The sequence below is a fragment of the Manis pentadactyla genome, chromosome X, assembly GCF_030020395.1.
Source record: "Manis pentadactyla isolate mManPen7 chromosome X, mManPen7.hap1, whole genome shotgun sequence".
Taxonomy (NCBI): domain Eukaryota; kingdom Metazoa; phylum Chordata; class Mammalia; order Pholidota; family Manidae; genus Manis; species Manis pentadactyla.
In genome coordinates, this window is record NC_080038.1 from 39,582,468 (window position 1) to 39,654,556 (window position 72,089).

Below are 72,089 nucleotides of genomic sequence, written 5' to 3' on the forward strand. Positions count from 1 at the left end.
ACCAGAAATACATTTGGAATTGGCTGTGGAGCATATGTAATTTATAATTCATCATTGCATCTACACTGTGATACTTCATGAATTGAAAGTTGTCAACATTTACAAATATATTTACATATACATATACACATTTAGAATAATTGAATTCCAAACCTTTGTGATAAATCTGAAGTGGAACATAGAAAAGAAAATTTTAGCATGACAGTATATGATCTTCTTTTTGTTTCTAGTCATAACTCAGATTTTGAAAATGTTTGAGTCTTCATAGAATTATGTTGTTAATAACTCGAGTGTCCTACAGAGCATTGAATATTATTGTAAACAAGTCGTTTAAATTTAGATTGCATGTTTTCAAAATCATTTGGAAAACTTCAATCAAAGTACTCAAGGAATGGAGTACCAAAAAAAATTCAGCTTTTGAAGCTCTTAACAAATTGCAGTTATGAAAACGAAGCTTATATATAGGAAGACATTGAAATTTATCATTTATCATTTCAGAGATTATATGATGAGAGGCCAAACAGTGTACAAGGTTTAATTTTGACATTCTACAACTGCACTTTGTAATATCTTGACTTGATGCATCTCTTATTTTTAACTAGAGAAGTTTATAATCTGTACTGGAATATAAACTTGAGAAAGCCTTGATTTTATGTTTAAATTTGGTGAACCTTTCAAAATCATCCTAAATACAGAGAACTTATTTAATTAGTTTTGTCTTGTAAGAGTATTTGTTGAAGGACCCTAAATGGAATAAAAAAGACAGTACCCTTCAACATATTTATACATTTTTCAATAAAAGAATTAGAATTGAGAATTCTCTTTAATTAGCAGAATTTGCTCCAGATTTACCAGATACCTTAAATCTGTAGCGAGAATATTTTCTCAGTTAAAAATACTATAGTCTTGGGGGTGGACTCGATAATAAGGGTGAATGTAATAACCACATTGTTTTTCTTGTGAAGGCTACATAAGAGTGTGTATCAATGATACATTAATAAGAAAAATACTATAGTCTTCAGAAAAGAATGAGTTGAAGTTATCAAAAATTTCAAACTTACTGGTCATAAACTACAACTTTGAAGAATATTGCAGGAAATTTTATTAAGCTCAATTTTAAAACATACATTTTCAGAAAAAAATGTCAGTATAACAGTATTGAAATAGAGATCACTAGTAAGCTGATTAAAGTACATGTATTAGTACCAAGAATAATTATTCTACTTACGTATTTTTTAATTTTGGAAAATCTTTTTGTAAAGTCTTTTATATAGAAATAATGTTACTTATATATAAAATTTCATATTTGAAAATATTTTAAATGCAAATTTTTTTAGTTTTATCAGTATAATTAGTCCAATTTGTTGGTCAATAAATAAATATCTTAAAAAAGCATGCAATTCTAATTCTTCAAATGTTTAATTCTTCAAAATGTTTTAATTTAGGAATTACATGGTGATCCTACCTAACCAGGCAACACAAACCACATAAAAAAATATGTGTGGCCTCAGAGACACTATGACAGCTCCTGATCAGCTTTCCTTCTATGCATACTTTACTGTAAGTGATACCAGTTATTCATGTGAGGGGCTTTCCAGACTCCCTGATGACCCAGAGCTCTGCTGACGAAGGAATCTCCTTGCCAGTGTATACTGTTTGACCTTGTTTCTGTCCTTCTCACATACTTGCTTTCTATTTTCCTGTGACTATGACATTCTACCTGTTTTCTTCCCTTGCTTGTTGTAGTTTGTCAGGAGAATAATTTGCACTCGTTGGTGATTCGAGCATCATGCAGAAAAGTTAGATCCAGTCCTGGAACACCATTCATTAACTGGGTAAAGTTTGATAACTCACCTAGTGTCTCCAATCCTCAATGTTCTTGTGAAATGTGGATAATAATACCTACCTTGTGGGATCATTGTATTTATTTATTTAAATATAGTTGACATGGTATTATATTAGTTTCAGGTGTACAACATAGTGATTCAAAATTTTTAAGCATTATAAAATGGTCACCATGATAAATGTAGTTACCATGTGTCACCATACAAAGTTATTAGAATATTATTGACTATGTTTCCTATGCTGTACCTTTCATCCCTGTGACTTATTTATTTTGTGATTGGAAGTTAGTGCTTATTTATCATCTTTACTTATTTCTCCTATTCCTCCCACCCTCCCTTCTCGCAACCACCAGTTTGCTCTCTGTATTTATGAGTCTGCTTCTGGGTTTTTGTTTGTCTATTATGAGTATTTAACAACTAATACTTGTAAGTATTTTTAAAAGACTGTACTTGAGGAACAACTGGAGAAAATCATACAACTAATCAGATGTGTATCCATTTTAGATTCAAGGTGACTAAGGTTAAAAAGAAAACCACAGGCCCAAAATGAAGTCACTTAATGTTAAGGCCCCATGTCAGCAAACCAAGATGTAATACTTAACCTAACTCAGTTTTAACCCTCTGCAAGAATGTAACCTTTAATGGGTCTACATGTAATTTCCTGATTGGCATGAGGAAATTTACTGATAGACCCATTCTGTTCCCCTTTGGAAGGCAACACTGCTTAAAACAATGCATTGTTTGCTAATAGTTTCTTTTTCTCTACTTTCTCTCTGCCTTTAAAAGCTTTTCCTTTTCTACAGCTTGATGGAGCTCCATTGTACTTGCTAGACAGGATGCTGGTGGTTCATGAATTGTTTAATGAAGCCAATTAGATCTTCAAATTTACTCAGTTGAAGTTTTATTATTTAACACTAACCTCATTCAGGCTTCGGTTATGCCTGGCCAATTGACTTCATCTTTCTGGACAGTTTGTTCTCCAACCCTTTTCATTACTTTTCACACATTCTCAATTCTCTTCTCAAATCTCTGACATTCTCCTTCACCTTTGCTAATCTTAAGAGATGATATAGTCTGTATGATGCACAGAAAATAGAAGCCATCTTATCAGGATTCCATCAGCTTCCTACCATCATTATTATAAACTCACTGACAATGAGGAAATTGAGCCTTCCCTCTTTCCTTTTTTTTACCAGGGAGGGGGGGTTTCTTTGCCAATGAAAAGATAATCCTTCTTCTTTTCTCTGCATCTCCCCCTTTCTCACTTTCTCAGAAATGTTTGTTCATGCAACACCTCTCTCCATGCTGGATATCTTTTGTTTGCTTCAGATCCTTCTATCCTTTTCCACTCTGCTCCAGGCTCAAGGAAGCTGATCTTAATAGGTGATGTCAGTGGCCTTCCTGGTCCTTGGCCTTTGCGTTGGGTTTAGCCAGTAGGAGGCCTTAACAGAAGAATAGATGGAGAAAACAGAAAGAGGTCAAGATATTTATTCCTCCAGCTCCTCCCTAATGATCCTCAGTGAGCTGGTTCCTTTCTCAACTGAAAATGACACCTATTACTCATCCCTTTCCTGTAGCTCCTCTCTCTAGATAATGATAACTACTCCCCTTGCTCTCTCAGGCATAAGGGTAGTAGTGGTGGCCCTGCTATTGCCAGTCCTGGGATGCATCAATATCCTTTGTTAGCTTCCCTACACTGCCAACAATTTCACAAACATTCCTTTTATTAAACTCTTCTCATTTACCTAATTTGAATGTGCCATATATTTCATGACAGTATCTTGAATGATATATACTGCTTTATGTTCAACTACATTGCTGAAGCTTTCCTATCCACATTTAAAAACCACACCACTGAAGCGACTCTTGTTATGATTACCAGTACCCATCATGTTATTAAAAGCAATGAACATTTTAAAGTCCTCATCTTATTTGACTTCTTTTGGCCAGCTTTTCACATTGTTTATGATTTCCCTATTCTTGAAACACTTTTTCCTTGGTTTCTCTGAGATATGCATATTCCCCAGTCTTTTGTGAAGGGCTCTTTCCATCCTTCTCATCATTAGATGTTGAAATTCATCATCTTGATCCTTGGTCCATAACTTTCATTCCAGGTGGTTCTTGAACTACCATAGCTTCAAGTGAGATAAAAATCTTCCAGTTCTGAAATACGTATTTCTCAACTCAAGACCACTCTTTTGAGCTTCAGACTTGATTAAATAGCTTCCTAGAGCAAAGGTTGTCAAACTATTTCTGTAAAGGGCTAGATAGTAAATATTTTTAAATTTGTGAGCCAGTCAAACTATTGAACTATGCCATTGTAGGGCAAAAGCAGTCACAGACAATATGTAAACAAATGAGCATGGTTGTGCTCCCATAAAACTTTACATATAAAAACAGGCAGTGAGCTATTTTACATTGTGTTGGAAGTCCTAGCCAGAGCTAGTAGAAGAGAAAAAGAAATAAAAGGCATTTAAATGGTAAGGAAGAAGTTTAACTGTCTGCAGATGACATGATCCTACATGTAGAAAATCCCAAAGAGTCCCTATGAAAGCTACCAGAGCTAATAAATAAAACCAGCAAAGTTGTAGCTTACAAAATCAACACAAAAAAGCAAGTTGCATTTCTAAACATCAGCAATGAACAATCTGAAATGAAAATTAAGAAAACAATTCTCTTTATGATAGCATCTAAAAGTACAAATACCCAGAAATAAATTTAACCAAGGAAGTGAAAGACTTGTACACTGAAAATCACAAAACATTGCTGAAAGAAATTAAGAAAGACCTAAATAAATGGAAAGACATCCTTTGTTCAGAGTTTGGAAGACTTAATATTGTTAAGGTGTCAATACTACCCAAAGTGATCTACAGATTCAACACAATTCCTATCAAAATTCCAAATAGCCTTTTTTGTTGTTGTTGCAGAAAGGGAAAAGCTGATTTTTAAATTCATATGGAATTTCAAGGGCCCCAGAATAACCAAAACAGACTCGAAAAAGAAGAATCAAATTGGAAGACTCACACTTCCCAACTTCCCAACTTACTTCAAAGGTATAGTAATAAAAGAAGTGTGGTACTAGCGTATGGGTAGACATGTAGACCAATGGAATAAAACTGAGACTCAGAAATAAATTCATACATCTACAGCGAATTGATTTTTGACAAGGATGCCAAGACTATTGAATGGGAAAAGAATTGTCTCTTCAATAAAGGTTGCTAGGAAAATTGGATTTCCACATAAAAAATTAATGAAATTGGACTCCTGCCCCACACCATATACAAAAATTAACTCAAAATGGATCAATGACCTAAGTATAAGAGCTAAAACGCTTAAACTCTAAAAAATATGCATAAGGGAAAATGTTCATGACCTTGGATTATTTGGCAGTGGATTCTTAGCTGTGACACCAAAAGCACAAGCAACAAAAGAAAAGAGATCAACCTGCCCTCATGAAAATTAGAAACTTTTGCTCATTAAAGGTTACTGTTAAGAGAGTGTGAAGACAATCCACAGAATGGGGATAATATTTGCAAAACATATCTAATAGGAGGTTAATATCCTGAATATGTAAGTAACTCCTACAACTCAGCAACAAAAAGACAAAAACCCAATTAAAATGCATAAAGGACTTGAATAAAACATTTTCCAAGAAGATATACAGATTGTCAATAAATACATGAATGATGCTCAACATCATTACCCGTTAAGAAAATGGAAATCAAAACTGCAAAGAGATACCATTGCACACCTACTAGAATGGATACAACAACAACAATAATAAAACAATGGAAAAAACACATGTTAGTAAGGATGTGGAGAAACTGAAGGTCTCATACTTTCTTGATGGAAATACAAAATGGTGCAACCACTGTGAAAGCAGTTTGGTGGTTTCTCAGAAAGTTAAATATATAATTACTATTTGACCTAGCAATTCCACTCAGGTATATACCCAAAGGAATTAGTAATGGGGACTCAAATAGATACTTGTATGCCAAAATTAGTGCAGCACTATTCACAAGAACCAGAAGATGGAAACAACTTAGGTGTCTATCAACAGATGGATGGAGAAACAAAGATACAGGCATATAATGGAAAATTAATCAGCCTTAAAAAGAAATAAAGTTTTTTTCAATTTTAAAGTAAAATCATTTATTGGTTGTGTTAAGTAATATAATTCTCAAATATTTTATCCAGAAAACTCAAAGCACTTGACAACTGGTGCCTATAACATCTATGCAATTGGCATTATTACCATGTTTAAATAGTTGTTAAAAATGAGTAAGAAAAACCTATTCTGGTTTTCAGCAGTAAAAACTAAAAATAATCTAGAATTACTGGGACAAGATTTGCTGGTTAAGTTAACCCTAAAAACTGAAACAGAATCATTCCCAGGTATCTCATCTTTCATAATCTGCTACTGATGAGATTTCTAAAGAGATTCAGAATCCGTTTCTAGTATAGAAATAGGGCCAAAGGCTTCTATAAAACAATTATTAAAAGTATAGAGAAGAGATCTATTACTGATGCTATGAAAGGAAACCCCACTCAGTTTTAATTCAGTCCAGAAAAATGCCAATCTTACTGCACCTTACTACTGGCAGAAGCAGGCTCTTTAAGAATCCAGTGCAACATAATGGCTCTCAACATATCATCTAGCTACCCAGAATCCATTGGTTGATTCCACCAGTTCCTGGCAAGACTATCCTGACACATTTCCAATGTCCATTTAAGGTTTATTTTCCACTTTCAGCTCCCAGCAATCCCTGCCAAAATTAAATCTCTTAGAACCCAGGACATCCGGGCAGAAATAAAGTCTCCTTGGGTTATCACAAAAGTTTTGTTTTTTCCTTCTATATCACACAAGTTTTCCATCTTCAGAGACTATAAACTGAGAATGTGCTGTTTTAAGATCTAGAATCACATCTATTTGCAATGGCTAGATAATTTTGCCCAAGCCGGAATACTGGAGAGGAATACTGAGTCTGTATTTCTTTAAATGGAATGAAGAGAGTTCAACCCATTTTAGGTCTTGATACCTGCTGTGGGTATTTTTAACATGCATCAGTAATTCCAGTTCTGACTGTACACATGTGCCCTCTGCTTCCCTCCGATGTTTTAATGTGGAAACATGATCTGAAAATGTGATAAGGTTTTCATTTCATTTTAAAATGTTCTTCTTTCCATTTTGTATCTGCTTAATAGCCTCTTGCTCATTCTGCAAAATAGTTTAAATTGCTCAAATTTAGAATTCATTTCTTTTCTCCTATACTGTATATTCTTTTTCAACTCCTTGAAGAACTTCTGTTGGCTTGAAGAGTTATCACTCTTTTAACTAATGCTATGTTTTTCTTCAAGGACTCAGTGCTGTAAGGGGATGAAGTTCTGACACATGCTTCAACATGGGTGAACCTTGAAAACTTATGCTAAGTGAGATAAGCCAGACACAAAAGGACAAATATTGCATGGTTCCACTTATATAAAATATCTAGAATAGGCAAATTCATTGAGGCAGAAAGTAGATTAGAAATTGCTAGGGACTGAGGAGGAGAGGGAATGGGGAACTATTGCTTAATGCTTACAGAGTTTGTATTTGGGATAATGCAAAAGCTTTGGAAATAATGGTGATGGTGCATGACATTGTGAATGTAATCAATGCTACTGTAATGCTGTATACTTGAACATGGTTAGAATGGTAAATTTTATGTTATCTATATTTTACCATAATAAAATAATAGTAGTTTTCAAAAAACACAGTGAGCCAAATTTGTCTTGTAGGCCATAGTTTGCCAATGCCTGGCCTTGTTAACATTTCTACTTGAATATCTGACAAGAAACTCAAAACTGAATTTATGATTGGCCTACATAAATCTGTTGATTTCCAGTCTTTCCCACTTCAGTTAATGATGCCACCATTTTCCTGGTTTTTCATTTAAAAATCTTGGACATTATCCTCTATACTTTTTCTCCTTTAATTCTTATATGTAAGTCTTATTGATTCTATGTGCCTATACATTTCCTAAATTCCTTCATTTCTCTCCATCTCTACTTCACCATGCTAGACCAACTCACCATCATATCCTGCTTGTACTTCTGTAATTGCCCCTAAACTAGTCATCCTGCTTCCTCTCTTGACTAACTCTAATCCACCTTTGGCAGAAACTGCCACTTGTCCTGCAATATCCCCTTCTTTTCTTTCAAAGTAATAGACTTCTTAGTTGAGCACACAGCTACCTAGAAAAAAGACTCATGTTCCCAAACTCCCTTGTAACTAGATGTGGCCACTGGGCTAAGTTCTTGTTAATGGAATAAGGATGCAAGTGCTATACAAATTTTCCAGGTTGTGCCTTTCATGCTGGTTGAGTTGTGGTTTTGGTGTTTCACAATCTTGGACAATGCTGGCAAGGGCAACAATCTAGGGATGGTAGGTTAAGAAGATAGAGGGAGCCTGAGTTCCTAATGACTTTTCAGCACTGGAATGTCCAATTCCAGCTCAGACTTTCACATGGGAGAGAAACAGGCTCTTATCTTAAGCCATTGTTATTTTGAGCCTGAGTTACACTTAGTCAAAACTATAACCTAAGTAAAACACCATCTTCCACATAGCAGTGATTGTCTAAAAACACAATTTTGGTCAAATCTATTCCTAATTTCACTTAAAACTCTTCAATGGCTGCTGATCAATGAATAGGTGAATACCAAAACCCTTAACAATGCCCACAAGACTCTGTGACCTAGCCCCTGCTAGTTTCTCTGGCTTCCTTTTGTACCCTAATGCTCCAAGTCTCCCTACATGTTGGCTGGATTTTAGTTAGGTCTTTCCTAATCAAGGGTTTTTGAATATCCTGTTTCCTTTACCTAGAAAGCTCTTCCCCTCTTTTCCTACCTGACCCACTCCTACTCAGCTATCAAGTCTCAGATAAAATGTCACTTCCTTAGGAAAGCCTTCCTTGAGCACTCCCAACCCTGCCCCACTCTCCCAGACTAGGTAAGGGCTTTCTCTGTTTTATCTACTTCAAATACCACTTTTTTTGAGTCCCAATTGCAATTTTAATTGTTACTAAATAATTAATAGGAATTCAAATAATCCCACACTAGATTTTCACCTTCGTGAGTCCATGTTATTCACTGCAGTGTCTTTAGCACCTGGCACAGTGCCTTGCACATAGTAAGAGGGTCACCAATAGCTGTTGCATGGATGACACCACTGACGTGTCCAGTGTATATACCTGCTATTTGGTAGACACAAAGTAGATGGTATACTAATTACTATTACTGAAGTATGAGGAATATTTGTACCTTAATTAAGGCTACCTCCTGAGACAAACAGCTTAGCGACAGCTTTTAAAATAATCTGAATCCACGGCTTCTGAAAACAAAAAAGGCATATTAATTGCCTTAGGTCATCAAGTTAAATTGGGTTGGTTTTGCCATGTGTCAAAGTCATGAGGTATTTTAGCTCAAAGCAAATTTTAGAGTCAAAAGGAGTAATGAATATCTTCATAAACTATTTAACATAGAATGAACAGCAGGAGGAAGGGAGATCGGTTTGAAAATAAAAGAATGCAAAGGATAGAAGAAATAGACTATTAGGAGTCAGAGGGAGGAAATTGCTGTAAGCCAAGATATGTAGTGCCTCTCAATTATGGTTGGCAGTAGATTAACTACTACATTCTTCTCTTAAATTAATGTCTCAGTATACACAAACACACACACACACGTATTACACAAATGCTTGCCTGGAAAATGTGTGTACATATGTTGCTAGTGAGTAAATAATCATGATAGAAATAAGCTCATTAATAATGAAAACTTCATGTATGAACAAATAATTTAAAATTTTAACGAATATCCACATCATAGCAGTGGAGCACCAGTGCAGTGCTAATTGAGATATATGCATGTAATGACTGAAGATAAATATTAAAGGAATGTCCTTCAAAGCAAGAGACAAGTAGCATCATGAACTATGCATATATTTAAGTTTTTCCTCCAGAGGACTTTATGTTTGTACAATCATTGCCTTCAACCATGCTGTGCTGAATATCTTTGCATCCCTTAATCACACTTTGGGTAGATTCCAAAGCTTTCTTGTTATTTCTGCTTACTAAAACCCAGTTCAATCTAGTTAATGCTATATATGCTGCAGTGTTCAGGAGTGAAGTATACTGATGTCTGCAACTTACTTTGATATGCATCCAACAAATAAGATGAACTGATAAATGATAGAGGGAGGCATAGAAGTAAAGATTTGAGATAAAGAAAACACAGCAACATGATATATGTAGAATCAAGGTGGTGAGTATATGGGTGTTGCATAATTCCTTCAACTTTCCTGTTTGTTTAGAAATACTCATAATAAAAAGTTAGAAAAAATAAAAGGCCCCTTTCCTCCAACCCCCACAAGAAAACATTCATTCTCAATTTAAAGCATCAACTTCAAGCTCAATTTAAGTCCCATCTCTTTCTTCTCAGGGGTACCTGAGCCAGGGAACTGTGGCTGCACAAACTGTTGAGATATGGGGAGCAAGATAGTCCCAAATTTTCTGCCTGGCAGTTTTCAAAATAGACCCAGTGAGCTCCCTTACTCTTGCAGTCAAGTTGTGATTAGGTATCCAAATATGGAATTCAAAGTGAACAGGGACAGGCCCTACAGTCCTGATTTGCTTCAAAGTGAAATGGAGAAGCAAGTGGACCTGTAAACCTGACCGTACTGAGCCTTCTGGAAGGCTGGGCTCTTTCTTTTAAATGGGGACTTAGTCCTGAAGGAATTAAATCCATCTACACCCATACCATTACAAGAAACACTCCACCAAAAAACTCAACCTCTGATAAAAATATAATCCAGTCAAAAAATAACATCCAACTTCCAGGGACATAATCCTTTGGCTAGTTGCTCTTTTGAAGAACATGATTTTCCCTTTTCTATTACCATATGAAAAACAAAGTTCTGGATTTTGAAATGTGGACTGATTGACTAACATTTTGGGGGATATTTTCCAAGGCTGGCTCCTTCAGTGTGATGAAGTAGGAAAGCGTCCTGGAGGGGCAAGCCTTCTCCCAACCCCCAGCTTCTTTCCTTTTGTCTAGAGTAGGTGTGCCCCTCTGCCCCTTTCAACATACCTACCTCACAGCCCCTTGCCTATAAGCTGGAGTCTACACTGCTCTCTCTCCTCAGGTCTGCCTTCCCCAAATCCTGACCCTCTGTTGCCCCTCCACCTTGCATGCCCATTTTCCTCATCCTTGCATTTCCTGTCTGAGATTTAACAGGGGTCTTCTGTGCAAGGTGGTACTGAGACTGATTGTCACACCTCTCCACCACAATCTCTAACAATCTGTAAATCAGTCAATAAAATTTAGTGGATATGTCACTGTGATGGCTAACTTTAGGCGTCAACTTGGCTAGGCTATGGTGCCCAGTTGTTTAGTCACACTTGTGTAGATGTTGGGGTGAAGGTGCTTTGTAGCCGTGATTAACATTTCCAATCACCTGACCTTAAGTAAAGAGAATTACCCTTGTTATGTGGCTGGGCTTCATCCAATCAGTTGAAGGTCTTAAGAGCGAAGCTAAGGTTTCCCAGAGGAAGAAGGAATTCTGCTTCAAGCCTGTAACATAACCATCCTGGCAGAGTTTCCAGACGGCTGGTCTGCCCTATAGATTTCAGACACTAACGCCCACAATTGTGCGAGCCAGTTCCTTAAAATAAATATTTCTCTCTCCCTTTCCCTTCCCCTCTGCCACCTCACGTTTTTAACTAGTTGGTATCTATACTACTTTCTACATCTGGGAAGCCCACCTTTGAGGGGCTCCTGAGAGAGGCAGATATCTGCTCCAGCACAGACACACAGACATAGGAAACGACAGGTTCTTGAACTCCACAGTGGCAGTGACCATGCAGCCCCAAGACACAGATACCCGCACTTGGGATTTTACCTCCAAAGTCGGTAGCTAATGCCAGCCAGGGCAGTTTAGACCAGAGCATTACAAACTATCTGTGCTGAAGGGCCAGGTTTTAAAAATTTCCAGTTTGCTGGGGACTGATATTTTGTTAAAAAACCATAAAAATGAGTCATTAGGAAAGCAAATAATAAATGAAAAAGTCATGAAAACCAAACCCCTCAATGATATATATGTTATTAGGTTCTCAAGAGAGAAAATTACTCCATCAAAGTAATATAAAATTTCTAAATGATTTTTTTCAATTTCTGCACTTGGTGTAGACTGGTAACAAATATTTGGGGGACCCCTGTGAGTGGAGGGAGGCAGGGGCCAGGAGCATGACATCTTAAACCAGATCCTTCCTATGGTATGACTTGGCTAGTTCCTGGCTGCTGGTCTGCTCTCCTGCCCCCCACCCCCCATTTAATTTTGTCCATTCTCCAAGTTTGGTTTATCCTTTTTTTGTAGATTCTGCAAACTAATATCCTGCCAATAAAATATATCTGAACTAAAACTACCCATGACTGTTGTTGGTAGTCTGCAGCCAAGAATCCTGACAAGTGCAAATATTTACCTGTGAGATTTTTTTGAAAGGATTATATGAGCTAATGGGAATAAAATGCTTATATGTGGCTGAGAACCCAACAGGGGCTCCATAAGCAATGGGGTAGATAAACCTCATAGTGACCCCCTAATGATTTCCTGCTTCCTGGTGTCCACACCTTTCTGTAGTACCTCCCCCTTGAGAGTGGACAGGAACCTGTGACTTACTTCTAATCGATTGAATACGATAAAGGTGATGGGATGTCACTCCTGTGATTACATTATATTATGTAAGACTCTGCAGAAGCAGATTGGAGCAAAATTCTCCTTGCTGGTTTGATAAAGTAAGTGGTCATGTGACAAGTCCACATGGGAATTGGCAGAGAGGTGTGCGCCTACAATCTGAGGGCAGTTTCCAGCCAATAGTCAGCAAAAAGCTGAGGCCCTCAGTGCTATAGCTAAAAGGAAATGCATTCTGCCAACAATCTGAGGGAACTTGGAAACAAGTATTTCCCCAGTGGAGCCTCTGATGAGAAATGAGCTTTGACCAGGACCTTGAATGCAGCCAGAGAGACACCTGAAGCAGTGCATCCAGCTAAGCTGTGGTTGGAATCCTGACCTATGAAAATTGTCAAAAAGTGTGCTGTTTTTGTTGCTAAGTTTGCAGTAATTTGTTAAGCAGTGATAGGTAACTAATACAAGCAGCAATGATTTTTATTATTTCTTAAAGAAATACTTGTAAAAATTAGCCCCAGCAACTATGGTATGCTTGACTCAAAATGGGTGCCACCTTCCCAGGCACCCAGCACAAAATCTTGAAATATGTCAAAGAGTATGAACTGGTACCTTCCAAGGGGACAGTCAAGACATCAACCCAAGGATGAAGCTCCTTTAGAGTCTCATTTTTTAAAAAATTTAGAAATAAATGGGATTTGGTGCAATTACTTTGGGAAACTCTTTCAGAGTGTCTACTGAAGTTGAAAATATGCCCACATATAATCTTACAATTCTACTCTTGGTTATACACATAGCTCAAATGAGTGCTTATTTCCACCAAAAAACATGTACAAGAATATTCATAGCAGTATTATTCATAACTTCAAACTAGAAATTCCTTAAACAACCATCAACAGCAGAATAGATAAATTACGGTATATTCACAAAACAGAATACCATACAGCAGCAAGAATGACCTTCAACTACATACAACATATGGATGGACCTTACAAACATAACGCTGAGTAAAAGAAGCCAGACACTAAACACAGAGTATGATTCCATTTATATAAAGTTAAAATGTAGGGATAGTGGTTACCCTTGGGAGGTAGCTTCTGGAAGAGGCACAAGAGTGGCTTCTGGAATGCTGGTAATGCTCTGTTTCTTGATCTAGGTGCTGGTTCCATGGACATACTCAGTTTTGAAAAGTCATTGATCTGTACCGTTATGATATATATTTTTATCTGTGTGCATGTTATATATACCTCAATAGAGATTTAAAAATGAATTTGAAGCTAGAATTCCACTCTGAAATATGTGCATATCTGTTTAAATGTACAGAGGATGTGTTTCTCCCCAAATCTTCAAGAAAACAGATTCTCAAGGAAGATGTACCACTTTCAAAGAAGCCAAAATACTTCCAGGCCAGAAGTAAAGTTGTTGAATTAAGGACAGCCTCAAAGTTTGGTGATGGCAATTTAAGTCATTTCTTCATGATCTGACCTAGATGCAGTGGAATATTTAGTGGGAATTTGCTTGTACTTCTGTAAATACAAGCATCCTCAAGGCGTCTTTCCATTCATTCACTGGTCTGCAAGATGATTGAGGGTAAGGTTCACTTTATTCATGCTTGAATTTTAAGAGTTTAGTAAGAATAGGGTACATAGTTGGTGTGGGTAAAATTGTAACATTTCCAGATTATCTCGCCTGGCTTTAGTGCATTTACATATTATCCTCAGGGGTGCAGAGAAGTTCATTTCCATGTCAATGGGTAATTACCTGTGCAACTGAGGCCGTGTCTGAACCTGAGAGTTTAAGGGGAGGGGCTGGCTTTGCTTGCTGGCTTTCTTCCTTCCAGAGCAGGGTAGAGAGATGGCACTGGACTGCAGTTTGCAAGCAATAAGTGGGTTTTAAACTTTATTTCTCCCTTTGACTGATTTCAGTTTTTAGAGGTATTTTGTCCCAGGATTTCCTTTTCCCGGATTTACAGTTGGTCAAAGGCAATCCCAGAATTTCCTTATAGAAGGGAGGTTTAATTGCATTTGAAGGGGTTGAGAAGAGGTTAGGGAACCTGGCTCTGATCCATGTTTGCTTAGTAGTAGGTTTTAGTGAACTAATGTTAATTTGTGCTGACTTTGGCAGGTTCTGATGGGAATGATGGAGCAGACTGGGCTCCTGGCCAAAACACCCTTTGTTGGAGTCAGTATAAGCAAATAATTGAGATAGACCGTCTTATCAATAGTACTTTGGGACTCTTCTACACACATGCCTTCTTGGGTCTTGCTGTCTCCTGGGAAAGATACTGGCATCCACAGCTGCAGTATCAGACCTCTAACACAAGTGTTGCATTGGACTGGGTCCAGATGCAGGGTATTAAATGTATCCTAGCTAGTTTAAGCATGAAAGGAAATAAGAAATTTATGAAATACTTAGGAGGTTTGGAGGAGCAGGCTCTAGGCTGAACTTCCAGAAGTGATACCCAAAACACCAAAGAACTGGCCCACCAAGGGAGCTGCTACATTTACCAGAGAATAATCAGGAGCTGGGGCATCAGGATGCTGCTGCCCTCTCTTGACTCTAAGACCACACCACCTCAGCTGCCTCCTGAGGGGGAGGAAACCATGGCCACCACTCTTTGCTCATGGACACACTTCCTCAGTTGTGATTCATGCCAACAAAAAGGTGGCTCTGTATCCTGCTTCTAAGTCCCCACTAGAGGTGGGGCTGGGCACTGGGACCCCTACTACCACTATCACAGAAAAAACAACTGCCTCTACTACTTCCTTGCCAAGAGGAGATTGGTCTCCCTCTTATTTCTACTTTCCACTCCTTACTGAGGTGCATCTAGTTGGCAGATTCCAGGTCACAAGAACAGCCTGAGCTACAGGACAGTTTGGGAAAGGGAATCTTTAGCTTTCTAATCTCTAGTCCTCAGTAAGTCATGTTATGAGGCATTGGTTTTCAAACTTGAACATGCAGTAGAATCACTTGGGGGTATATTAAAACAGAAATTGTTGGGGCCCACCTTTAGAGTTTCTGATTCAGTAGGTCTGGGGTGGGGTCCCCAGAGAATTTGCATTTCTAACAAGTTCCCTGGTGGCAATGATGGTGTTAGTTGGAGACCACACTTTGATGACCACTGCTCTGAGGGAATTGGAATGGATTTGAGAAAGCTCATCTACAATATATGTTGCAATGTGTATAAGAATCACCTGTGTAGGTTTGTTACGTTAGCAGGTTTTCCAAAATACCCACCCATTAGTTCTGTAGTAGAGGTCAGAGACAGGCACTTTTAACTGGTACTCCAGTGTATTTTTCTATCAGTGGTCCATGGAGAGCAATTTGAGAAACATTGGCTTGGAGCAGTAGTCTTTGCCCTTGGCTGCACATTACTGTGTCCCAAAGAACATTAAAAAGTACTGATGTTCTGGTTCCATTGTCTGAGTTTCTGATTTGTTGGGGGTGTAGGTGGTAAACCCACCAAAACTCTGAGTGATTCTAATGTGCAGCCAAGATTGAAAGCTACTGGCCTAGAAGAATCTGTTGATTGAAAGTATTAAGATGGATTACCTGAAGCTGGCAGGTTAGACTTGCTTTTTTTTAAATTCATCTTGTTATCATTAATCTATAATTACATGAAGAACATTATGTTTACTAGACTCCCCCTTCACCAAGTCACCCCCACAAACCCCAATACAGTCACTGTCCATCAGTGTAGTAAGATGATGTAGAATCACTACTTGTCTTCTCTGTGTTGCACAGCCCTCCCCATTCCCTCCTCACATTACATGCTAATCGTAAGGCCCCCCTTTCTTTTTCCCTGCCCTTATCCCTCCCTTCCCACCCATCCTCCCCAGTACCTTTCCCTTTGGTAACTGTTAGTCCATTATTGGGTTCTGGGATACTGCTGCTGTTTTTTACTTTCAGTTTTTCTTTCTTCTTATATTCCACATATGAGTGAAATCATTTGGTACTTGTCTTTCTCCGCCTGGCTTATTTCACTGAGCATAATACCCTCTAGCTCCATCCATGTTGTTGCAAATGGTAGGATTTGTTTCCTTCTTATGGCTGAATAATATTCCATTGTGTATATGTACCACCTCTTCTTTATCCATTCATCTACCGATGGAAACTTAGGTTGCTTCCATTTCTTGGCTATTGTAAATAGTGCTATGATAAACATAGGGGTGCATCTGTCTTTTTCAAACTGGAGTGCTGCATTCTTAGAGTAAATTCCTAGAAGTGGAATTTCTGGGTCAAATGGTATTTCTATTTTGAGCTTTTTGAGGAACCTCCATACTGCTTTCCACAATGGTTGAACTAGTTTACATTCCCACCAGCAGTGTAGGAGGGTTCCCCTTTCTCCACATCCTTGCCAGCATTTGTTGTTGTTTGTCTTTTGGATGGTGGCAATCCTTACTGGTGTGAGGTGATATCTCATTGTGGTTTTAATTTGCATTTCTCTGATGACTAGTGATGTGGAGCATCTATTCATGTGTCTGTTGGGCATCTGAATTTCTTCTTTGGAGAACTGTCTGTTCAGATCCTCTGCCCATTTTTTAATTGGATTTTTGCTTTTTGTTTGTTGAGGTGTGTGAGCTCTTTATATATTTTGGATGTCAACCCTTTATCGGATCTGTCATTTATGAATATATTCTCCCATAATGTAGGGTACCTGTTTGTTCTATTGATGGTGTCCTTTGCTGTACAGAAGCTTTTCAGCTTGATATAGTCCCACTTGTTCATTTTTGCTTTTGTTTCCCTTGCCCGGGGCAATATGTTCATGAAGAAGTCACTCATGTTTATGTCCATGAGATTTTTGCTGATGTTTTTTTCTAAGAGTTTTATGGTTTCATGACTTAGATTCATGTCTTTGATCCATTTCGAATTTACTTTTGTGTATGGGGTTAGACAGTGATCCAGTTTCATTCTCTTACATGTAGCTGTCCAGTTTTGCCAGCACTATCTGTTGAAGAGACTGTCATTTCCCCATTGTATGTCCATGGCTCCTTTATCATATATTAATTGACCATATACGTTTGGGTTAATGTGTGGAGTCTCTATTCTGTTCCACTGGATGGTGGCTCTGTTCTTGTGCCAGTACCAAACTGTCTTGATTACTGTGGCTTTGTAGTAGAGCTTGAAGTTGGGGAGCGAGATGGCCCCCACTTTATTCTTCCTTCTCAGGATTGCTTTGGCTATTCAGGGTCTTTGGTGGTTCCATATGAATTTTTGAACTATTTGTTCCAGTTCATTGAAGAATGCTGTTGGTAATTTGATAGGGATTGCATCAAATCTGTATATTGCTTTGGGCAGGATGGCCATTTTGACGATATTAATTCTTCCTAGCCAGGAGCATGGGATGAGTTTCCATTTGTTAGTGTCCTCTTTAATTTCTCTTAAGAGTGTCTTATAGTTTTCAGGGTATAGGTCTTTCACTTCTTTGGTTAGGTTTATTCCTAGGTATTTTATTCTTTTTGATGCAATTGTGAATGGAATTGTTTTCCTGATTTCTCTTTCTATTAGTTCATTGTTAGTGTATAGGAAAGCCACAGATTTCTGTGTGTTAATTTTGTATCCTGCAACTTTGCTGTATTCCGATATCAGTTCTAGTAGCTTTGGAGTGGAGTCTTTAGGGTTTTTTATGTACAATATCATGTCATCTGCAAATAGTGACAGTTTAACTTCTTCTTTACCAATCTGGATTCCTTGTATTTCTTTGTTTTGTCTGATTTCCATGGCTAGGACCTCCAGTACTATGTTGAATAACAGTAGGGAGAGTGGGCATCCCTGTCTTGTTCCCTATCTCAGAGGAAAAGCTTTCAGCATCTCACTGTTCAGTATGTTGTTGGCTGTGGGTTTATCATATATGGCCTTTATTATGTTGAGGTACTTGCCCTCTATACCCATTTTGTTGAGAGTTTTTATCATGAATGGATGTTGAATTTTGTCAAATGCTTTTTCAGCATCTATGGAGATAATCATGTGGTTTTTGCCCTTCTTTTTGTTGATGTAGTGGGTGATGTTGATGGATTCTTGAATGTTGTAGCGTCCTTGCATCCCTGGGATGAATCCCACTTGGTCATAGTGTATGATCCTTTTGGTGAATTTTTGAATTTGGTTTGCTAATATTTTGTTGAGTATTTTTGCTTCGACATTCATCAGGGATATTGGTCTGTACTTTTCTTTTTGGTGGGGTCTTTGCCTGGTTTTGGTATTAGGGTGATGTTAGCTTCATAGAATGAGTTTGGGAGTACTCCCTCCTCTTCTATTTTTTGGAAAACTTTAAGGAGAATGGGTATTATGTCTTCTCTATATGTCTGATAAAATTCTGAGGTAAATCCATCTGACCCAGGAGTTTTGTTCTTGGGTAGTGTTTTGATTACCGCTTCAATTTCTTTGCTGGTAATTGGTTTGTTAAGATTTTGTGTTTCTTCCTTGGTCATTCTTGGAAGGAAGTTGTCCATTTCTTCTAGGTTTTCCAGCTTCTTAGCATATAGGTTTTCATAGTATTCTCTAATAATTCTTTGTATTTCTGTGGGGTCCATCGTGATGTTTCCTTTCTCATTTCTGATTGTGTTGATGTGTGTTGATTCTCTTTTTCTCTTAATAAGTCTGGCTAGAGGCTTATCTATTTTATTTATTTTCTCAAAGAACCAGCTCTTGGTTTCATTGATTTTTTCTATTGGTTTATTCTTCTCAATTTTATTTATTTCTTCACTGATCTTTATTATATCCCTCCTTCTGCTGACTTTAGGCCTCATTTGTTCTTCTTTATCCAATTTCAATAATTGTGACATTAGACTATTCATTTGGGTTTGTTCTTCCCTCTTTAAATATGCCTGGATTGCTATATACTTTTGTCTTAAGACTGCTTTTGCTGTGTCCCACAGAAGTTGGGGCTTTGTGTTGTTGTTGTCATTTGCTTCCATATATTGCTTGATGTCTATTTTAATTTGGTCATTGATCCATTGATTATTTAGGAGCATGTTGTTAAGCCTCCATGTGTTTCTGGGCCTTTTTGTTTTCTTTGTACAATTTATTTCTGGTTTTATGCCTTTGTGGTTTGAGAAGTTGGTTGGTAGAATTTCCATCCTTTTTAATTTACTGAGGCTATTTTTGTGGACTAGTATGTTGTCTATTCTGGAAAATGTTCCATGTGCACTTGAGAAGAATGTGTATCCTGTTACTTTTGGGTGTAGATTTCTGTAGGTGTCTGTTAAGTCCATCTGTTCTAGTGTGTTGTTGAGTGCCTCTGTATCCTTACTTATTTTCTGTCTGGTGGATCTGTCCTTTGGAGTGAATGGTGTGTTGACGTCTCCTAAAATGAATACATTGCATTCTATTTCCTCCTTTAGTTCTGTTAGTATTTATTTCACATATGCTGATGCTACTGTGTTGGTTGCATATATATTTCTAATGGTTATACCCTCTTGTTGGACTGACCCCTTTATCATTATGTAATGTCCTTCTTTATCTCTTGTTACTTTCTTTGTTTTGAAGCCTATTTTGTCTGATACTAGTACTGCAACACCTGCTGTTTTCTCCCTGTTGTTTGCATGAAATATCTTTTTCCATCCCTTGACTTTTAGTCTGTGCATGTCTTCGGGTTTGAGGTGAGTCTTGTGTAAGCAGCATATAGATGGGTCTTGTTTTTTTATCCATTCAGTAGCTCTATGTCTTTTGATTGGTGCATTCAGTCCATTTACATTTAGGGTGATTATTGATAGGTATGTACTTATTGCCATTGCAGGCTTTAGATTTGTGGTTACCAAATGTTCAAGGTTAATTTCCTTACTATCTAAGAGTCTAACTTAAGTCACTTAGTATGCTGTTACAAATACAATCAAATTGTTCTTTTCTGTTTCTCCTCCTTTTTCTTCCTCCTACATTCTTTATATATTAGGTATCATATTCTGTGCTTTTTGTCTATCCCTTGATTGACTTTGGGGATAGTTAATTTAGTTTTGCATTTTCTTAGTAATTATCTGTTCTACTTTCTTTACTGTCGTTTTATTACCTCTGGTGACAGCTATCCAACCCTAGGAACACTTCCATCTATAGCAGTCCCTCCAAAATAGACTGTAGAGATGGTTTGTGAGAGGTAAAGTCTCTCAGCTTTTGTTTATCTGCAAATTGTTTAATCCCTCCTTCAAATTTAAATGATAATCTTGCCAGATAAAGTAATCTTGGTTCCCAGCCCTTCTGTTTCATGGCATTAAGTACATCATGCCACTCCCTTCTGGCCTGTAAGGTTTCTGCTGAGAAGTCTGATGTTAGCCTGATGGGCTTTCCTTTGTATGTGATCTTATTTCTCTCTCTGGCTGTTTTTAACAGTCTCTTCTTTTCCTTGATCTTTTCCATTTTAATTACTATGTGTCTTGGTGTTGTCTTCCTTGGGTCCCTTGTGTTGAGAGTTCTGCAGATCTCCATGGCCTGAGAGACTATCTCCTTCCCCAGATTAGGGAAGTTTTCAGCAACTACCTCCTCAAAGACACTTTCTATCCCTTTCTCTCTCTCTCTCTCTTGTTGTTCTGGTATCGCTATAATGCGAATATTGTTCCATTTGGATCGGTCACACTGTTCTCTCAATATTCTTTCATTCCTAGAGAACTTTTTTTCTCTCTGTGTCTCAGTTTCTTTGTATTTCACTTCTCCAGTTTCTATTTCATTTATTATCTTCTCCACCATATCCAACCTGCTTTTAATACCCTCCATTGTGCTCTTCAATGATCAGATCTCAGACCTGAATTCATTCCTGAGTTCTTGGATGTCTTTCTGTACCTCCATTAGCATGTTGATGATTTTTATTTTGAACTCCCTTGCAGGAAGAGTCACGAGGTCCATATCATTTAAATCTTTCTCGGGAGTTGTATTAGTAATTTTACTCTGGACCAGGTTTCTTTGGTGTTTCATATTTGTATATGGCTCCCTCTAGGGTCCAGGTGCTCTATTCTGGAGCTGCTCAGCCCCTGAAGCAATGTCGGGGTTTGCAGGGGAGTGGTATTTGTGCCTTTGGGGAGGAAAGAGCTGTTCCCCGCCTCCTGGCTCCTGTGCCTGTCTCCACTGCCTGGGCCAGTGGGCTGAGCACACAGATATAAACTTTTGTCTCAGAGCAGCTGGATATGGATCCCTGCTTTCCACAAGCGGCTGGAATCCCAGTGTCCCCAGGAACTCCGCCTGTCCCAGCTTTCCAACCCTGTAATCAGAAGAGTATGATGAAAGCAACATGAAATGTAGGTTTGTGCTCCCAGTGCAGATCTCCAGAGCTAGGTATTCAGCAGTCCCAAGCCTTTCACCCCCTCCCTACTCAGTTTCTCTTCCTCCCACAGTGAGCTGGGGTGGGGGAAGGGCTTGAGTCCTGCCTGGCCACAGCTCTGGTACGTTACCCCGTTCGCTGAGGTCTGCTCTTTTCTCCAGGTGTATGCAGTCTGGCACCGGCCTCTTTCCTGTTGCTCTCTCAGGATTAGTTGCACCAAGTATATTTTCTAGTTGTATCCAGTTTTAGGAGGAAGCCTCTGTCTCTCCTCTGACCCTGCTATCTTTCTGTAGTGACTTGGTTCTTTTTTAAGACTAGTCATATTGAAGGCCACTTTTATTTATTTATTTTAATTTTAAGTAATTAATTAATTAATATTAGAATATAGTTGATATATAATATTACATTGGTTTTGATGTACAACATAGTAATTCAACAATTATATTCATTACTATGTACTCAGCACAGTAAGTGTAGTTACCCTCTGTCCCTGCACCAAGATATTGCAACATTGTTGGCTCTGTTCCTTTGATTGTACTTCCATTCCTGTGACTAATTCATTCTATAAGTTGAAATTTATATGGAGGCCACTTTTAGATGCTTAGACTGTCTGAAGTAATTTGCCTACACGGATTCCATTGCTCAAAGAAGCATCAGGAGAAAGAGATAGTCTATTCTTTGCCCTGCCATACTTTTAGTAATAGAAATGTTTTCAGTCTCCTAGAAAACCATTTGAATCTTGGTATTTCCAGAGTCATTAGAGGTCCATTGGTTTCATTTAATCATTCAAAATCTTTCAAAGTCTGTTTGCTAAGCAAAGAAAAATTCCTTCAAAGAGCTTATAACTTTCGATATATAAGCATGTTATTAAAAGAACTTACAAATCTATGTTATAAATCATTAATGAAAGGACAAAAGGCAAATAGAAGGAGGAGGCAGGACAATCCATATAAGTATTGGATGAGGTTTCAACCCATGATTAGAGCTTTCTCCATGGTGTTCTAGAAAGATTGAATAAAAAGTTGGACCTTCCTTAAAATTAATCTTTTCTAGCTTGTTTTTAAACTGCAAATTCTTCTAGAGTGGGGTTAAATTTACTTTTTACTTTGGATGTCTCTATCACCCAATAGAGGGCTGAAGTAGAAGATGGGGAGGAGGCAACCCCCTTTGTCTAGGTGCCTTTTCCTGAAAAGATGAAAGAGATGGTGGTATTGACTTCAGTTGGCTATGCCATTGCCACTCACGGGAAGGGTGAGAATATTCTACTTCTAAGAAATTATGGCCTCTTGATCCTCATTTTGTTTGTGGCTTCCTCAACACTAGCTCTTTTCCAAGCAACTAATACATTAATAATCAACTTGCTGCATGATTAATTTTTAACGGCAAATTTTGGCTTTCAGGAAAGGAAGGTTAAGAGAAAGAGAGTGAGAGAGATTGATGATTCATCAATCATTATGAGTGGAGAGGGTAGATTACTAAAGATTTAACCTTTTAACTCATGGACTTTGGTATTTGAATCATTTGAGGGATGGAAATCTTTCCAAAATAGGCCCTATTTGTCTATGCTTTCTTGGGCCAATGATACTGGCTTTTAAACTTTCTCCTAACCGTGAAACTCATTCCTTCATTCATTTGTTCACCTGTCCAACAAATATTAATTGAATATCTATCCTGTGCCAGTATTGTGGTCAGCCCTTGGAATATGAATATTCAGAAGACATTGTCTCTGCTTTCTAGGAGCCTGCACCTACCATGCAGTAGATGTGGCTGTAGATGGGTATAATGTGGGGTGACGCTAAGGGCAACTGACTCCAGCATGGCTCATAATGGCCTTGCATGAGAAGGTCAATGAAGTCAGCTTTCATTTGGGCCACCTACCCCCTTCTTATAAATACTGAGTAAAATACATCTAGTTGTATGGCCACATAGGCTGTGTGGTATGATAATTTGTCTACAAATTGAAGAAACATACTAAAGATTGAAGCAGCTTTTTCCAAGGCATTATCACAAAGGTAAAGAGACTTTTCTGTTGCTATTGTGGTTAAAGAGGTCACCTTGGGTGGATCAGCTGAATGGCCCTTAGATAGAGTCTGATGGGAGCAGGGCCTCAGTTGAGTCAACTAATTCAAAGTCATACCCTTGTGCCTGTGAATCCAGCAATGTTCAAATTAGTTCATATTTCCAAATGTCACTATTTAGCATGTCTCTAACCTGTACAATAATACCCTTAGAGCAGTGGAGTATACGGCCGGATCTAGAGTTGAACAAATCCAGTGAGACTGACCACCATTAACCCAAGTCACAGGAGACTGAGACAAAGGAGAATGCAATATGCAAATTATAATGAGAATCTTGAGGACTGCTTTTTCATTGGTTAGTAAGTTCTCTCTGAGTGAGAGCTCCAGGGGAAGCCTTGCTGTGAAAAGAAAGCTGCTCCTGGACAAGGAAACAGGGAGAGGGGAGGTGTCTGGGTGTTTTTAATAACTGTTAGCATCATATTTGATAGGTAGATGCAGCTATCTTCACTACAGGGATATACCTGCTTCATGTTCTCATCACCTATCATGGGCCAGGGCACCTTTTCTCCCTCAACAGTGCTGAATGAACATTGCCAATTTTGACCCTGAACCTCTTTTTTTGGTTTTATGTTTCCATGATGACTACCTCTTTCTGTAGATACCACATTTCCTTTAGCTATTGCCAACCCTGCTACAGTTAAGATTCCCTTCCTGCTTGGTGATCTTTTTTTTTTTTTTAAGTATGATGTGCTAATTTCATTAGTTGAAATGTCAGAGTTCTGGTAGCATCTTTCTGTAGAGTTGCTCTCAGTGTCCCATGTTTTGTCAGCTTTGTGAGACAGCTTGTCATCAGATAACAAAGCAGCTTTGCTACCTCACTAAAGCTTATTATTCTGAAATGATCTACTTCTGGAAACATTGTTCCAGAGCTTCCTCATGCAATCAGGATGAAGCTAGTCTCCAGCTAAGACCACACCGTCACTTAACTCCTCCTCCTTCCCACTCTATTCTACTTCACTTAGTCTCCTTCTTCTGAGAGCATTCCTCCAAGAAATCTCTTGCACAAGAACTCTTGTATCAGGCTGTGCTTCTTAAAATGGGAACTTTAAGATATTTAAATAAATTAACTTACATATAGACTGGGGCCAGTTAACATATTTTCAAATTGCAGGTGATTTTCATTAGAATTCTTTGAGTTCCTACTCGTTGTTAGTTGCTCGCTCCATCACTGCACACAAAGTGGAGGGGTCCAGTGCCTGTGATTTTAAGAGCAAGTGGTTATAGATGGCTGATTTTCCCCAGATGAAGTTGTGAATTTTCCACTTTTCCCGTTTGGCTTCTCTGCCTCTATCCAGCCCTGCTCTTTCTCCTCTCTGCAGCTACTGTCGCTATAGCACTCCTTCCCAGAGCTTCTCCTATCCCTCATCATCAATCCCATCACCTTCTCCTTTTCCTGTTGCTCAGCCTCCAAACCCAGAAATCATTGATGGTGAGTGGAGAGACGTGATCAGAATGACAGTGGACGAATATTCTAATCCCAGCACAGTAACGCTTTCACTCAGATATAATGTGATCCATCAGCCATTTGTTCAAGGGCTTTCAAAGGAGCTGTGCCTTATCTATGCTGGAACGTTGGAAAACACTCTGGATATCTCTTATGTCTTATGGAATGAGCAGATAGAGAGGGGTCTCCGGCCACCTTGACAGCTGAAACACTAACTTTTGTTTCTAAGAGTTTCTAGTTCTTAAAATTCTTTGATCTCTCTGACTTCAGCTGACCCTGGCTACATCAAGGTGTTATGAATTGCAACAGGGTCACTACTTGGCCATCAATGCAGGGTAAGCCCCTATACTGTCAGGGTGTCACTCTGGTTCCATTGAGCATCTCATGCTTTGGTTTTGGACTTCTAGGTAGAGGTGGGGCAGGCCTGATATATGTGCACTCAGTGTGGTGCCTTGGTACTGGACCTGTGGCACTGCTTGTCCAAAGCACATTCCAGAAGGTCCCCTTACTTATCTGCCACAGGGCAGGACTCTTCCATTGTTTGGCGGTTAGTTCTGCTAGCTTATTGTAGGTTTTTAGCTTAACAATTATGCACAAGGCAATCCTATTTTTTTTAAAAACCTCCTTTTGCTCCTCTCCTCCAAACTGGGCATACAGAGGTGTGCTTAAGGAATTTGTCACTGTTCTATGACACTGACTGGGGCTCTAGATGTCTTGCTTATTTAGCTGGAATAGAAACAGAATGCAAGTGTTTTCCTGGTTCAGGCCCCACCCCCACCCCCAGAATCAGGGACTCGGTTTGTTCCTATCCCATCTCTAGAGAGAGTCATTCAGGTCTCAGCAGGCCCTGCACAGAACTCAGTGAAAGAGTTCTTTCTTTTGCTGCTTCTTAGTTTAAGTGTCAAAGCCCTTGGGTGCCATATCTGAAAGCAAGTCTCAGATGCCCCCAGGATAACTGGCACCAGTTGGTAGAAGGACACACAGGGATACCCTCCTGGGGGCCAGACTGTGTGGGCTGTGGGTACCCTGCATGGAAGGCCTGGCTATGTGGGTCCTAGTGTTTAAACAGCATTTAGGTGAAGAGAAGCAATGTTTTCCCTCATTGTCATATCAAAGGATTTCTTTAAGAAAACTTCTGGGGACGGGGAAAGGGCCAATTGAGGACAGTTTTCTAAGGCCCTTCCTTATTTTTGCTGCAACAGTGTCTGTCACCTGCATGTGGGTTTGGGAGGCCTACTTGTCAGGAACCACTGGAATTCCATCCACATCCCTCACTTCCCAAATCTTAATTCCTGAGATTTTCTGCCTTGCCTGCTTATCATGCTCCACATTTAAAACTAAGACAGAGGTCCTTCCCTGGAGAAGACTGATATACAGTTCTACCTCATGAAGAGAATATGGATACATGCAGCACTTAAAATGAGAGGGGATGAGAAGCAGACTGTGGGAACCCTTGAAAGACAGGAGGAAGAGTGGGAAGTTGGTGGCAAATACATGTATAAGTGAAGCTTTCATGGAAAAAAGGAACTACAGACATAGGTATTGCTATGCTTGCACTGTGGCCCTCAGAAATGCCTTCCTTGGTTGAAGGAGTGGACTACAGTGCCTGTGGACTTTGGAACTAAATGGAAGTAGTCTGAAGCCTGTCTTCCTATTTACCACTGGTGCCAGGACCCAGCACTGAGCATCTTTCAACCTCAATGACTTCCTCTATAAACCGGAAACAATAGCACTTATCTTTGTGAGGTCTCGCAGAGGGAGTGTGTGCAACCTGCCTGGGAGGCAAGAAACTCTCAACAAGTACTTGTTACCTTCCTTTGCCCTTAGCCCACAAGCATTGCCAAAACAGGAAGTCTGCAGTTACTTTAATGGGCAGCCAAAGGAAGCAAAAACTTCAGCAAATTTGAATTGAACATTTGAATTTTCCCTCTGAGTTTTTAGAAGCTTCCTATTTGCCTTTCACAGATTTTTTTCAGTTTCAAAACTTCTAGTAGTTTCTACATATGATTTGATTGTGTGAGATTCAACATTACATTTTAGGGTTGTTATGTAATGTATAATGTTGTATTTTATATATACTTGTTAAAGGTACTGCTATATGTTACAATTATTTTTTCTTTTAATTTTAGGGGATATTTATTTGATTATTAATTTTCAGCTTTACTAAAATATAATTAACATATAACACTCTGTAGGTTTAAGGTAAGGTGTACAGTGTAATGATTTGATATGTGTATATATTGCTAAATGATCACCGTATGAGGAAAGTTAACACATCCATCACCTCACATATTTACAATGTTTTGTGTGTGGTGAGAACTTTTAAGATCCACTCTCTTAGCAACTTTCAAATATACAATACAGTATTGTTAATTATAGTCATCATGCTGTATATTATGCCCAAGCACTTATTTATCTTATAACTGAAAGTTCTTACCTCTTGACCATTTCACCCATTTCCCTCACCCCCTACTTCCCATCCCTGGCAACACCAATCTGTTCTCTTTATCTTTGAGTTTGGTTTTTGCAGATTCCACATGTAAATGAAATCATACAGTGTTTGTCTTTGTCTGGCAGTTGAGTGCAGGGTTTAAGAAAGAAAGCATTATGTCCTCTATCTTTCACTTACCAGCTATTGAAGCCCTGGGCAAATAACTGATCTTTAAAAATCTCTTTCCTCATTTATAAAATAGTGGAAGACTCTTAGCTACTTCATTGAGTTATTGTTGTAAAAGTTAATTATACATGAAAAGTGTTTAGGAGAGTACCCTGCTCACAGTAAGTTCTTAGTGAATGTTCATTGCTATTACTCCTGTTGTTTTTTTATTGAGATGTAATTGACATACAACATTGTGTAAATTTAAGGAGTACAATGTGTTGACTTGATACATTTATATATTGCAATATGATTACCACCATAGCATTGGCTAACACCTTTATCCCATTACATAATTATCATTTCTTTTTTGTGGTGAGAAGAATTAAGATCTAGTCCTTCTTAGCAACTTTGAAGTTTATAATACAGTATTGTTGACTATAATCACTATGCTCTACATTGGATTTCCAGGACTTATTTATCTCCAATTGCAAGTTTGTACCTTTAAACAACATCTCCCCAGTTCCCCCCACCCCCCAAGCCCTGGTAACCACTATGCTACTATTTCTACAACTTCAGCTTTTTAAGATTCCACATAAGAGTGATATTCAGCATTTGTCTTTCTCTGTCTGACTTATCTCACTTAGCACAATGCCATCAAGTTCCATTCTTGTTGCAAATGGCGGGATTTCCTTCTTTCTCATGGCTGAATAATCTATTGTATATAGATATAGATGTAGATCACATCTTATTTATCCATTCTTCCACAAGTGGACATTTAGATTGTTTCCATATTTTAGCTATGGTGAATAATGCCACAATAAACATGGGAGGGCAGATATCTTTTCAATATCCTGTTTTCATTTCCTTTGGATATATATACTCAGAAGTGAAATTGCTGGATCAGAAGGTAGTTCTATTTTTAATTTTTTTGAAGAACCACCATACCAACTTTCTGTAGTGGCTGTGCCAATTTACATTCCCACCAACAGAGCACAAGGGTTTCCTTTTTACCACGTACTCACCAACACTTGTTCTCTCTTGCCATCTTGATTATAGCCATTCTAACAGGTGTGAGGTGATACCTCACTGTGGTTTTGATTTGCATCTCCCTGATGATTAATGATGTTGAGCATCTTCTCATGTGCCTGTTGGCCATTTGGATGTCTTTAGAAAAAATACCTATTTCCTCTGCTCCATCTTTTAATCTGAAAATTTGTTTTATCATTATTGAGTTGTATACGTTCCTCATGTATTTTGGATATTAACCCCTTATCTAATATAAGGTTTTCGGATATTTTCTTCTGTTCAATCATTTGTCTATTCATTTTGTTGATTGTTTCTTTTGCTGTGCAGAAGCTTTTTAGTTTGATGTAGTCCACTTGTTGAAATGTTGATTTTGTTGCTTGTGCTGTTGGTGTCATATCCAAAAGATCCTTGTCAAGGCCAAAGTCAAGGAGCTTCTTCCCTATCTTTTCTTCTAGGAGTTCTACAGTATCAGGCCTTCTGTTTAAGTCTTAATCCATTTCAAGATAATTTTTGTTAGTTGTGTGAAAAAGGGGTCCAACTTCATTTTTCTGCATGTTGTTATCCAGTTTTCCAACACCATTTATGAGGAGACTATCCTTTTCCTGTTTTTGGCTCCCTTGTCAAATATTAGTTGAGTAAATATTCAGGGGCTTATTTCTGGGCTCTCTATTTTGTTCCATTGTCTATGTGTCTGTATATATGCCCATAATATCCTTTTAAAATTATTTAGCTTTGTAGTATGCTTTGAAATCAGAAGTGTGATGCCTACAGCTTTGCTTTTCTTTCTCTTGGCTTTTTGGGGGTCTTTGGGTTCCATACAAATTTCAGGGTTGGTCTTTTCTATTTCTGTGAAAAATGTCATTGCAATTTTGAAAAGGATTGCACTGAATCTATAGATGGCTTTGAATAGTATGAGCATTTTGACAACATTAAGTCTTCTGATCCATGAACATGGGATATCTTTCATCAAAGTCTTGTAGTTTTCATTGTATAGATCTTTCACTTTCTTGGTTAAATTTATTCGTAAGTATTTTATTGTTTCTGATGCTATTGTGAATGGGATAGTTTTATTTTTTTGTCAAATGTTTAAGTGTTAGTGTATAGAAAACAACTCATTTCTATATGTCATTTTTATGTCCTGCAACTTTACTAAATTCATTGATTAGTTCCAACAGTTTTTTGGTTGAGTCTTTAGGATTATTTATATGTAAGATCATATCTGCAAATAATGATAATTTCACTTCTTTGTTTCTGATTTGGATGCCTGTTATTTCTTTGTCTTGCCTAATTACTCTAGCTAGTGTTTCCAGTATTATGTTGGAAAAGAGTAATGAGAACAGGCACCCTTGTCTTGCCCCTGATCTTAGAAGAAACACTTTTAGTCTTTCACCATTGAGTATGATGTTAGCTGTGAGTTTACCATATGGGCTTTATTATGTTGAGGTATGTTCCTTCTACAACTAATTTATTGAGATTGTTATTCCTATTGCTGAAACTTTCCATTCTGCATGTGTTTTCCCTTTAAGCAAACTGAAGTTGTGTCTATTTGACTGAAGCAGGATTGGGGGCAGCTGAAAGTTGTTCAGTGAATGAAACCCATTCACCAAAGCTCTTAAGGGTTCCCTGGGCATTAGGACTTGGGCTGGGTAGGGACATTGCAATCTTTAGATTGCATACAGTTGCATCACCTTCACATAGCGAAAACTGAATTTGGGTTTAGTTTCCATGACATTCTTTTTTATATGGAGTCATACACATTCATCCGTTGTGTATGACTCCTGGACTGTCCTGCCATCTGAGCACCCACATCATAAAGCTGGACACAGAGCCAAGCTGCAGCCTGAATTCCAAAAGCAGCAGCCAGCACCCCTTGCATGAAACCAAAAGCTGGAACTCATTTCCTGAAATAGACTGGCGTTCTAGCTTTCCCATTTGCCAATTGTAACACACAATTCATAGTTAAAATTTAGATTTCTCATCAACAGTGCCTAAGGGCCTCTGAGACTGTCCTAAAATCAAGGGAAAAAGTGACAGTCTGAGAGCAGCTTGCACAGGTCCGTCATTATCTAATGTCAGCACACTGTTGAACTGCAAGAAGTTAAGAGTATTAGGGCAGGAGAATGTTTCCTTCAGGGATTTTGTTCATGCTTTCATTTCAGAGAGGGTAGCTCTGTAGGTGCTGGAATTGGAAGGGACAAAGAGACAGAAATCTACTATTTTTCTTTATTTATTCATCTCTGCTCAAATTTGACTTTACATTTTGATTCAAAATAAAAGTCTCATCAGGGGTTGTGCTCTTCAATTTCATCATGTAGGTGACCCTGAAATCACAAAATAGGGAGAATGTATGAATTTAACCCACTACATTGAGGGCTGATACAAGAAACAATGGTATAACTACTTTTTTCTAGTAGGTACTACTGACAGAAAGGCCTGGTTTCTTCTTCAAAGGACTGCAACATAAATTGGCCAGAAGGTCTTCTTCTTGTAGTGATGGTGAGAAAGATTCTGGGTTAAGTAGCTGCCCTGGTATGACTGTGTTTGCCCCTTAAGGATGTTCTATTGTGAAGGGGCTATCGGATTATTCACTGTTATCAGCAGGTGCTGGGGAAGTTACCCAAACTTCTCCACAGTGACAGAGGACATCTGAGAATGAAATATGATATGTTTATGGTCTGATGACTTTAACATAGCTCTTTCATGTAATGGTTAAGAGTGCGGGTTGTGGAGCAGATGAACTGGATTTGAATATTGGTGTTACTATTTTCTATCTGTGTGAACTTGGGAGCATTAACCTCTCTGAGTCTTGCATTTTGGATTTCTCATCTGCCAAACAGAGTGTATTAGGGTTCTCTTGAGAAACAAAAACAGCAGGTATATATATATATATATATATATATATATCCATATATATATATATAATATAAATGTATTCTGCTAGAAGAATTTGTTCAGCTCGGAGTTGGCTAGTCTGTTCTACTCAGGCCTTCAACTGTTTGGAAGAGGCCCACCATGTTATGGAGGGCAATCTGCCTTACTCAAAGTCCACCAATTTAAATGTTAATATCATCCAAGAAACACCTTGACAGAAACATCAAGAATAATGTTTGATTAACTGTCTGGACACTGTGGTCCAGCCAAGTTGACATAAAATTAGCCATCACATGGGGTAAATACCACTTAACTTTAGGACTGTTCCAAGAGTTAATGAGATAATACATGTAAAGTCAAAAGAAGTTGAGCTCTCCACAAATGATTACTGCAATTACTACTAGTACTATTTTCTTAATTGAGCAATTAGTAGCTACAAGATCAAGATAAAAATTGGTATAAACTTTCTGAAGGGAAACTTGGCAGTATGTACTAAAAATCTTCAAAGATTTGTTCTTCAACATGTGCTTCCATAATTAGAATTCTAGTCAAAGGAAATAATTCAGGATGAGTGCAAAAATATAACTCTGGGGATGCTCATAGCAGTGATATTTATAATAGAGAAAAATTGGAAAAAAGCTAAGTTTGCAACAATATGAGATTGAATAATAAGTCATGGTATAGGGCACACAATGGAGTATTAAGTACCCTTAAAATATTGTTATAGAAGGCTTTTTAAATCAGAAACAGTTTGTGATATAATGAGAAGTAAAAATAAAAAGGACCCAAATCATATGTATGGTTTGAGCTTATGATTGTATTTAAAAGTATATGCATAAAAAAGACTGAAAGGTCATCCTTCAAAATGTAAAGGATCATTATTTCTGGGTGGTAGCATTAAGGGTGATATTTTAATATTTTTTGTAGATCTGAATTTTCTGATTAAAAAAATGAATATGTCACAAGTTTATTTTTAAGCAGTTTTGTAGTGGGTTTGTTATGGTAGACATGAGAGTAGTCAGAGAGACTTTGGCCAGGTGGTGCTGCTCTGCAAGAAAAGGCAATACCAGGTCAAAAGAAGTTGACTCCTTGGGGTGTATGGCCTCATGTGGAAAGAAAGCCAGCTCCAGTAGGAATTCTCATGGAAAGATGGAACTTAGTCTTTTCTTGATTTATTGAAAAACCTTTGTAAGCAGATCACCTCAGAGGGCTTTTGAGGTACTAAGAGGGACAGGATTAGAATGAGGCAAGCATGGCCCCCAGGGTGCAAAATGTAAGGCAGCACACACTCTCAGGGGCTGACCCTGTGCCTGTGTTGTGAATAAGTTCCAGAACCTTTCCCAGCATATGCTTGAGTGAATTCTGCCTTACATTGTGCTGCCTGGGTGCCTCACTTATCTCACTCTAGTCTCTGTCCTGGTGTCAACAAATAACTCCTGATAGCTCCCACAGAAATGTTACTTGCCAAGTTGCAACGGGAGCAAGGGAAATGGGTCACCACACACACAGATGAATGGGCCTGTGAGAGGTGGGCCCTTCTCTCTCTGCTGCCTGTCAATCTAAGTTGTGTTATTAATAATATAGAACTAACTATCATTTGTTTTTTTTTTGTTTTTTGTTTTTTTTTGAGAGGGCATCTCTCATATTTATTGATCAAATGGTTGTTAACAACAATAAAATTCTGTATAGGGGACTCAATGCACAATCATTAATCAACCCCAAGCCTAATTCTCAACAGTCTCCAATCTTCTGAGGCATAACGAACAAGTTCTTACATGGTGAACAAATTCTTACATAGTGAATATAACTATCATTTGTTTTTGTAGTTGTTATACTTGGGTATTTGTTGGGAGTTTGTGGCATTGGGCAGGAAAGGAGAGAGTGAAATATTTTACAACAGCCATATAGGTTGGCTATTTGCTATGGCCTTATTAAATTACTCCTGGAGTGACTCATCTATCTTACAGCCAGGAAATAGAAACCAGACATTAGGATAAAGACAGCTTTAAAAATTAAGAATCTAATCAATGCTGAGGAAGTTAGCTGCAACTATTGTGAGGATTATAGATTTCTCTGAGCAGATGGAAGAAGTCAGAAATGGTATTCCTTTAGCTCAGAAAAGCTCAACTGTATAAAGAACACAGACATGGAATCCTGGAATAGTAACTGAGAATACACTAGAATGTTTCAACTTAATGCACCTGCCTAAATCCATTATACAATTATAATTTTTAAATTGGAATTAAAAGGCTGAATTTTTAGTCCTGTTAGATAAATATTGCAAGTATATAAATACCAAATATGCAGAGATTCCTTAAGGCAAAAAATATCAAAACACCTAGCTCTTAAAAATTTATGTTTTAATTCTAAATCTTTCAGGGGTAGGTTAAAAGAGGCCTACCCCTGTGGTAGGCAGATCCTAAGATGACCCTCAGTGGCCCCTCACCCTTGTATAATAACATCTCCTAGAGTGTGGTGGAACTTAAAAATATGATGAGATATCATTCCTGTGATTAGGTTACTAATCAGTTGACTTTGAGATAACCAAAACTGAGATTCCTAGGTGGGCCTGACTTAAGCAGGTGAACCTTTAAAAGAAGGAAAAGTATCAGAGAAATGTGCTTCTACTGACTTTGAAGATGTAGTTGACCCTGCCAACATTCAGCAAAATACCTGGGGCCTAAGTTGTACAGCCACATGGATTTTAATTATGCCAACAACTAGTGACCCTGAGCTTTAGATGAGACCCACAGCCATAGATTTTAGCCTGATGAGACTGAGCTAACCTGTGCCTAAACTCCTGATCCACAGAAAGTGCATAATAGAAAACTAATATCCACTCTGTAGTGGACTGAATTGTGTGCACTCACAAGATATGTTGAAGCCCTTACTCTTGGTACCTGTGAATGTGACCTTATTTGGAAATGGGGTCTTTGCAGCTGTAATCAAGTTAAGAGGAGGTCATCCTGGATTAGGGTGGGCCCCAACTCTGATGACTGGTGTTCTTTTAAGGAAAGGGAGATTTGGAGACACATTCATGCACAAAGGAAGATGGACAAGTGGAGATGGGAGCAGAAATTGGAACAGTGTAGCTGAAAGCGCAGGAATGGCAGGGAATGCTGGCAGCCACCAAAAGCAGGAAGAGGCAAAGAAGGATTCTCCCCTAGAGCCTTCAGAGGGAGCACGGCCCTGCCAACATCTTGATTTCAGATTTCTGGCCTCTAGAATTGTGAGAAAATAAATTTCTGTTGTTATAAGACACTCAGTTTGTGGTAATTTATTATGGAAGTCCTAGAAAACTAATATACCCCCTAAAGAAAAACTTATGCCATCTCTGGCAGAGAGTGGCCAGTTACTCACCAAACCCATTTCCTCTAAAACAGCTAGATCACATTTCCAGCTGTCCTTCATCTGGAGGGGCCATGTGACTAGGTCATGCTGATGGATTGTAAGTAGAGGTGTTGTGACACTTCAGACCATGGAATTAAAAGCTGGTGTGCTCTGTCCCAGCTGTCCTTTCTTGTTCCATAGCAATCTTAGAGGTCATGTGCTGAAGATGGTAGCCCCATAAGATTAAATGAGCCTGGATCTCCAAGTCTCTGCTTGGAAGAGAGCCCTGGTCTAGGAACACCTGCATTGGACTTTCCATGAGTGCGAAATAAACTTATGTTTGGGCACCTATGATCCAGTCATGTTGACACATAAAATAACCGTCACAATCACATTGCTCATGTCCCTGATTTGTGCCTAATTATTAACCAAATTCTCCATCAACTCACAGAATATTGTAACCTCAGGCTGCTCTTTCATAGAATTGGATTTTTAATTTTAATATCTCAAGATAGTTAAGAATTTTCATGTTTACTTTTAAATACTTTGAACTTGACAAAATCCTGCATTTTCCATGCTTTTCAACACAGCTCTTACAGATTTTAAGAAGACATCTGGAAGAATTTCTCAAGGCTTTGTCCCTGGTTTTGAGGACATTATACTGATATGTTTGGACATTTAAGAGAACTCCAAGATTCACTATACCTTTAAGTTTAATTTACTGTGTCTATAGGTATCAATTAAATGCTGAGAAGATTTTATTTGCTAGTCAAATAATTAAGGGGCTTAAAAAGCAAATTGAATTGCTCAATTTGTAAGGGTGTTTAGTTAAATGCGACCCATCATCAGTCAAATGTGTCTGTGTAAGTGATCACTAAGCCTTCTTTGATTTATAATAGAATGGGTCTATTTGTAGAAACCATATGGGTATAATGTTCAACAGATAGAAGAAATGATGCTCAAATTCAGTAATCATCAGGGTAATACAAAGAAACCAAAGAAAACATATGGGTATAATGTTCAACAGATAGAAGAAATGATGCTCAAATTCAGTAATCATCAGGGTAATACAAATCAAAACCACAAAGAGATATCATTTCACACAAGTCAAGATGGCTATTATCAAAAAAACAGACGACAAGTGTTGGCAAGGATGTGGAGAAATCAAAACCCTTGCACAGTCTTGGTGGGAATGCAGAATGGTGCAGCAGCTATGGAAAACAGTGTAAAGCTGCCTCAAAAATTAAAAATAGGGCTACCATATGATCCAGCAATTCCACTTCTGAGTACTTATCCAAAAGAATTGAAATCAGGATCTTGAAGCGATACTAGCACTCCCATGTTCATGGCAGCACTAGTCACAGTAGCCAACAGAGAAAAACAGCCTAAAGGTCCAAAGGATGAATGGATAAAGATGTGGTGTATACATTCATAGAATACTATTCAGCCTTAAAAAAGAGTGAAATTCTCTAATATGAGATAACATGGGTAAACCTTGAGGACATTATGCTAAGTGAAATAAACCACTCATAACAGAGAAAGACAAATACTATGTGTTTCCACTTATATGAGGTATCTAAAATAGTTAAATTCAGAGAATGAGAGAGTGGAATGGTGGTTGACAGGGGTTGGGGGGAGTGAGAATGGGAGTTACTAATCAATGGGCATAAAGTTTCAATTAAGCAAGAAGAATAAGTTCTAGAGGTCTGTTGTACAATATTGTTCCTATAGTCAACAATAATGTAATGTATACTTAAAGTTTTGCTAAGAGGGTAGATGTCATGATAAGTATTCTTACCACAATAAGATAACAAAAAATAAAATAGGAAAATTAGGGGAAGGGATATTTCTTCTAATATTATCTGGCAATTTGAGTCACTTGTTATTTAGGAATGGCTTCTCTGTTTGCCTGGCTCATGGTTGTCCTCCCTGCTCAGGAATCCCTGCCTACTGCTTCTGGGTTCCCAATGCTTCAGACCCACCATGGCCTTTTATCCTCTTGACACCCACAGTTCTGTTTTCAGATTGAATATGAGCTAGACGAAGGTCACCCACTGGGCAGAGCCATGATATTTCCTGTCATCACAGTGTAGCTTATTGACTGAGGCAGTCTTGATTTTTCAATGATTTCTTGTGAATTGGTGTAAGTGCATTGTTGTGACATAAATTGTTTACTCAGAGGTCTTTTAAAATGTCTTCTTCGTTGTGATATGTATCATTGAAATGGCCATGCACAGGAATGTGTCTATTGTACATGCCTGTAAAATGTAAGGACAGGAAGTACAGTGAGGTGTTAGAGATAAATCTTGGAAATGCCACTGTTACCTGGGAATTCATAACTGTGCCGATGATAAAGGAGTCACAAGTAATTTTACTAGAAGAATCATTTTGCAGCATTGCCATTGGCTATCTCCATGGGCTCCTTGAGCAGGAAAACTGCACTCACAAGGGTAGGCCTGCCCCTAATATTTGCAAGGCTTGAGGCAAGAGTGCAGGTGGAGACCATGGCTGTGCAGCCCCTGCCCCCTTTTCTTTCTACCTCTGGCTTTGTCCTGAACCACTAGGGGCCTTGGGTGGCTATTCTAGCCCAGTAACTAAGTTCCATCTACTGTCACACCCATTTTACCCCAATCACCAGCACCCACACCCGCCCCCTGCTTATCACAGTCTTCTCTTAAGAGGATGGTCTCAGGGACAAGCCTGTGTGATCTTGGAAGTGCTTGGGTTCCTCTGGGCAAGGAATTCTGGGGCCCTTCAACCCAGAACTTGACATTAAAGAGGGGCTGTGGGCTTTGGGTGGACATGTCCCCTTAGCTCTGTGGATTACTTGCCTCATGTGGAGGGCACAGCTGGAGGAAATATAGAGTAGGGCTTTCTAAACTTTAAAGTCTAAAGGTGAGGGGCCCTGGCTGCCCAGGTCTAAGGGCAATACTGATTATGGGATCCAAAGATAGAGAAGATTTAATTGTCAGCAAGGATGTATTATGATTGCTGGGAGTTTCCCAGCTCCTTAAAGTACTCTTTGTCTTGTATTATTTTTTACCAGCAATCAGTATATTGGCCACAATCAATTAGTAGGAAACCCTAAATCATCATGCTCCATCTTTCTTCTCTTATTCCAACCACAGCCTTCTCCTGAAATCTCCCCATAGCAATTCTGTTTTTCTGTTATTTATGATTGGCAATCATTAAACAACTGTTAAGATTTAAGATGTCTCAAAATTCTTTGGGATTTTGAAATGTTCTGGGGGAAAAAAGAGTTTAGTGGTTAAATAAGTTCAGGAAATGCTGCGTATGCCATCTCCACAGCCTGGTGACTTATAATGCAGCTTGGCCTATTAAAGGCTCTGAGAATTCCTGCAGTAAAGAAATCTGCTTAACTTTAACTCTTTGGTTCCCATATGTATTGACAATAGACACCCTGCTCCTTTTATTCCAAATAATGCTTATTGATCATTTCTGCCTTGCAGAATAAAACTAAGGCATTTGTCCATTTTTATACCTATTTATTATCCCAAAGACTGAACTAGAAATACAAAAGGAAACAAAGTAAGACCTTTGGGGAGCTAGTAATCATTTTACCAGTGACTTCAAATATGGATTTGAATTCAATTTGGAAAAAGCTCAGTATTGTTTATAAACCTTAGTTCAGTTATTACTTGAGGTCAGTTACTATTCAGATGGCTGGAAAAATGCCTGTCAGGGTGTGCATGATGCTGATTACATTTTCCAATGTGGTCTGTCTGTGAAAAGTGTCTAGAAACAGAGCTTCCTTTATCTTGAATCTGATGTAGGCCATCCCAAACCCGCAGGGGAACTTTGGCTGATATGGCCTAGCACTACTTCCTAAGATTGGTTGGAGGGCTAATGTGGCCCACTGTGACTTCCCAGGTTATTTGGGGCTGATGTGATTTGTCCCAACCTGCCAGCATACATTGAGGCTTCTGTAGCCTATCCTATTTCCAAGGGTACTTTGTAGGCTGTTAATGATTAATGATCTTCCAGAGGCCTGCCCAGTCCAAGGATCAATAAAGCATTAGACTTTGGCTGCTTAGAACCATTGCTTTCATTCTGGGGGCACAGGCTTTTTTGGGAGAGTTTCAGAGTTTCCTATACATTCACATCCTAGTTTTTATCTCACCACTTGCCTGCCATGATCACGAATATGTGATGTGACTTGACATGAAATGAAAACTGCTTGTCTCCTTAGGAGAGTTTTTATGTATAACTCCTGATGAAAGCAGACAAAGGACTGCATGGTCCCTCAGCAGCTCTTCAGTAACAGATGCTATTGGTGCCACATCCGTGTTTCTTCCACTCATCTCTACCTAGCAAAGGCTGCTTACTATGAACACCTGTGACTCCACCCGAGGGCTCTTTTCCCACTTTGGCTAGAGGAGTGTGCTCAGCCCACACACATAGTAAGCACTAAGTGCTAAGGAGTTCATGTTTCCAGAAGCAGTTTTCAACCAATGACCATGTGGAGTTAGTGAATAAATACTCCAGCTTTCTCACCCTTCATTGTGATAAGTCTGAGGTGGATTCTTCACTGTCTCCCTCAGTTATGCACTAGAACTGACCGCCAATTGCCACAGTGGTAACTAGCTTAAAACACATTCTTTATTGCCCACATTCACTTTTATTCTCATTTCTCTACTCCCCTACTAGTGTTTCCTGATACTGCCACCCTGCAAAAAAATGCCTAACTCTGAAATACTTGTCTAAAGTTTCCTTATTGAAGAAACCTAAACCAAGCCAGTGATTCTAATATATTTAGTCTTTAAGTTTGCTGATGGAGGCTAGAGACACGTCCCTGGTTCATGACTATCATGTGGCAACAATTGTTTGGAAAATGTTATAGGCCATTTTTAATGTGTTACTTTAAATTTTAGAAAAAATATATTCAGACTCTATTAGTTGAGTCAAGCAAATAAATCAAGAAAGAAAAACGTGTATTGACAGCAGGAGTTGAAAAATAAAAACATTTGGTCTAAAACCTTATATGTCAACCTTCTTTTTCTAAATTTTTTATTTTGGTATCATTAATCGACAATTACATGAGGAGCAATATGTTTACTAGACTCCCCCTATTACCACGTCCCCCCCACAAACTCCATTACAGTCAGTGTCCATTAGCATAGTAAGATGCTGTAGAATCACTACTTGTCTTCTTGGTGTTGCACAGCCTTCCCCGTGCCCACCACCACATTATACATTCTAATCACAATGCCCCCTTTCTTTTTTCCCTTCCCCTTATCCCTCCCTTCCCACCCATCCTCCCCAGTCCCTTTCACTTTGGTAACTGTTTGTCCATTCTTGGGTTCTGTGATTCTGCTGCTGTTCTGTTCCTTCAGTTTTTTCTTTGTTCTTATACTCCACAGATGAGTGAAATCATTTGGTACTTGTCTTTCTCTACCTGGCTTATTTCACTGAGCATAATACCCTCTAGCTCCATCCATGTTGTTGCAAATGGTAGGATTTGTTTTCTTTTTATGCCTGAATAATATTCCATTGTGTATATGTACCACTCTTCATTATCCATTCATCTACCGATGGACACTTAGGTTGCTTCCATTTATTGGCTATTGTAAATAGTGCTATGATAAACATAGGGGTGCATCTGTCTTTTTCAAACTGGGCTGCTGCATTCTTAGGGTAAATTCCTAGAAGTGGAATTCCTGGGTCAAATGTTATTTTTACTTTGAGCTTTTGGAGGAACCTCCATACTGCTTTCCACAATGGTTGAACTAGTTGACATTCCCACCAGCAGTGTAGGAGGGTTCCCCTTTCTCCACAACCTTACCAACATTTGTTGTTGTTTGTCTTTTGGATGGTGGCGATCCTTACTGGTGTGAGGTGATATCTCATTGTGGTTTTAATTTGCATTTCTCTGATGACTAGCGATGTGGAGCATCTTTTCATGTGCCTGCTGGCCATCTGAATTTCTTCTTTGCAGAACTGTCTGTTCAGATCCTCTGCCCATTTTTTAATTGGATCATTTGCTTTTTGTTTGTTGAGGTGCGTGAGCTCTTTATATATTTTGGATGTCAACCCTTTATCGGATCTGTCATTTATGAATATATTCTCCCATACTGTAGGATGCCTTTTTGTTCTGCTGATCGTGTCCTTTGCTGTACAGAAGCTTTTCATCTTGATATAGTCCCACTTGTTCATTTTTGCTTTTGTTTCCCTTGCCCGGGGCAATATGTTCATGAAGAAGTCGCTCATGTTTATGTCCAAGAGATTTTTGCCTATGTTTTTTCCTAAGAGTTTTATGGTTTCATGACTTACATTCAGGTCTTCGATCCATTTCGAATTTACTTTTGTGTATGGGGTTATACAGTGATCCAGTTTCATTCTCTTACATGTAGCTGTCCAGTTTTGCCAACACCAGCTGTTGAAGAGGCTGTCATTTCCCCTCTGTATGTCCATGGTTCCTTTATTGTATATTAATTGACCATATATGTTTGGGTTAATATCTGAACTTTCTATTCTGTTCCACTGGTCTATGGGTCTGTTGTTGGGCCAGTACCAAATTGTCTTAATTACTCTGGCTTTATAATAGATCTTGAAGTTGGAAAGCAAAATTCCACCTGCCTTACTCTTCCTTCTCAGGATTGCTTTGGCTATTTGGGGTCTTTGTGGTTCCATACGAATTTTAGAACAATTTGTTCAAGTTCATTGAAAAATGCTGTTGGTTTTTTGATAGGGATTGCATTGAATCTGCAGATTGCTTTTGGTATGATCCCATTTTGACAATATTAATTCTTCCTAGCCAAGAGCATGAGTTGAGTTTCCATCTGTTAGTGTCCTCTTTAATTTCTCTTAAGAGTGTCTTATAGTTTTCAGGGTATAGGTCTTTCACTTCCTTGAATAGGTTTATTCCTAAGTATTTTATTCTTTTTGATGTAATTGTGAATGGAATTGTTTTCCGGATTTCTCTTTCTGTTAGTTCATCATTAGTGTACAGGAATGCCACAGATTTGTGTGTGTTAATTTTGTATCCTGCAACTTTGCTGAATTCAGATATTTGTTCTAGTAGTTTTGGAATGGAGGCTTTAGGGTTTTTTATGTACAGTATCATGTCATGTGCAAATAATGACAGTTTGACTTCTTCTTTACCAATCTGGATGCCTTGTACTTCTTTGTTTTGTCTGATTGCCATGGCTAGGACCTCCAGTACTATGTTAAATAACAGTGGGGAGAGTGGGCATTTCTGTTTTGTTTCCGATCTTAGAGGAAAAGCGTTCAGCTTCTCACTGTTAAGTATGATTTTGGCTGTAGGTTAGTCATATATGGCCTTTATTATGTTGAGGTACTTGCCCTCTATACCCATTTTGTTGAGAGTTTTTATCATGAATGGATGTTGAATTTTGTCGAACGCTTCTGCAGCTCTATGGAGATGATCATGTGGTTTTTGTCCTTTTTGTTGATGTGGTGGATGATGTTGATTGATTTTCTAATGTTGTACCATCCTTGCATCCCTGAGATGAGTCCCACTTGATCATGGTGTATGATCCTCTTGATGTATTTTTGAATTCGGTTTGCTAATATTTTGTTGAGTGTTTTTGCATCTATGTTCATCGGGGATATTGGTCTGTAATTTTCTTTTTTGGTAGGGTCTTTGCCTGGTTTTGGTATTAGAGTGATGCTGGGTTCATACAATGAGTTTGGAAGTATTCCCTCCTCTTCTGTTTTTTGGAAAACTTTAAGGAGGATGGGTATTATGTCTTCTCTATATGTCTGATAAAATTCAGCAGTGAATCCATCTGGTCCAGGGGTTTTGTTCTTGGGTAGTTTCTTGATTACCCATTCAGTTTCATTGCTGGTAATTGGTCTGTTCAGATTTCTGTTTGTTCCTTGGTCAGTCTTAGAAGGATGTATTTTTCTAGGAAGTTGTCCATTTCTTCTAGGTTTTCCAGCATGTTAGCATATGGATTCTCATAGTATTCTCTAATAATTCTTTGTATTTCTGTGGGGTCCAACATGATTTTTCCTTTCTCATTTCTGACTCTGTTGATGTGTGTAGATTCTCTTTTTTTCTTAATAAGTCTGGCTAGGGGATTATCTATTTGTTTATTTTTTCCAAGAACCAGCTCTTGGTTTCATTGACTTTTTTCTATTGCTTTATTATTCTCAATTTTATTTGTTTATTTTCTTATTTTTCTTATGTCCCTCCTTCTGCTGACTTTGGGCCTCATTTGTTCTTCTTTTTCCAGTTTCAATAATTGTGACTTTAGACTATTCATTTGGGATTGTTCTTCCTTCTTTAAATAAGCCTAGATTGCTGTATACTTTCCTCTTAGAAACTGCCTTTGCTGCATCCCACAGAAGTTGGGGCTTTGTGCTGTTGTTGTCATTTGTCTCCATATATTGCTTGATCTCTATTTTAACTTGGTCATTGAGCCATTGATTACTTAGGAGTATGTTGTTAAGCCTTCATGTGTTTGTGAGCCTTTTTGTTTTCTTTGTATAATTTATTTCTAGTTTTATACCTTTGTGATCTGAGAAGTTGGTTGGTAGAATTTCAATCTTTTGGAATTTACTGAGGCTCTTTTTGTGGCCTAGTATGTGGTCTTTTCTGGAGAATGTTCCATGTGCACTTAAGAAGAATGTGTATCCTGCTGCTTTTGTGTGTAGAGTTCTGTAGATGTCTGTTAGGTCCATCTGTTCTAGTGTGTTGTTGAGTGCCTCTGTATCCTTACTTATTTTCTGTGTGCTGGATCTGTCCTTTGGAGTCAGTGGTGTGTTGAAGTCTCTTAGAATGAATGCATTTCATTCTATTTCCTCCTTTAATTCTGTTATTATTTCTTTCACATATGTTGGTGCTCCTGTATTGGGTGCATATATATTTATAATGGTTATATCCTCTTGTTGGACTGATCCATTTATCATTATGTAATGTCCTTCTTTGTCTCTTGTTACTTTATTTGTTTTGAAGTCTATTTTGTCTGATATAAGTACTGCAACACCTGCTTTTTTCTCCTTATTGTTTGCATGAAATATCTTTTTCCATCCCTTGACTTTTAGTCTGTGTATATCTTTGGGTTTGAAGTGAGTCTCTTGTAGGCAGGATATAGATGTGTCTTGCTTTTTTATCCATTCTATTACTATGTGCCTTTTGATTGGTGCACTCAGTCCAGTCACATTTAGGGTGATTATTGAAAGATATGTACTTACTGCCATTGCAGGCTTTGGATATGTTGTTACCAACAGTTCAAGGGTAGCTTCTTTACTATCTAAGCATCTAACTTAACTTGCTTATTAAGCTATTATAAACACCGTCTGATGATTCTTTTTTTCTCCCTTCTTAATCCTCCTCCTCCATTCTTTATATGATAGGTGTTTTATTCTGTACTCTTTTGTGTTTCTTTTCACTGCTTTTGTGTATAATTGATTTTATTTTTTGCCTTTAGTTAGTATTTGGTTGGTCTGCTTTATTTGGTGTGATTTTATTTTCTCTGGTGACATCTATTTAGCCTTAGGAGTGCTTCCATCTAGAGAAGTCCCTTTAAAATGTCATGTAGAGGTGGTTTTTGGGAGGCAAATTTCCTCAACTTTTGCTTGTCTGGGAATTGTTTAATCCCTCCTTCATATTTAAATGATAATCGTGGTGGATACAGTATTCTTGGTTCGAGGCCCTTCTGTTTCATTGCATTAAGTATATCATGCCATTCTCTTCTGGCCTGTAGGGTTTCTGTTGAGAAGTCTGATGATAGCCTGATGGGTTTTCCTTTGTAGGTGATCTTTTTTCTCTCTCTGGCTGCCTTTAATACTTTGTCCTTGTCTTTGATCTTTGCCATTTTAATTATTATATGTCTTGGTGTTGTCCTCCTTGGGTCCCTTGTGTTGGGAGATATGTGGGATTCCATGGTCTGAGAGACTATTTCCTCCCCGAGTTTGGGGAAGTTTTCAGCAATTATTTCTTCAAAGACACTTTCTATCCCTTTTTATCTCTCTTCTTCTTCTGGTACCCCTATAATGCAAATATTGTTCCATTTGGATTGGTCACACAGTTCTCTTAATATTCTTTCATTCCTGGAGATCCTTTTATCTCTCTCTGCCTCAGCTTCTCTGTATTACTGTTCTCTCATTTCTATTCCATTAACGGTCTCTTGCACCTCATCCAGTCTGCTCTTAAGTCCTTCCAGAGGTTGTTTTATTTCAGTATTCTCCCTCCTAACTTGATCCTTTAGCTCTTGCATATTTCTCTGAACGTCCATCAGCATGGTTATGACCTTTATTTTGAATTCTTTTTCTGGAAGATTGGTTATATCTGTCTCCCCAGGCCCTCCTCTCTCCAGGGTTGTCTGGGTGATTCCAGACTGGACAAAATTCTTCTGCCTTTTCATGGTGATAGAGGTAGTCTTAGGCAGGTGGTGTGTGTACCAGCTAGGAGAACCAAGTCCCTTCCTTCTTGCTGGTTGCCCTGCCCCTCTGCCTGTGTCATTTCCCTGCACACTGGGAGAAGCCCTCTGTGTAGCCCAGAGAACTGTAGGGAGAGGGAAGCATGCCAGGTGTGCTCTCCTGCGAAAATGGTGCCCTGCTCTCAGACTGCTTGGCCGGTGTGGTGGGGCCACACAGGAGGGGGAATGAACAGCAGGCTGTTTATTGCCCTGAGGGGTTTCAGAGCTGTGCTGCCTCCCAGGGGGCTGGGGTGCCTAGTGTTCCTCAGGATTTCCAGCCTGCTGGGCTGAGTGTGCTGGGACAATTCCATCCATCTGTGAGGCCCCTGTCCCTTTCAGACTTTCAAAAAGCACTCGCTTTTCTTTTGTCCCAGGGGAACGGCTGCGAGGACCTGCTCACAGATTTTACTTTTCCGTTTCCCTAATATCCAGTGTACCATGCAATTTGTGTCAGCGCTCGTGGTCCGGATTACTAGGGCTGGTTATTTAGCAGTCCTGCACTTCCACTCTCTCCCCACTCTGATTCCTCTCCTACTGCCGGGGAGCTGGGGTTGGGGGAGTGCTCGGGTCCTGCTGAGCCATGGCTTGTATTTTACCCACTTCATGAGGTGCCGAGTTCTCGCAGGTGTAGATGTAGTCTGGCTGTTGTACTGTATCCTCTGGTCTCTCTTTTAGGAATAGTTTTATCTGTTGTATTTTCAAAAATATATATGGTTTTGGGAGATTTCCGCTGCCCTACTTACAGCGCCATCTTGGCTCCTCTCCTGTCAATCTTCTTTGACCCAAATCTGGCTGGTACATTATACTTGTAAGCAAAAATGATTTTTTAAAGGTATTATTGATATGCAATCTTAGGAAGGTTTCACATGACCAACATTGTGGTTACAACATTCACCCATATTATCAAGTAACCCCCACACTCCATTGCAATCACTGTCCATCAGTGTAGTAAGATGCCACAGAGTCACTACTTGTCTTCCCTGTGCTATACTGCCTTCCCCCTGACCCTCCTACATTATGTGTGCTAATCATAATGCCCCTTCATCCCCTTCTCCCTCCCTCCCCTCCCCAACCCCTTCCCTTTGGTAACTGCTAGTCTCTTCTTGGAATCTGTAAGTCTGCTTCTGTTTTGTTCCTTCAGTTTTGCTTTGTTGTTATACTCCACAAATGAGGGAAATAATTTGCTACTTGTCTTTTTCCACCTGGCTTATTTCACTGAACATATTACCCTCCAGCTCCATCCATGTTGCAAATGGTAGGATTATTTTCTTCTTATGGCTGAATAATATTCCATTGTGTATATGTACCACCTCTTCTTTATTCATTAATCTACTGATAGACACTTAGGTTGCTTCCATATCTTGGCTATTGTAAATACTGCTGCAATAAACATAGGGGTGCATACGTCTTTTTGAATCTGAGAACTTGTATTCTTTGGGTAAATTCCAAGGGGTGGGATTCCCAGGTCAAATGGTATTTCTATTTTTAGTGTTTTGAAGAACCTCCATATTGCTTTCCACATGGTTGAACTAACTTACATTCCCAGCAGCAGTGTAGGAGGGTTCCCCTTTCTCTGCATCCTTGCCAGCATTAATTGTTCCTTATCTTGTCAAAGCTGGCCATCCTAACTGGTGTGAGGTGATATCTCTTTGTGGTTTTAATTTGATTTCCCTGATAATTAGCAATGTGGAGCATCTTTTCATGTGCCTGTTGGCCATATGAATTTCTTCATTGGAGAATTGTTTGTTCCTACCCTCCACCTATTTTTTAATAGGGTTATTTGCTTTTTGGTTGTTGAGGCACGTGAGTTCTTTATATATTTTGGATGTTAACCCCTTGTCAGATATGTCATTTATAAATATATTCTCCCATACTGTAGGAGGCCTTTCTGTTCTGCTGATCGTGTCCTTTGCTGTACAGAAGTTTTTCATCTTGATATAGTCCCACTTGTTCATTTTTGCTTTTGTTTCCCTTGCCCGGGGAGATATGTTCAAGAAGAAGTCACTCATGTTTATGTCTAAGAGATTTTTGCCTATGTTTTTTTCTAAGAGTTTTATGGTTTCATGACTTACATTCAGGTCTTTAATCCATTTCAAATTTACTTTTGTGTATGGGGTTAGACAATGATCCAGTTTCATTCTCTTACATGTAGCTGTCCAGTTTTGCCAACACCAGCTGTTGAAGAGGCTTTCATTTCCCCTCTGTATGTCCCTGGCTCCTTTATCATATATTAATTGACAATATATGTTTGGGTTAATATCTGGACTCTCTATTTTGTTCCACTGGCCTGTGGGTCTGTTCTTGTGCCAGCAACAAATTGTCTTGATTACTGTGGCATTATAGTAGAGCTTGAAGTTGGGAAGGTAGATCCCCCATGCTTTATTCTTCCTTCTCAGGATTTCTTTGGCTATTCGAAGTCCTTTGTAGTTCCATATGAATTTTAGAACTATTTGTTCTAGCTCATTGAAGAATGCTGTTGGTATTTTGATAGGGATTGCACTGAATCTGTAGATTGTTTCAGGCAGGATGGTCATTTTGACAATATTAATTCTTCCTATCCATGAACAGAGGATGTATTTCCATTTAGTGATGTCTTCTTCAATTTCTGTCATGAGTGTCTCAAAACTGATTTTTTCCTGTGTACATTTCTGTATATGTTATTAAGAAACGAGAAGGTTGAAAGTGGCCATAATTAAAAGGGGAAGTATCTTGAGCCTCAATGTGGTAGGTAGTTTCTAATATAGCCCCCATATATTCCCAGCTCTTCATATTTATGGCCTTGTATAATCCCCTTCCTTTGAGTACTTTGCTTCAGTGGACTATCTCAACTATGAGGAGATGTCACTTCTGCGATGAGGCTGTAAAATCCATCTTACTATCCAGACTCTCTCCTTTGCTTGCTTTGATGAAGCATGCCACCTTGTTTAGGAGGCCCATGTGACAAGGAACTGAGGGTGACCCCTGGCTGACAGCCAACAAAGAACTGGTGTACTCAGTCCAACAATCCAAAAGGAGCTGAATCCTGTCCACAATCATGTAGTGACCTTGGAATTAGACCCTTCCCTAGCTGAGCTTTCAGACGAGACTCCAGCCCTGGCTGACACCTAGATTGCATAGGACATCCTGAGGCAGAAGACCCACTAAGCTGTGCTCAGATTCCTGATCCACAGAATGTATGCGATAATAAATGTGTGTTGTTTTAAGCTATAAATTCACATGGTAATTTATCATGCAGCAATAGTTAACTAATATACTCAGCATAAAAATATATACAATAGTTAAGTATTTACACTTTCTTATTCATTCTGTATTAGGGCAAATATTTGGGATGTAGAAGAAAAATTCAGGCTGTAACAGGGTCAAAGTCACCCTGAATACTGAATCAAATTGGCCATGGTAGTGATGGGTTGTGCTTAAATTTCAGGCTTGAACTCTTGTCAAAAGAAAAGGAAGACACCTTCTCTTTGAACGTCTACTTGACCAAAATTCTTTGTTTAAAAATGGCCACTCATAGATTAGTTTCTGAGTATGTTTTCTACCAATGATCTTAAGTCATGTTAAGCGTATGCAAGTCTCTTAGCAACAGAAGATGATCCCAAATTAGAAAACATCATGAACCAACCCCTATAAGCATACACTTTTTTTAAAACATTTAAAGTGAATTCATCTTGTGGTAGTGGAGCAGCATGTATACATCTATTAGCTGTTCAAATAAGTTCAGTTGTTCCAAGTTTACATCTCCTGCTTCTAGGATAAATATATTTTAAAAATCCACACAGTAAAATGTGAAAAACAGTTTCCTCAGGATCAACATGTCTGCTTCAAGAGAAGTTGCATTTCTTGTAAAACAATGCAACATAATGGATGGCAGTGGAGTGAGGCCAGCTGGTTTTAAATATCAAGCTGACAGTGGAATGTGGTATTTCGAAGATAGTCATAGCATAACACTCAAGGAGATATAGAAAACTACTGGTTGACAACTTAACAAAATGCAGAGTGCCCTCCAAAGGATTTTGGAGCCTCAGAAATAGATACCTTTTACATAGCTTTGCTTTAGGCTCAGTATTTTCTGTCTGTTGTGGGTGATTTCCACAGGCTCATCTTAGAGTGAAATTGCTTCATAAGTAGGCCCTTTGGCTCCCTTACTTACTAGGCTAGAAGTTTCTGAGTTGGAGTACATGAGATGATCCACTAGGGTATGGGAAGAAAATATTGGATTTTTTTTCTTTAAAAAAATAAAGAAATTAAGCTTTATCAGCAGTTCATGTTGAGACTATCACTGATGGCTTCACTCTGTCCATCTGCAGAGAAAGCTGTTGTGTGTGTGCACAGCACCCATAATTTCCTGAGAGAAAACAGAGCTCATAACACAGACAGGTTGATAGAGGTCCTCTCACCATTTGTTGGTTCTATTCCAGGGTACTGAAGTTTATGTGAGCCTGGTTAAGTGGATTTGACTGCTGGGTTATATTTTCTTGAAAAGTAGAGATTACTATTGCAATTATATATTGAAATGAAGTGAGTGACCTTGAAAATGTTTTCTGTCATATACAGGTTCACTGGCTATCCCAAGGCAAAATTTGAAAAAGAGCTGTTGAACTTCTTTTTGCCCTTCTTTTTCCAGTTTCTTAATGTTGAAGCTTAGATTACTGATTTGAGAGCCCTTTTCTTTACTAATACAACCATTTAATGCTATACATTTCTCTCTAATTACAGATAACTGTGGACAGCATATAGGTGGGTTTTGTTTTTTAATCCAATCTGGCAATCTCCTTTTGATTGGTGTGTTGACTGTTTCAGCTGTATCTCACCAATTTTGTTATGTTGTATTTTCATTTTTGGCTCAGTATGAAATATTAACCCTTGAACAATGTGGGGGTTGGGGTGCCAACCCCCATGCAGTTCAAAATCTGTTTGTAACTAATTTTTGACTCTGAAAAACCTTAACAATATCTTACTGTTGACTGGAATCCTTACTGATAACATAAGCAGTTGAGATAAGTTAACTTATATTTTGTTTGTTATATCTATTGTACACTGTATTCGTACAACAAAATAAGCTAAAGAAAATGGTTTCCAATTTGTTGGAAATCTCTAAAAAATTTTCCAATATATTTATCAAAATAAATCCACATATAAGTGGACCTGCACAGTTTAAACCAGTGTTCAGGGTCAGCTGTATTTTCTTATCACCCTTGAAACTTCCTCTTTGACCCATGGATTACTAAGCATTTGTGGTTTTCAAGATGTCTTTCTGTAATTAATTTCTAATTTAATTCTGTTATTGTTAGTATGTCAGAGAACATAGTTTGCAACATTTTATTTCCTTTTAGTTTGTTAAGGTTTGTTTTATTACTCAGGGTGTAGTCTACATCAGTGAATATTTGATATGCACTTGAAAAGCAATGAGCATTTTGCTGTTGTTAAATCAAGTTTTCTGTAAATAAATGTCAACTAGGTTCAAGAGATTGATAATTTTTTTCAGTTCTTTTATATGCCTCAAGGTTTCTTTACACTTGTTCTATCAGATACTGTGGATAAAATGAGAGTTCCTGTGGCCAGGATTCTCACCTGGCCCTGGTTGACTAGCTCACTGCACACCTGTGGGCAATACATGGCTGTTGACTCTATATAAAGAGCTCCACCCAGTGCTCTGTGTGCAACACAGTGGCACAGCTGCAAGGCTGCAGAAGAGCAGAGCAGAGGCTGGAGTGGTGGCAGCACAAGGACAGAGGCCCAGAGAATGGCTGTGTGGGACAACTGTGCAGAGAGGCCCAGAGGATGGCTGTGCAGACAGAGGGGCCCAGAGGATGGCTGTGCAGAGGGGCCCAGAGGTAGAGACCGGCTTGCTGCATACAGACTTGCTCTGAGTGCAATCTGAGGATTTTAGTGACTGATCTTCCACCTGGAAATAAAGTTGGGCATGACTCTTTAACCCCAAGAACGTCCCACTGTCATTTCTTTGGTCATACTGAATCCATAATGAACTTGCCTGGGGCTGAAACCCATTGGCAAGACAGATACTAAGAGAGAAAGTGCTGAAAAATTTCCACCTGTGATTGTGAATTTATCCATTTCTTCTTTCAATTCCATCAGATTTTGCTTCATAGATTTTGAAGCTCTGTTTGGTGAATGTTTAGAATTCTTATGTCCATTAAAAAGTGGATTGACCTTGACCTCCAATAAGTTCTTCACAATGGTATAAAGGGCATATCAAAGTGTGGGCAAAGGGTCTGTTTGTGTTTATACAGAGGATCAAAGCCTAATTTGGCTACCCAGAAAACAAAATAAGATACGATATGAAGAAGAAGTTCCAACATCAACATAGTCTGGAAGAGTCATTCCAGAAGATGATCACCAAAAAACATCAACAAAGATCCTGGCGCTGTTGCAGTTGTAGCTGCATTCATCCCACTGGTTCCTGGAATTGCCATTGGAATGAAGAAGGAGATATCTAAGCTGGTCTGTGCATACAGTAAAATAACAAATTTGACTGGATCTATACTGTTGGAACTCAACCAAGAATTAGGAGAAGTGCAAGTTGCAGCGCTCCAAAATCTTGAGACTACAGACTATCTACTGTTAAAAGAACATATGGGATGTGAACAGTTCCCAGGAATGTGTTGTTTTAAATTGTCTGATTTCTCTCAAACTGTTCAAATTCAGTTAGACAATATCCATCATATCATAGATAAGTTTTCACAAATGCTAAGGGTGCCTAACTGGTTTTCTTGGTTTCACTGGAGATGGCTGGTAATTGTAGGTCTGCTTTGGTTATGTAACTGTATTCCTATTATGTTAATGTGTGTACACAATTTAATTAGTAGTTTAAAACCTATACATGCTTATGTTACTCTACAAGAAGATATGTCAAAGAAATAACCAATCTTCCCATGTTTTCTTCCATCTGCTACTTCTATAGATTTTCTTCTTCCTTCCTAATTACAACCCTTAAATAGAAATCGTACCTCATATCAAATTTACTGAGTATCATAATTCTTCCAAGTGGTAAAGATACCTCAAGACAAATGCTGGGCATAAAACCCACAGGACATAAATCTGCAAAGAAGTAAAAAGCTAACCTCTTCAAACAATATGGCTTCTCTCTCACTTACCAATTTTACATTTCCCTGTATGACCCCGGAAGATGACTGGTTAGCCAGAGACGGGTAAGATTCCTCAAGGGAGGAACAACCTAAGACAGGCACATTCACAGGGGGGCCAACAGGTGAGAAATTGGGTATCAACAGAGGTGAGGCTTAGAACCTCACCACCCCCTGTTTTGAGAGAAATCTTCTGTATCCGTGGATGTTTTGTTGCCCTTGTCTAGCTTGGATTAATACTTAGCCTATAGGCACACACCTGATCATCTACATTTGCTTTCTTACAGCACTAAACTATGTTTTCTACCTTTATCTTGCATCTACCAACCACTTCAGCATTTTATTTAAAAAAATAATAATAATAATAAGGGAGAAATGTGGGATTTACATATAAATCAAGTATAAAAATCAAACGAATATTCATATCTGACCTGATTGTTTATAGTTCATAATGCGTGATCAAAACCGAAAGTTTCTGTGATGACTGCCCTTGTACTGTTCACCATGTAAGAACTTATTCACTATGTAAGAATTTGTTCACCATGTAAGAACTTGTTCATTGTGCTTCAGAAGATCGGAGACTGATGAGAATTAGGCTTGGGGTGGATTAATGATTGTGCATGGAGTCCCCTGTACAGAATTTTATTGTTGTTAACTGTTAACAACCATTTCATCAATAAATATGAGAGATGCCCTCTCAAAAAAAAAAGTGGATTGACCTTTTTACATTATATAATGTCACTTTTTATCCCTGGTAATTTTCCTTGCTTTTAAATCTACTTTGTCTGATATCAATATAGAATTTTTATACTGTGAATAAGTAAAAAGAAATTTTAAAAATACATTATTTTATATTAAATCATCTTAAATTTCTGTTTCATGTAAGTCATACTTAAGTAGAATTGTAGTTGTATGATATATGTGTATGATATATAAGTAATATATAAGTACAATAGTGTTTGCAGGTGTATTACTTACAAGTTTGGAGATTATTTTCTAAGCTGCATAACCCAAAGTGTATTGTAACTTGCACTGTTTTCACAGAAAGTAAATAGGTATTATGAATAAATAAAAATAATGATGAAAATTTTCATAGTCTTATAAGGGTAGGAAACGCTGAAGTAAGCAGAACTGAGGTTTTTTGCTGCCTTTAATATACTAATATGTATGATGACTCTCCAAGAGGGGCACAGTATGCAGTATTCCCCAAGCGCTGGTTCATAGAAGAGGTTTGTTAGCTTTATTTTGTGGCCAGACTGTGCATCTCACAGTAGTCAGACTTATGGTAAAAATACCACATTTGGCTCCTTTTGTGTTTGTAATATCTTGCTAGCATCAAGTTACCAGTACATCCTTTGTCATCATAAATAAAGAGTATCATCAGTTAATTTTTGTGAGAAGAGAAAAGTGAAATTGTATTGGGCAGTTAATGACATTCTGACCAGACTGGAAGCATGAATTAATTTCTTTAATCTATAATAAGTCTAAAATTATGGCAAAATATTCAGCTCTTTCTTTAAATGTCTAACCAAATAATGAGATAGCTAACCATATTTACCTCATGGATGAAATTTCATTTAAAAAGTCTGAATATTTTGGTATTACATGTGAACATAACTCAAGTGATTTTTCTCCTCTATTAATTGCTTCATTGAAGTCCTGTTTACTCTACCCTGAGAGGTCTTCAAGTAGCATCCCCCTTTCTGTCTCTTCATCTACTACACCAGGTCAGAACCTCATCCTCTCTTACTGGTCCTTGAATGGCAACCTGATAACAGCTTTCTGGACTTGGACTTCCTTTCTGTTTCCCATTAGAGAAGCTTGGTCACCACAGTTAATGTTTGAAAATAGAACAAGTGATTCATATCAATTCCCTATTTAAAAATTTCCACTTCAAAGAATACTGTCCGAACTCCAGGTTACTCTTGCTCAAATGCATACGATCCTTACACATCCGACCCTATCAAAACATATGTTCCTTCATCCTTGACACTTTGCACTCCACATGTACCTTGGGATTTAGGCACACCAGCTTAATCATTTATAAAGTTATCCTTTGCCTATATTATACTATCATGTCCATATTGTGAGGCAGACAAGGCTTTTTATATCTTCCACATTATGTATGTGTGGAAACAGAGCTTCATGACTTTGCCCACATTTACATAGCTGGTAGGAAAGTTAAACTCAAAGGCAAGTCTTCTGATTACAAATTCTACACTGCTCCAGTGTATGATGCTATTTGTCAGTGAAAGGAGCATGATCTAGGGAGTTTTAAAGTGGCTCCTGAAAGTTATAACTTAAAGAATGGAATAAGCCAAGTAGTAAAAAAGTAGATCCCCAACATCTATTCCACTATCCTTCTAGAGCAGTGGTTCTCTTTCTTGGCTTCACATTGGAAATCACATGAAAAGCTTTACAAAACTAATGACCCAGCTTCACTCCAGAAAGTTTCAGGTAATTGATCTGGAGTGCAGCCTGGGCATCAGGACTTTTAAAAGCTCCACAGGTGATTCTAATGTGCAAGCCAACATTAAGAACCACTGTTCTAGAGCAGTTGTTCTCAGGGAATATTGCTTGGACCAATAGTATCAACATTACCTGGAAACTTGTTAGAGATTTAAATTCTCAGGCCTTACACCAGATCTGAATCAAAAACTCAGGAAGGGGCACTGCAATCTGTGCTTTAATAGGCCCTCCAGGGGAATTCTGATGCAGGCTAAAGTTCAATAACTATTGTGCTAGTTTAAAGTTTTTTAAATGGGAACCTACAGTAATAAATTCATTTTATATGGTATCCCAGTTCACATCCATATTACATTCTCTCCATTTATATAACTGAAACAAAAATTTCATTACACAATGGTAACCCTGAGGGTGGGCTATTCTGTGCCATTTCTTTTCATTAAAAAAATCTGAGTCATGACTCCCTAAATTAATTTTACAATTCACTAATGGACCTGCAGTATGAAAAACACTGATCTGGTGACTGTCTATGCTGTAGAAGCTAGAAAATTTAAATCTATATTCCATAGACTCTCTTGCAACTGGGTTCTGCATGTATATAAGGTTAAGCTAATCATGAGCATTCAGGTAAGATATAGGAGGCAGAGATTCTCAAGATGGCAGCATGAGTATGGTGGTGGAAATCTCCGAAAACCATATATATTTTGAAAATACAGCAAATACAACTATTCCTAAAAGAGTGACCAGAAGATACAGTACACCAGCCAGGCTACATCTGGGAGAACTCAACATCTCATGGAAAAGGGTAAGATACAAAGCTGTGACCTGCCAGGACCTGAGCACTCTCCCCACCCCAGCTCACTGGCAGGAGGAAAAGGATCAGAATGGGGAGGGAGTGGAAGCACAGGACTGCTAAATAACCAGCCCCACATTGGATGGTGTACTGGATATTAGAGGAAAGGTAAAGCAAATCCTAGACTAAGACTGCGAACAGGTTCCCACAGCTGGCTGCCCTGGAAAAAAGAAGAGCGGGTGCTTTAAAAGTCTTAAAGGGACAAGGGTTAAGAGGTGGACAAAATCATCCCAGCACACTCAGCCCAGCAGGTTGGGAAGTTTAAGAAACTTTAGGCACCCTAATTCCCAGGGTGGCAACACAGCTCCGAAGCCTCTCACGGCGATAAGCAGCCTGTTGTTCATTCCACCCACTGGCACTGAAAGCAAACCAGATGACCCACCATTGCTGCAGAATAGCTAGGGAGCAGCCCTGCCAACAACAACCACACAGAGGCTTCTCCCTGCATGTGGCTAACCAGCCCAAACCCAGAGGCTGCCCCTGTGCATGGTTGACTGGCACAGACAGCGGACACCAGGGCAGAGTCCAGAAGGCACAAAGGGGCTTTGTTCACATGGCAAATACACGCCACTTGCCTGCAACCACTGCCAGTGCCCTAGGCCATCCAGAGGGCCACCCCACCCATGGCAACTCGGGGGATTAACCCAGAGGATGCTCCTTGTGTGCGGTTGACCAGTACAGGCAGTGGAGATGGGCAAGGTGACCAGCAAGCAGGAATGAACTTTGTTCTCCCAGCTGACACACATGCACTTGCCATTGACCATTTCCATCACCATGAAAGGCAGAAGAACCTAGTTCAGCCCCAAATCCCTCCAACAACAGAGAGAGGGTCTGGTGAGCCTGAAATCACCAATCTTCCTGAAAAAGAATTCAAAATAAAAGCATACGCATGCTGATGGAGCTACAGAGAAATATGGAAGAGCTAAGGGATGAGTTCTGGAGAGAGATAACAGAAATGAAACAAACAATGGAAGGATTTAAGAGCAGAATGGATGAGGTCCAAGAGACTGTTAATGGAATAGAAAGCAGAGAAGAGGAATACTTGTGTGCGGTTATTATGGTATTATAAACACAGTCTGATGATTCTTTATTTTTCTCCCTTCCTTTTTTTCCTCCTCGACTCTTTATATGTTCAGTGTTTTATTCTGTACTCTTTGTGTTTCCCTTGACCAATTTTGTGGATAGCTGATTGTGGAAAGCAGAGAACAGGAATACTTCTGTGAGGAATACTCAGAGAAGCTGAGGCAGAGACAGATAAAAGGATCTCTAGGAATTAAAGAATATTCCAAGAACTGTGTGACCAATCCAAATGGAAAAATATTTGCATTATAGGGGTAACAGAAAAAGATGAGAGAGAAAAAGGGATAGAAAGAGTCTTTGAAGAAATAATTGCTGAAAACTTCCCCAATGTGGGGAAGGAAATAGTCTCTCAGACCATGGAAGTCCACAGATCTCCCAACACAAGGGACTCAAGGAGGACAACACCAAGACATATAATAATTAAAATGGCAAAGATCAAAGACAAGGACAGAGTATTAAAAGCAGCCAGAGAGAGAAAAAGATCACCTACAAAGGAAAGCCCATCAGGCTATCATCAGACTTCTCAGCAGAAACCTTAGAGGCCAGAAGGGAATGACATGATATATTCAATGCAATGAAACAGAAGGGCCTTGAACCAAGAATACTGTATCCAGCAAGATTATCATTTGCATTTGAAGGATGGATTAAACAATTCCCAGATAAGCAAAAGTTGAGGGAATGTACCTCCCACAAACCATCTCTACAGTGTATTTTAAAGGGACTTCTCTAGATGGAATTGCTCCTAAGGCTAAATAGATGTCACCAGAGAAAATAAAACTGCAGCAAAGAAAGACAAACCAAATACTAACTAAATGCAAAATAAAATCAGCTATCCACAAAATTGGTCAAGGGAAACACAAAGAGTACAGAATAAAACACTGAACATATAAAGAGTGGAGGAGGAAAAAAAAGAAGGGAGAAAAATAAAGAATCATCAGACTGTGTTTATAATACCATAATAACTGAGTTAAGATAGATGGTTAGTTTGTAAAGAAACTACCTTTGAACCTTTGGTAACCATGAATCCAAAGTGTGCGATGGCAATAAGTACATATCTATCAATAATCACCCTAAATGTAAATGGACTGAACCCACCAATCAAAAGACACCGACTTACAGAATGGATAAAAAAGCAAGACCCATATATATGCTGCTTACAAGAGACTCACCTCAAACCCAAAGACATACACAGACTAAAAGTGAAAGAATGGAAAAAGATATCTCATGTAAACAATAGGGAGAAAAAATCAGGTATTGCAGTACTTCTGTCAGACAAAAAAGACTTCAAAAAAGAAAGTAACAAGAGATAAAGAAGGACATTACATAGTGATAAATGGATCAGTCCAACAAGAGGATATAACCATTCTAAATATATATGCACCCAGCACAGGGGCACCTACATATGTGAAACAAATACTAACTGAATTAAAGGAGGAAATAGAATGAAATGCATTCATTTTAGGAGACTTCAACATACCACTGACTCCAAAGGACAGATCCAGCACACAGAAAATAAGTAAGGACACAGAGGCACTGAACAACACACTAGAACAGATGGACTTAACAGACACCTACAGAAATCTACACCCAAAAGCAGCAGGACACACATTCTTCTTAAGTGCACATGGAACATTCTCCAGAACAGACCACATACTAGGCCACAAAAAGAGCCTCAGTAAATTCCAAAAGATTGAAATTCTACCAACCAACTTCTCAGATCACAAAGGTATAAAACTAAAAATAAATTGTACAAAGAAAACAAAAAGGCTCACAAACACATGGAGGCTTAACAGCATGCTCCTAAATAATCAATGGATCAATGACCATATTACAACAGAGATCAAGAAATAAATGGAGACAAATGAAAATAACAGTACAACACCCCAACTTCTGTGGGAGACAGTGAAGGTACTTCTAAGAGGAAAGTATATAGCAATCCAGGCTTATTTAAAGAAGGAAGAACAATCCCAAATTACGAGTCTAAAGTCACAATTATCGAAATTAGAAAAAGAAGAACAAATGAGGCCAAAGTCAGCAGAAGAGGGAACATAATGAAGATCAGAGAAGAAATAAATAAAACTGAGAAAAATAAAACAATAGAAAAATTAGTGAAACCAAGAGCTGGTACTTTAAGGAAATATATAAAATAGGTAACCGCCTAGCCAGACATATTAAGAGAAAAACAATATACACACATAAACAGAGTCAGAAATGAGAAAGGAAAAATCATGATGGACACCATGGAAATACAAAGAATTATTAGAGAATACTATGAAAATCTATATGCTAACAAACTGGATAACCTAGAAGAAGTGGGCAACTTTCTAGAAAAATACAACCTTCCAAGACTGACCAAGGAAGAAACAGAAAATCTAAACAGACCAATTACCAGCAAAGAAATTGAAATGGTAATCAAAAAACTAACCAAGAACAAAACCCCCAGACCAGATTCATTCACCAGTGAATTTAATCAGACATTTAGAGAGGACATAATACCCACTCTCCTTAAAGTTTTCTAAAAAATAGAAGAGGAGGGAATACTTCCAAGTTCATTCTATGAAGCCAGCATCACTCTAATACAAAAACCAGGCATAGACACCACAAACACAAAAAAACTACTGGCCAATATCCCTGATGAACATAGATGCAAAAATGCTCAACAAAATATTAACAAACTGAATTCAAAAATACATCAAGAGGATCATACACCATGATCAAGTGGGACTCATCTCATGGATGCAAGGATGGTACAACATTAGAAAATCCATCAACATCATCCACCACATCAACAAAAAGAAGGACAAAAATCACATGATCATCTCCATAGATGCTGAAAAAGCATTCAACAAAATTCAACATTTATTCATGATAAAAACTCTCAACAAAATTGGTATAGAGGGCAAGCACCGCAACATAATAAAGGACACATATGACAAACCCACAGCCAACATCATACCTAACAGCGAGAAGCTGAAAGGTTTTCCCCTAAGATCAGAAAAAATGCAAGGATGCCCACTCTCCCCACTGTTATTCAACATGGTAGTGGAGGTCCTAGCCATGGCAATCAGACAAAACAAAGAAACAAAGGCATCCAGATTGGCAAGGAAGAAGTCAAAATGTCCCTGTTTGCAGATGACATGGTATTGTATATAAAAAACTCTAAAGAATCCACTCCAAAACTACTAGTTCTAATATCTGAATTCAGCAAAGTTGTGGGATACAAAATTAATACACAGAAATATGTTGCATTCCTATACACTAATGATGACCTAGCAGAAAGAGAAATCAGGAAAACAGTTCCATTCACAATTGCATCAAAAATAATAAAATACCTAGGAATAAAACTAACCAAGGAAATGAAAGACCTATACCATGAAAACTACAAGACACTCCTAAGAGAAATTAAAGAGGACACTAATAAATGCTCTTGGCTAGGAAGAATTAGTATTGTCAAAATGGCCTTCCTGCCTAAAGCAATCTACAGATTCAATGCAATCCCTATCAAAATACCAACAGCATTCTTTAATGAACTGGAACAAATAGTTCTAAAATTCATATGGAACCACAAAAGACCTCAAATAGCCAAAGCAATCCAGAGAAGGAAGAATTAAGCATGGGGGATCTACCTTCCCAACTTCAAGCCCTACTACATAGCCACAGTAATCAAGACAATTTGGTACTGGAAAAAGAACAGACCAATAGACCAGTAGAACAGAATAGAGACTCCAGATATTAACCCAAAAATATATTGTCAATTAATATATGATCAAGGAGCCATGGATATACAATGGGTAAATGACAACTTCTTCAACAGTTGGTGTTGGTAAAACTGGACAGCTTCATGTAAGACAAGGAACCTGGATTACCGTCTAACTCCATACACAAAAGTAAACTCAGAATGGATCATAGGCCTGAAGTAAGTCATGAAATCATAAAACTCTTAGAAGAAAACATAGGCAAAACTCTCTTGGACATAAACATGAGCAACTTCTTCATGAACACATCTACCCGGGCAAGGGAAACGAAAGCAAAAATGAACAAGTGGGACTATATCAACCTAAAAGTCTTCTGTACAGCAAAGGACACCATCAGTAGAACAAAAAGGCATCTTCAAGTCTGTGAGAATATATTCATAAATGATATAACTGATAAGGGGTTGACATCCAAAATATATAAAGAGCTCATGCACCTCAACAAACAAAAAGCAAATAATCCAATTAAGAAATGGGCAGAGGATCTGAACAGACAGTTCTCCAAAGAAGAAATTCAGATGGCCAACAGACACATGAAAAGATGCTCCACATCGCTAGTCATAAGAGAAATGCAAATTAAAACCACAATGAGATATCACCTAACACCAGTAAGGATCACCACCATCCAAAAGACAAACAACAACAAATGTTGGCTAGGATGTGGAGAAAGGTGAACTGTCCTACAGTGCTTGTGGGAATATAAATTACTTCAACCTTTGTGGAAAGCAGTATGGAGGTTCCTCAAAAAACTCAAAATAGAAATACCATTTGACCCAGGAATTCCACTTCTAGAAATTTACCCTAAGAACACAGCAGCCCAGTTTGAAAAAGATAGATGCAACCCTATGTTTATTGCAGCACTATTTACAATAGCCAAGAAATGGAAGCAACCTAAGTGTCCATCAGTAGATAAAGAAGAGGTGATACATATACACATATACACAATGGAATATTATTCAGCCATAACAAGAAAAAAAAATCCTACCATTTGCAAAAACATGGATGAAGTTAGAGGGTATTATGCTCAGTGAAATAAGCCAGGTGGAGAAAGATGAGTAACAAATGACTTCATTCATCTGTGGAGTATAAGAACAAAGCAAAAACTGAAGGAACAAAACAGCAGCAGACTCACAGAACCTAAGAATGGACTAACAGTTACCAAAGGGAAAGGGACTGGGGAAGATGGTTGGGAAGCGAGTGATAATGGGGAAAAAGGGGCATTACTATTAGCAGGCATAATGTAGTGGGGGGGCACGGGGAGGGCAGTACAACACAGAGAAGACAAGTAGTGATTCTATAGCATCGTACTATGCTGATGGACAGTGACTGTAATGGGGTATGTGGTGGGACTTGGTAGTGGGGGAGTCTAGTAACCATAATGTTGCTCATGTAATTGTATATTAATGATACCAAAAGGAAATAAATAAATAAATAAAAACAAAAAAAAATATATGCCAGGCAGAGTTTTCTGAGGCAACATTAGCAGAGGTTCCAATGTCAAGTAACTAACTTCATGGGTGTCTTGCCAATGGGCTTCAGCCCTGGACAAGCTCACTATGGATTCAGTGAGACCGAAAAGTGACAATGGAATGTTCTTGGCATGAAAGGGTTTATACCCAAGTTTATTCCCATGGTGGCAGGTCAGTCACTAGAATCCCATCCACTCAGAGTGAGTCTGTATGCAGCAAGCCAGTCTCTGCCTCTGGGCCTCTCTGCCCCCACAGCTGTCTCTGTCTTTGTCCTCGGTGCTGCCATCACTCTAGCCTCTGCTCTTCTGCATCGTTGCAGCCTTGCAGCCCTGCAGCAGCACAGAGCACTGGGCGGAGCTCTTTATATAGAGTCAATAACAATGTATTGCCCACACGGGTGTAATGAGCTAGCCAACCAGGGCAGGGTACAATCCTGGCCATGGGAACCTTCAATTTCTCCACAATGGGTTTTGAGAAGCAGGGTGTGGGGTGTCAATTCTCCTGATGCATATCATTGCAGGTATGGTGTGGTTCTGAAGTAGCACTCATAATAATGGCATCCTGACTGCAGCAGCTTTTTTTATTATGGCAGTGGCTGTATGGTTTTGGAGCTAGAAGATTTCTGATGTAGAGGAAATAGCAGCTTCCTTGGTGGCCCAGGTCTGCAATCTGGCTTTGGGATTTGCTCCAAGAATCTTAGAGTTTGTTTCTTCACCTCTTCCAATTGTTCTTAGTGACTAAAAAAACTGCAAGCCTTTCATTTTTTCTGGGTATAACGTTTGGAGCACACAAAGGTAGGAGATGAAACTAGAGAGACATCGAAGGACTTTGTATGCTATGTTATCCAGAATTTGGAATTTTCCTTGTAGGTAATGGAGATCCATTAGATAAATTTAGGTGGAATTTTTAGATTTGAGTTTTAGCTAGATCAGCACTACTCAGAGCATGGTCCATGTATCAGTGCTGGTCCAAGAACTGTTTGTTATTAGTTTACAGTTAGTACAGAAATTGAGATGAAGTATTTAAAAACTTTCATAGCAATTTGACATTGCTGCCACATCCAAATATGTGATTAGTTGACTTTGACAAAATGTCAGTCTGCCATCTATTGGGAAAAAAAAATCACACTGATCCTTCCCCATAAGTAGCTTGAGAAGCACTGAGCTATATTATTCTGAAGATTATATGGAAACTGAAATGAAGGCACAAAGAAATAGGGATATTTCTACTCAGCCTGACATAGTGATTTCATGTTTGATATGTCTACCTGGTCCACACACAGCAGAGATAAATATATAAAACAGAAGAATAGAAAGCCAAAAAATGTACAGTCAGCCCTGAGAACAAGAAAATGGAACAGAAATGCAAAGCAGTAGTACTGGATTTGCTGAGTTCCAAGTTGAGAAGCAGAAAAAGACATCGAGGATTTTAGTGTCTGTGAGGTATGAATTTCTTCAATGATGATATGTTGGTATTAAGTTCAGTGTTGTCCCCAAATCTCTTTCTTTCGACTTTGATCTTGAAAGATAGTTTAGCTGGCTATAGTTATTTTCTCCCAGCTCCGCATCATCTTTCTTATCTTTTGGATAAGGAGTGTGATGTCAGTCTGTCATTAATCTGTCAGATAGCTTTTAAGATATTCTTTTGGTCTTTGGTACACAGCAGTTTCATTTTGATGTGTCTAGCTGTGTCTTTTTTATTTATTCAGCTTGAGATTTAGTATGATTCTCATGTCATTATCTTTTCCAAATATTATCTCTTTTCCATGCTCTGTGTTCTCTTCTTTTGGAGCTTCTATTAGAGAAATAGTGGATATTCTTAGTACCTTAACTTTTACAAATTTCATTTCCTTTTTGTTTGTACTCCATTTTAGGTATTTTTTACATCCCACTCAACATTACTCTTTTAAGCTATGTATAGTGTGTTGTTTAAAATATCTACTGAGTTGGTAATTTCAAAAGCTATATATATTTTATTTCATAAAATTTTATTTCACTGGTTTTCAACTCTTTCTATCTGTTCCTTAATAATAGTATTTCCTTCCTTGTGATTTTCACTAGCCTATTTTACTTCTTTAGCCAATTTAATATTCTTACATAGTGTACATAAAATTCAATTATATAAAGTTCAAAAGAATAATATTCTTTATGCTTATTACATGTTGTTTATCTGTAGTTACATGTTTATGATTCTCATTCATGGTGGCCTGTTCTCATGTATTGATTGTAATTTTTTATTGGGAGCTCATGCTTGGTAGAAGGGGAGGGAATATTTATGTGTGGAAATCTGTAGCTCCAGACCAGAGGGGGTTCCCTGCTCTGGGCAAGTTCACTCTGGATTTGGTCAGACTGAAAAATGATAACAGAACATTGAGGGGAAAAGGGTTTATAACAAGCTTTATTCTTGTGATGGTAGGTCAGGCTAGAATCACATCCTCCTCTGGCAAGTCTACAGGCAGCAAGCCTGTCTCCGTCATTGCCTCTGCCCTCCACTCCAGTCTCTGCCTCTGCTCCAGGCTCTGCTGAGTGCTGGGAGGAGCTTTTTATATAGTGACACTGGCAATAATGGCTTATTGCCAACATGTGTGCAAGCATGCGCCTGTGCAGTAGGCTAAGTATTACATCATTGCATGTGTACTGTGGGTGAGTAGATTAGGATCAGGTGAGGATCCATGCCATGGAACTTCCATTTTCCCTACAAAATCCTATGTCACCCATTTTGAGAATGGGTCCCTTCAGAGAGAACTTGCATTTTCTTTTTTAGGTTTCTTGAAATGTAATCAACTGGGGACCACTTTTCCACTTTTATACTGATTTCTTAGGAGTTTCTTGGATCACTCAGTGTGCTAGTCAGGATAAGACAGACTATCTTATTTATTAGTGTGGTATATCACAAGCTAGGATCTGATCACCGGATTTCCAATGTGTGTGTGGAGGAGTTTCCCCACAGCTCTGTGCAATTCTCCAGACACCAGCTGGGTGTCCTACAATTCAACTCAGTTCTGATATTATCTACCAGACAGAGTAAGATTCCATAGGTTAGGAATTTAGTCCCACAGCACCCCCCCCCCACCAACATACACACCTCAGATGCCAATCACAAATCCAAGTTGTCACCCTTTTTTCTGACCAACTAACTACAGCTCAGAGGCTCCCATGACTCCCTCCTTGGACTTCAGACTCAAGTCACAAGTCCAGATTATTACCTGTACTTCTGACTGACTGGCTATAAATCAGAGGTCCCCACAACCCTTCCTAGGGTCCAATTAATTTGCTATAGTGGCTCACATAACTCTCAGAACTTCTTTGCTCACTAGATTACCAGTTTATTATAGAAGGATATAATGTAGGAATAGCCAGATGGAAGAGATGCACAGGGCAAGGAATGCGGAAAGAGTGCAAAGTGTCTATGCCCTCTCCAGGCTCACAACCCTCCCAAATTTCCATGTGCTTACCAACCCTGAAACTCTCTGAACCCCATGGTTTTAGTTTTTTATGGAGGCTTCATTACATAGACACAGTTGATTAAATCATTGGCCATTGGTGATTGAACTTGTCAGATGGGTGGAACTGAAAGTTCCAACTCTCTCTAATCAGTGGTTGGTTCCTTTGGTGACTAGTCTCCATCCTGAGGCACTGTTCAAAGGTTACCTCATAAACATAACAAAAGACACCTTAATAACTAACATCATAGGAAATTCCAAGGGTTTTAGGAGCTCTGTGTCAGAACCTAGGATGAAAACCAAAAACATATTTATTATAAATCACATTATAATCATATTAATATATTTTCTGATAATAAATATTGCATTTCTAGGAAAACCCTACTTAGCTGCATTTGTTGGATAAACCCTAGATGTTTTTATTTTGTTTCATTTTGTCTTCAGTATACTGCTGGTGTTTGCTTTATGAGAAGTCTAGGATTTCCTTTTCTTATATTTTCTTTCATGAATTGTGTGTGTAGGCATGTGTAAGGGGGGGAGAGAGCAAGTGAACAAATTAGTTTAATCCTGAAATCTCTGTGACTTAAGACAACAAATATTTGTTTCTTGCTCGTGCAAAATATGCTTTAGGCAAGACATCTCTTCAGAGCAGCTTTCTCAAGCAGTGATTCAGGGGAATCCAGGCTGTTTCCATTCTCTGATGTTATGTCTTCTAGGTCTCTACAGCAGAAGAAGAACATGCTCAAAGATGGTGAAGGAGTATTGGACTTCCTCAGCACATAAATGACCAAGGGCAAAAAGTAGTCACATGGGCCCACCTAACTGCTAGAGGGCTGGGAAATAGTTTTTCAATAGATGCTCAGGAAGTAAAGAACTCTATGTCAAAGAGCACAAGTAATGTCTACCACTCAGGAAGTGTAAATTTGAACCCTATGAGGGTAGCATATGCTTTTAAATTCTCAAGGCAGACTTTTTTCCCACCCAAATCCCAGACCCAAACATTAAACTTTGCTGGAGGATTTATATCCTGTCTATACTTCTCATAGAGTGGAGAGCTTTGAAAGCCCATATTTTATTCAGGAATCTTAATTCCATCTCACTGCCTCACAAGGGCCCAAGGCCTTGGTGCCTTTCCACGTGGTTATTAATATACACGTTATTTACTGATGTAGGTAATGCTTTTAGGATAGACAAAGCACTAGTACTTATTTATTTAGTAGGTTTGCTTTTAATTTTGATCCCTAGGGAGTCTTTCTTCCCTTCTTAACTATAACTTTTTATTTTGATATAATTTCTAATTTAAAGAAAAATTTCAAGAGTGAAGTTCCAGCCCAGCTCTGTGGAGGCCATCCCCTGAGTCCACAGAAAGCTGAACCATGGACATGACTTTGGGTTACTGGGACATCCATGGGCTAGCACATACCATCTGCCCACTTCTAGAATACACAGACTCCAACTATGAGTAAAAGAAGTACATGATGGGAACACTCCTGACAATGACAGAAGCCAGTGGCTGAAAGTAAAATTCATACTAGGCCTAGACATTCCCAATCTGCCCTACTTAATTGATGAGGCATACAAAATCACTCAGAGCAATGCCACCCTTTACTACATTGCTGTCAAGCACAACCTATGAGAGAAACAGAAGACAAGATTTTTGTGGACATTTTGGAGAACAAGGTTTGGACACCACCAATTAGCTGGTCACTGTCTGCTCTAGCCCTGACTTTGAGAAACTGAAGTCTGAGTGCTTGGAGGGGCTCCTCAGAAGATGAAGCTCTTCTCACAGTTTCTGGGGAAGAGGCCATGTTTTGCAGGGGACAAGATCCCCTAGAAGCCATGGTTTGCAGAGGGCAAGATCACCTTTGTGGATTTCCCTGCATTTGAAATCTTTGACCTGCACTGTATATTTGAGCCCAAGTGTCCAGCTGTGTTTCAAACATGAAGACTGCATTGCCTGCTTAGAGGGCCTGAAGATCTCTGCCTACATAAAGTCCAGCCACATCCTCCCAGCCCTGTATACATAATGAGTGCCACGTGGTACAGAAGTAGGGCTCTGAAAGGCTAGGAGATAGGAGTGAAGAGCTTGTGCTGCATCTCTTCTTCTGGGGCCCTAGAGAAAAACCAGACCTCCTTGCACTTCCAGAATCACTCCTCTTGTTCCATTCTCCTTCTTTTCTTTCCCTTCTTCACCCTCAGGCCTTATTAGGCCCCTTTCCTTCCTCTAATCCCTGTTCTTCTAAGTCCTTTAAACCTCTATAATACACAACTTTTCTTCAGCAAAGTCTGCCCTCACACTGGTGTTATCCTTCCTGCACTGAAGCCAACTAAACTATCTTTCCCTTCGGTAGTTGCTTGTTTTGAGGTGCCTGACTGGACTTCTTCTCTGTAGTCCTGAGCTCCCCAACATTGCCCTGAAGACCAGTATTGGCCTGGTACACAGGCCCTGCTCCCCTAGTGAAGTCCCTGATCCAGCCTTGCCTGAGCCCCAGTAAAGCCTTAATTATATACACACACACACACACAAATTTATAAAGGAAAATATGAGAAGAAAATCCTAAACCTACTTCATGAAGCGAATGTTATATCAAATCTAATAGTACTAAAACAAAACAAAAATATCTCAACTGTATTAATCTTTGAAAAAATATTTCTGTATTTTCTATGATGCTTTGACATCTTGGGGCCTTGCTAATTCTGGAGAGACTGCCCCTCCCAGGGCTAGCTAATTCCCACAAATAGTAAACAATCTGCTTGCCAACATGTCTTTCATATGCAAGCCAACCAATCTATAGTTCACATTCCCAATCACCCCCTTTATCAAACTCACACACCAAGCCAATATTACCCCTGCTCTAAATCACCCCAGAGCCAGGTACCAGACAACTGGGGACTACCCCTACAGCCTACAGCTTGCTCAGATTTTTCAGACTAGCCAATCCTAGCCTTACCTTGCCTTGTCCAGTCCTTTCTGAGAAAACCACACTAAAGACTTTTTCCCATGATCTCCCCTCACTCCTTTTGCCTCTTGATGGACCCTGGTGTGACATGCCCTCTCTCCTTGGGAACTGTGAGTAATAAACTCTTATCTCAGAGTTGTCTCATGTCTGTCACTTTACCATATCTGATTAAAATAAATCCCAGGAACATTTTAAGACATCAAGTAGAATCTATCCAAGAAATGAAATGATAATTTATTGCAAAATCCATTAATGTGACATGCCACACTCATAAAGAACATGGTTATATGATCATGTCACTAGAGCAGAGGAAGTACTTAATGAAATTCAATCAAACATATCTATTCAAAACCTAGAGCAAGTATATATTTAACTGTGACATGTTTGACACATTTCCATAAAATCAGGATCTCAATAAGCATTAATGAATGCTTCTGTCCAACATTATACTAAAGGTATGGAAAAAAGTCAAGAAATCAAAGTGTAAAGATAAGAAAGAGACAAACTATTTGTAGATTGTGTGATAGTCTACATAGAAAATTCAAGAGAAGCTACAGATAAATTATTAAAACAAATAAGAAGGATCAACATACAAACCCAATTGAAGTCCTCAGGTACCTTCAAATTGAACTTCATAATGCATAATACAGAGTGACAAAAGCAAATTTCAAAAAGATTAGTGTGGTTTGGCCCCATGTATATAAAGTTTAAAACCTGAAAAATATTACTATACATGTTCTAGGGATGTATACAAATGTAATAATTTAACTAAAATTTGCATGATAACTATAAATTTAAATTCATGATATCGATTACCTCTGGGGAGACAGAGACAAGGAAATGAGCTTGGGCTGTCATAACACATAGGCTTCACCTGGATCTATCATTATTTTTCATTAAAAACCAGATGGAAGGGGGGCCATCAGGTGAGAAATTGGGGATCAACAGAGGTGAGGCTTAGAACCTCACTACCCCTATTTTGAGAGAAATCTTCTGCATCCGTGGATGTTTTGTTGCCCTTGTCTAGCTTGGATTAATACTTAGCCTATAGGCACACACCTGATCATCTACATTTGCTCTCTTACAGCACTAAACTATGTTTTCTACCTTTATCTTGCATCTACCTACCACTTCAGCATTTTATTAAAAATAATAATAATAATAAGGGAGAAATGTGGGATTCACATATAAATCAAGTATAAAAATCAAACGAATAATCATATCTGACTTGATTGTTTATAGTTCATGATGCGTGATCAAAACCGAAAGTTTCTGTGATGACTGCCCTTGCACTGTTCACCATGTAAGAACTTATTCACTATGTAAGAATTTGTTCACCATGTAAGAACTTGTTCGTTATGCTTCAGAAGATCGGAGACTGATGAGAATTAGGCTTGGGGTGGATTAATGATTGTGCATTGAGTCCCCTATAAAGAATTTTATTGTTGTTAACAATTTGATCAATAAATATGAGAGATGCCCTCTCAAAAAAAAACAGATGGAAATATGATAACAAGTTAAGATTTGATAAACCTGGATGGTGGATGCATGGATGTGCCTTATTTTTATTACTATGGATTTCTGTATGAAGTACTTCACAGTAAAGCCAAAAGTTAGGGAAGTAAGTTAGAAAGCTGTTTGGTAGTCTAGGTGAAAATTGATAGGGATATAGTCCAGGACAGTCATCTGGAAAGGAAGGAAGAGAAATAAATATTTAGGTTAGACAAGAAGATGGGAGAAAGGAGGAAGAGTGCATAATGGCTCATGGGTTTCTAGCTTAGATGACTGTATAGATAACATTGCAACCCCTGAGATATGACAGGAACCTATTTTCTGCCATGTTTCATTCTGAATACCCATGAGACCTCCTGGTGAAAGTATGAGACTAAAAGTTGGATTCCTGGTTCTGAAACTTGAGAAGAAATAGAGATGGGCAATAAGGGTATGGAATTCAGTAGTATTATAGATAGTAGTAGAAAATGTGTGAGTATGTGAGACCATCCAGGTGATAGCAGCAGAGTGAGAGGAAGAGCAGAGGGAAGAGAGGATGAAGTCCTAAGAAACATTAGTATTGTAGGGACCAGTGACCCCAAGATGTGCCACTGTGACATGCAAGCTGAAAACAATCAAGGTCCAAAAGACTCAGAAAGAAACTTTGACCTTTCCCTGCCCCAGCCCCAACTGCATGAAAAGAATTTAGATGAAGGGCCTGCTCCATGAGGAGAGTTACTTATGGTGATAACTACATTATAATATGACCCAGGGGTGGTAGACAGGGAGGGATGTGATCGAGTCTATTAAAATTCCTCTCTGTGCCCCATTGTTTCTGTGTGGCCCTGCAAACATTTGTTTACCAAACATTTACTTTTTTCATATTCCTGTGAATTGCTTCTCTTTTTCCTTTGGAGTCTCAGATCCCTCCCCACTTCTCCTTAGTCCAGAATGACATGTATACCTCATTGTCCCAGACTGTGTTTGGAATCTATGTCTATGGATACCCCAACATGTATAATTAAACTTTGATTTTTCTCCCATTTATCTGTCTCATGTCAATTTGATTCTTAGACCAGCTAGAAGAAACTGAAAGGCAGAGAAAATTTCTTCCCAACAGTATTTAAGAGGTTGGAAGAGTAGGGGAAGTTCAGAGGATGGTCGGAGAGACACAGAGGAGAACCATGAAAATGCTGTGTCACAGAGGCATATGGAAAATTTCAACGAGGTTTCACATATAGCTGAGAAGTTCCATAAAATAAGGATTAAGAAACATGTCTGTTAAGTTTTGTAAATAAGAGGTCAGTTGTGACTTTACCAAGTGGTTTCAGGGAATTAGGAGTTGGGGGAAGAAGCCATATTGAAATGAGTTAAGGAATGAATGGAAGATGAATTTAGGAGTATAGATTGCTTTTTTTTAAGCACACCACAACCACTAGCATTAACATAAGCCAGTAACCATAAATAGCACCACTAGCAATAATGATAATCCTTTCCCCATTACTAGTACAATCACTACCCTGTCCAATGACCTTTTCATAATTCCTTTTCCCTTCTCTTTGCTTCTCTTTCCCTTAGCATTCATTCAGACATATTTATGTGCCTCTATGCAAACATGTAAGTTTAATATGTGCCCTCTGTGGTAGTCATTCACATAATTCACCAGATATTTCCAGCTTTCCTTCTTCTGGGAACATAGTAGTATTTGAGTTCCTTGCTCCCTATTGCTGGGTGGGGCCACATTTTTAATTTTGGCCAATGAATTGTGAGTTAAAGAGATATATGCTGCTTCTGAGCTATGCATTTAAATTTAATTGCTGGGGTGAAACACTCTATAGCCAAAGAACAGTAGTAGTGGGCAACTACAGCCTGTGGGCCAAATCCAGGCTGTAGCCTGTTTTATAAATAAACTTTTAT

General features: G+C 38.6%; 2 pseudogenes; one reads left to right on the forward strand and one right to left on the reverse strand.

Moving 5' to 3' along the window:
• Positions 1 to 6,286: 6,286 nt before the first annotated feature.
• LOC118923512 (tripartite motif-containing protein 60-like) lies at positions 6,287 to 46,307 on the reverse strand (annotated as a pseudogene).
• A 20,790-nt stretch (positions 46,308 to 67,097) lies between these two features.
• LOC118923511 (glutathione S-transferase Mu 4-like) lies at positions 67,098 to 67,748 on the forward strand (annotated as a pseudogene).
• The last annotated feature ends 4,341 nt before the right edge of the window (positions 67,749 to 72,089 follow it).